The sequence below is a fragment of the Anomalospiza imberbis genome, unplaced genomic scaffold (assembly GCF_031753505.1).
Source record: "Anomalospiza imberbis isolate Cuckoo-Finch-1a 21T00152 unplaced genomic scaffold, ASM3175350v1 scaffold_84, whole genome shotgun sequence".
In the NCBI taxonomy this organism is placed as follows: domain Eukaryota; kingdom Metazoa; phylum Chordata; class Aves; order Passeriformes; family Viduidae; genus Anomalospiza; species Anomalospiza imberbis.
Window position 1 is genome coordinate 147535 of NW_027100458.1, and position 71182 is coordinate 218716.

Genomic DNA, 71182 nt, shown 5'->3' on the forward strand with positions numbered 1-71182 from the left:
GATAGATGAGGAGAAGAAAGAAAAACTCTTGCATCAGTGATAGAAAATTACGTATTGAAGCTACGTGGCTTAGGCAACTTACTTATTAGGTTTATAATTAACTTATAAGCTTATAGTGACTAGATTTTATAAGCTATAGTGGCTAGATTTATAAGCTTGGAGTGACTAGATTTTATCTAGAGCTTGTAGCTCTAGATTTTCAGTTGTCACAATTTGCAGCATTGCTATTAGATTCACTAAAACTGAGTCACAACTCTTTATTGGAAAATAAAATTCTGAATTTTAAAATGACCTTGGAAAAATAGTGCTGGAAACAGGTTTTAAATTATCCTCCAATTCCATAAAGGCTTTTTTCACAGAATTAACCGAGAGTTTCCTGAATACAGTTTAAAAAGTGTGTGTTTGCAGATGGGTCACAGTCGTTTCAGCTCTGGACGTCTTGACGCCAGGAGAAGTCGGAAACTACACAGTATTTGTGAATGCAAGATTTTGCATTTAGATAGGTTTGGGCTGAACGATCTGAAAAAGCTCCCATAAGCACAGAGCTCCTTACTGTCTGTGTGTTTGAGAAGGCTGAAGAGCTCTGTTTATTGCCACAAAGGGCCTGGAATAAATTATGTTTAGTAAATTGGCCCCAGGTTTTCTTGTTTCAGACAGTAGCTTCGGAGCAATCTGTTTTATAGGCTCCACTAGATGTGACCAATTGCGGGGAGGTGACACCTCGTTTCGGGACGTGCCATGGCACATGTGCCAGTCAGGTCTGGCCCCTGTCTCTGTCAGGATGGCAACCCACCCGCAGCTCCACTTTCTGTCTTCTGGCAGCGTTACCCACAGCCCGGTCCCAATTTATGGGCCCCGCTGGGAGGTCCAAGCAGGATGGAGCCAGGCTGCTCAGCCCCTCTCAGCCTTGTGCCTCCCGCCCCTACATGGGGCAAATAAAAGCTCCTTTATTCCGCTGGAAATGCCCCCGTTTCAGCGAGGTGTGTGCATGGCTTCCTTCCCTGGTCGATCTTGCAGGTGATAATTAACACAGTGCAGTGCTATTTCCTAGCTGAAGCCAAGGTGGGGAAGCAGCTTTAGCCTCGGCATTTTTCTTTTCAGACTCTTTTTCCTCATTTATTTTGGATCTGTTCATGGTGAGGAAGTTTTAGAAGGTGTTGGTCCTTAGCTCAAGTATCAAAGAACTGAACAAACCAGTAATTTTTCCTTCTCTGACCAAATTCTTCTTACTTTTGAGGGGAGGAAGGAACGGGGTAGTAGAATTTGCTTTTAGGATTCATGTTTTATTTCTGCTCATGGGACTGTTTGCTTCTGATCAGTGTGACTGTGGGTCTTTTCAGCACAGGACACTGATTGACATTGCTTATGTTACAGAGAGGAAGGATATTTCCTGAAGATTAATGGCAAGTTAGTTGGCCTGAAGTTCATTAACCTGAGCTAGACTGTTGGAAGGACTCTGTGTGGAAGCTGGAATTGTATTAGAGGATCATCATAAACTAAAAATATATGTGACAATCTGGCCAGATTGCAATGAATCTAAAGACAGGGTTGGCTCGAGCCCACAGAGCAGCTGCCTCCAGTGTAAACTAACCAACCGCCTTGTGAAGGCAAATGGTTTTTCAGAGACATTATTCAAATAAAAGGGAAAAGAGGAAAAAAAAACAACCAAAAAAACCTGAAGGTTCCCATTAGCAAAAAATGCCTAAATGAAAAAGTGAGGTTGTGAGCTATGGCCAAAGGCCTGAGTTTGGTGCTGATTCTCAATCAATTCAGCAAATGACAGTGCATCGACAAAACTGGTTTTTTAGTCAAATTTAGTCTTGATTCTTCACAGTAATTTGCCTCAAGAAAATGAACCCCAAATCCTTTGGTGAATTCCCTGTTGTCTGAGGCCCAGACCTTCAGTCCATGACGTCTCAACATGCTTGCAGTGAGACTGGCTCCCACTTAATTGCTTCTTTTTGAAGTATGGTTTGTCACTATCATCCTGCTGAAGATGGACAGGGCTGGTGTCTCACCTTCATATATTCTTCCCCCTCCTCCCCTCCCCCTCTGTTCCCCTTCTTCCCCCTAAATAGATTTTTAAAGGCAGTTTAACCCTACGATAGTCCAATCCACATCAGTCTTTTGTGGTGCACCCTCAAATAGATGTGTTGGCACAGAAGAAGTAAGGGCCTTCTCTTCAGATCTCATTCTGTAATAAAGGGAAGGGAAAGATGAAACAGGCATTTCATGTTTGTCTGTTTTCTCGCCATGTCATCTCATGAACATGCACTCCCCTTGGCCAAGAGTAGTACATTCAGACACTGAATGTCAGTGTTGAAGAGGGGACTGAGAAGAATGAAGCTCAGTGTTCCGCAATAGGAGCTACGCTTTGGGCATTTTACAAATTATTTCCCTCTTTCTCTTTCACCATCGTGCTCTTCTTGCACACTTCTTTGTCTTTTACTATTAACAGAAGTTCTGGAGGCTCAGAAAGCCCAAGTTTCATCTGAGAGAGATTTCCTCTGCTGGAGAAAACTGTTTCCATGCTTTCATGCCATGGTTCTGGGTGCTGCTGTAGCTCAGAGTTGCCTGACCCAGGGCTGCAGGAGCTCGAATGCTAGACCAGGGGCCACGAGCTGTGCTGCATCCCTCATGGGCTTGTAAGGAGCCTCTCCTTCGATGTCTGTGCAAGTGCTGGCTGACGTGGGCGCTAGGATTGCTCTTTTAATCAGGCAGTTCCAGTACCTTTCAGAAAATAATTTTCATGGCAAGTCATGAGCCATTAATCTCTCGACTAAGCATAACATTTCTTTACTCCTTGGTTTTACAGCATTACTCAAACACTGATATTTTTAATTTCACCAGCTGTCTCCCTTGACCTCTAGCATCATGCACTTGCAGGAGGAAGGATCTGGTCTTACAAGTATTTTCATACTCTGATCTCTGTGATTTATTAACCATCAAGTTTTGCCTTCAGAACTCAAGACACCATTTAAAATAATTTCTTGTGCAAAAGTGGAGTTATTGGGCAAAAGAGATCCTTGATAGCTGGGTACAAAGGACACCAGGATTGCTGTTGCTGTTTTCTTTTCAACTACTGTGCTGTGTGACCTTGAGGAAATAGGTTCACTGCAGCTTTATGGTTCTGTTTTTGCATAGGGAAAATAAGGACAGGGATAATTGCTTTCATTTGTAAAACACTTCAAGATTTATGGACTATGAATGACACTTATTAAGTGAAAAGTGCTGCAAAGCTGGCTTAGTTGCACACTGTGCTAACAAAATCTCTTATCAGCCTATTGACCCCAGCCTGAAACACTCATTAAAGTTTGTAGGACGTTTTGGTGGATGAGTTGCAGTTATTCTGCTGGAAATATCATACTGAAAGCACTTTTAAATCCATCATCTGCACTGACTTTTTTTCTATTAAAACTAAACACAACTGCTTGTTCTACCCAATTTTCTTAGTTTATTCATGAAAGTTTTGATGGGTATGTACTCATTGTTAACGCTGCTTGTACCCCCATGGCATCTGAGACCTTACAGTTCATTCCAGTCATAGCATAAACATAAAATAGCTTTAGTACTGAGATAAAAAGTTATAAAACATTAAGATATCCAGTCAACTGGTATGAACTAACAAGTTGCGTGGTCACTTTTGAATGGCAAATATTCTTTGTGTGGATACTGTATTAATTTAATTTGTGCTTGAACTTTAGCTATGCTAGACACTGGTGTTGAAAAGTTTACATATTTTTCCAATGTCAAAATGTGTAAATTTAGTATTAAAGAAACAAAGCATTTTTACTTGTACTGGAGAAAAAAAATCCTTTTGTAGCTAAGAAATTAAATGAGCTGCTCTTTAAAGGTAGGTCTGGCTTGCTTACAGAATTATTATTTATGCAGTAATGCAGGTCTACAGATGTTTTCCTTTTTTTCTTCCAGATAAAACTTGGGTTGTTTGAAAAGTGGGGAGATAGTGCAAAAGAAGATGCAGAAGAAGAGAGCAGAATGAGAACTTTGCAAGTGCCACATGCCTGCAGCCTGCTGTCTTTAGCGATGCTGTTCCTTCCAGTCACTGGAATGTCAAAACAAAATATCCTAAGACTGAAGCTTTCCTATAAAGGTAAACTTTTCAGTGTTTTTTTCTGATTCTGCTGCTTTTGTTTTGATGTGATGTTGCCAGCAGTTCATTTGTATTACTTACCAGGAAAACAAATCAGACATACAAAATAGAAGCCTTAAAGATGGATGAATTCTGCCTAGGGACGGTATTAAATTCTGGTTTTTTTTTTGTTTTGTCGTGTAGAGGCACATGTTTCTGAAATACAGCTGTCTTTTTAAACTATTATTTCTGTTTGCTCCAAGAGGATGTTAACAGACTACATAAATTAGAGGGGAGTTATACTTGAAACACTCCGAGCTGCATTGGAGATATTTCCATGTGGCTGGTGGGGATGATGTGAGACATGGAGGACATTCACATCTTCCTAGAGCATCAGAGAAGGTTGAGAGCGCTGCCTCAAGTGTTTCAAGGGGCCTGACATTTATTTTTGTAATTCTTTTTCTATCACTACGTTGGTATGTTAAACTCCACATATGTGGTTTTCTTTCTCCTTGCCTGTTTGGATCACAAAATCGTGTTTCTCTGTGGAATTTCTTAGTCTTGTGTGTAGTTCTTGTTGGGAATGGTATCTGAGGAGTTTCAACACAGACACATTTATGTATTAATGGACATTTTTTTAAAGGAGATAGATTTCATGTTTCTTTGAATGTAGATTACACCTCCACAGGCACAGAGATGTGACACTGATGCTGTCTTCTTCAGCTAAAACAAATGCTCTCCAGTTAGTTATGTTTCATCTATGTCAGCACCCTGCCCTTACGGGACCTATTTCTGCTCTGTTTTTCAAACTTATGTCTTCCTATGCATGGCAGAATTGCACTCAGGATGGTGTGATGGGACAGGCTGTAAACCCTTCATCGGGGCTTATGATACGTTTGTCATGAGTTTAACACCCAGAGGAATTTATTGAGTAAGCAGAATGACATGCTATTTATTTACAAGCTTCTCTTTTGCTAGATTTGCATGCCACTGTGCATGCTATTCCACTGTGTAGAGATGTGTTTGGATGTGTTTGTGTGAGAGAGATGGAGGAAGCAAGATCAAGGGATCTTGACAACATTTTTATAAATTCAGGAAACAGTTGCACTCACTGAAGCCAATGAATACAGAAACTGAAAACCTGACATGCGTTATGAAAGTTAGCAGTAAAACCCTCCTAACATACAGCCAGCCTTCTCACAGCTAGGCCTTTTGAGATAATTCCCAAAAGCAGCGTATACCATATGGCAATGGCATTTATTGTGGATTTGACACTCACGATTAGTGAATTCCTCTCAACTTCAAAAGCAGATAGCCTTTGGCAAAATCCTGATGGATGCATTTGGCAGGTAGAAAGGGGGAGAAAAAAAATTGTTGAGGTCAACACAGGAAAAAAAGAAATGTCTGAAATCTTAGTTTAGAATAGTGGCAGAGACCTGCTGGGAGTGGTTGGGAAAATGCCTGAGCTCGTTCAAAAAGACAATGAGCAGATGATTAATATTTAGGCCCTGACCCAAACTTTTATTAGCAACTTTATAAACCTTTCAGTTTGGCTTGAGGGATACCGTTTCCTGTCCAAACTTATCCACCTCTATCCCTGTGGGGGGGCAAATCAACAACAGATACAGATGCAAAATAGCACATAAATCTTAATTTGGAGAGCTGTGATGGAACTGAAAAGCCAGAAGAAAGAGAATTACGAGAATTTATTGTGCCTTGTCTTACTTTTCTTGGGGGGGTGGAAGGTGTGTATTTTTCCACATGGATCAAGAAAAAATTCATTGCAGTTTTTCACACTTAGGTATTGTAAATGATACCAGTATGGCTTATCATAATTAAACCATATTTTTGTTGTTGATATCAGGATGTCAGATGTACTGAATATTTAATAAAGTTGTCAGAATTAAGTCCATCTTGCTTCCCCCAAGTGTTTCAGACAAAATAATTCCAAGGTTTCTGTAAGATGTAGGAGAAATGAGCTGTCTTGCCAGTTCTCATAAGATTGTTAGTCATGTCACTGACAAGTCCTGGCATCTCTGTTCTTTGGAATTATGACTTGAAATATCATGAGGAGGAGAATACAAAGTTCTTTCCCTTCTTTGTGGGAAACAGACGAAAATTGGCAACATCAGGCAGTTCCAGAAAGCTGGTCACATGTGTGTGTTTGAAGGGAAGTTTTCATTCTCTTCCAGGTGCAGTGTGTTTATGGCATAGGTCCATCTTTCCAGAGGAGCTGAGCATTTGCTGGGGCAGGAGAGCTGAAAGTAAGCAAGATTTTGCTCCACAGTTACTGAATCTCCCAGCTGCATCAGTCAATGGTGGATGGGGAAGAGGGAGAGGGTGGGGTAGTTAAAGATGTGTCTGTAACTGCAGGAGTGCTTCAAGAAACCACAGCATGTCACAGCTCCTTTGTGTTCAGACAGCAATTAAAATTTTAGACCTTCTCTTAATGGCAGTTACAGGTTTTCATCTTCCCTGGGTTTTCATCTTCAGAAGTGGGAATCTGTTCTGGAAATGTTAAGATATTCCAGCGAGTCATGTGGGGATCAATGCAGTACAATGCATTTCTTTTATTGCATGCCCTACTCTAAAAATGTGTTCTAAAAAATTTTGCATGTATAAAACTAAAGCTACACACAACTCAATTGAAATGTGTTGTAATACAGAATCAAAGTCATATATTCTCCACCTCTGTTAATATAATACACTATGTCTTTAATCACATATCCTTTATTACCACATTTTCCCTGATCCATTAGTTGAAAAATTCTCTTCTTCACTTATACTTAACTTTTAGATACTGATTCATGTCATTACTATCCCAGAAATTGTCACTGCTTGCTCTTGTGATGTTTTTAGGGTGCTCGCTCTGCATAGACCTTACTTAATCTATGCATCTTAGATACTTCTACAAGTTTGAGGTGCTTCTATTTTTATGTTATAGCTTTAATATGCGGAGGAGCTAACAAACTGTCTTCTAATAGAAGATTGACATCTTTAGAAAACCAGGGGATGAATTATTCCTGATTTTCATACTCTTTGTCTAGCTCTGCTTTCAGTCTAGGAGAAACTGTGTGTATTTATCATTCATTTTCGTGCACCTGGACATAGCCTGTGACCTTCATCCAAACTGCAGAACTCCTTAAGCACAGAAGTGACATCCCTAAGAAGTGCATCCTCCTTGTCTGCTGCATCATTTAACATGCTCATTCCAACGTCTAGAGCAGATGCAGAAGGTTTTCATATACCAGTCTCATTCATTAATGTCATTTTCAGGACAGCATCAGTTTTGTTAATAAAGAATGGAAGAGTCTGTGTCCTAATTCATGTATGTTTAATTCATACAGTGTAGACAGTCGTGTCTCTATCTTCTGAGTAATAATATTTTTTAATTAATTGAGAGGTACTTCCATACATATTTTCTGAGTGTATCTCTAGGTTCTACTTTATAGGGGAAAGTAGACTATAGCCAAACGAGAAGATTGATTGCCGTCTCAGGAAAAAAACCCAAAAATTAAATATTTTCCACTTTGTGGCTATCCTAAAATTTCCCTGCAGAAATGCAGATTCCTAACTGCAAATGTAACCCTATTGATTTGATTTACTTTGCTGATTTTCATGGACATCTTAGTTAGTGTAGTCTTTTTTTCTCAGTGAATGCAGTTATTTTACAGAAATGTGCACCCTGGTTTATTGACTGAGGGAGATGCCCCAGCCCAGATTTGGATGTTGTCCCCAGTGACATCCACAAACATATATCATTCCCATTTGGGAATGTGGCCACGCCCCAGAGCAAGCCATGCTTGCTGTGAGCAGTGGTGACTTGGTCACAGAACCAGGAATCCTCCATTGTGACACAGTACATAGGAAAAAGCACAACTGAAGGTAACCTTTGGCTTTTAGAAGAGGATTTACTTAGCACTGTTAAAACCAACTATGGTAGTAATATCAATCTAATCAACAAGAGCATTATTCTCAGCTGATTTGTTTTTCTCCACATTGAATGAGCTAAGATGCAGTCTCACTTCCACTGAAGTCATGGCAAGTGTTTGGCTACTGAAGTAAATTGAAGCAAGATCAAATTCACACTCCTCACATTCTTTCTTCATCTTGCATAAGTAAACTGAAGACAGGCAGTTCTTTCTCCTCTGCTGAAGGATGACAGTGCTAAATCATCAGCTCCACATGGAAATTAGCCACGTTTAAAGCATTGTTTAGTTTCATGCAGTGTTTTGCACACAGGAATTTTTTTCCCCTAAGAGTGATCCATTCTTTTACCATGGTGAAAAAGCAAACAGAGAACATTCTGGTGCCAGGAATTCTTTTGAAAATTTGACTGGATGAGTACACTTGCCTAAAGTTCAGAAATGGTCCTTTGAACATGCTACTTTACAATGTCATGCATTCTGTTCTCTATTGTTTTTGCTTTAAACCTGTTTCATTTTATAACTGATGAGATGCTTGACTGTTGCATCAGAGCAGTTAGTTTGTTCAGTTTCAGTACAGCTGGCTTATCTCCATGTCACGCATCATTTAATTATCCATACGAAACATAGTTAAAATTATGTACAGCTCCTTGAGCCTCACTTAAACTGTCTGTGACACTGCAGTAATCCCAGTTCCCTGACGGGGTGTTGCACAACTATGACTGGTTGGAATGTGCTAAACTGGTGATGTAGAAGAGAGCCTAGAAATGAGTTTGCATTTTGCAGCTGTGCTTGCTCTGCTGGAAGAGGAAGCAAAACCAGACAAAGCCCTGCTCCTGTGGTAGTATCAGCAGCTGTAAATCTGAATGCTTATGAAAATCAAGGAAAGTGTGTTGAGTGAAGAAATGGGGTTTTCCTCTTGCTTGTTATTTAATTAATTTTTGGTGGTTTGTTATTTCTCAGAAAAATCTATCTCAGATTCCTTTGCGGAAAAACATGAAGTGTTTATGTGAGAGTGAAGATCCTACTACTGGAAGATTGTATAGTTACGCAAAAGAATTTGCCTGTTTTGTCTCAAAAATGCTTTCTGGAGGCAGTTATCATTGAGACTTATAATATACCCGAGATTGATGATGGATGGGCACTGCTGTCCATGCAAGGAAAGGCTCTTGTATGTGCATAAACTAAATATAAATGTGAAGGCATTTATAAATAGAAAAACCAGCAAATTTCTTACAGACTTTTTCTTTTTTTAAGCTAGTGAACTTGAAGGTCAGATCCAACTATATGTTGCATTTTCTGTCATATAATTATCATATATATAATGTCCTGGAGAGCAGCTTCCAGTCACTGACATCAACAGTTTACATAGCAGTTGAACTAAGAATAACCTGGGAGAACTGACCCATATCAACCTCTTAAGTGTAAACTGTAGCTCACAACAGTTTTTGTGTTTTCATGGTCACAGAAGGGCCTCAATTGGGTAAAGGAAGAATTGTGTTCAAAAAACACAGAACTATTCTGCTGAGTGTTCACTTTATTAAATCTTGGAAAATGAGAGGAAACAAATCTGGAAGAGTGATACTTGGCAAATAATTTTTGCTCCCTTGTAAAAAGAAGGAAGGGACAACATCAAAAACAGCTTCCCTAGAAGAATGCGGGGAAGATACATGATAAGTGGCATCAGCTCGGAAGAGAGTTTAAAACTCTTTATTGGAATACTGTTACTAATGACATCTGTTAAGCAAATCCAATTCAGAGCAGTTTTAGCAATCCCAACATTATTCTGCTACACACCAAGGGGAGAGCGTGATCAGCCTGACGTCAGTGTCTGTCTAGCAGTGGCCATCTGTGGTCACGATGCAGGTACTCAAGTCACATCCTGTTTCCCTTTCCTCCCTCCCCATTTCTGCAGTTCCATTTAGAGATGAGTTCCCCAAAGAAAGGTCGAGGAGTATAATCTCTCCTGTACTCACAGTCCTTTGGAGATAAATACACAAAGAGATGGCAGAAAGAGACAGAAGTTCCTTTCTCAGTCAAAGAGATTGGCTAACATTGTTTAAGGGAGACAATTTTGAAGATGATGGGAGTGACAGAGGTACGTCTTTGCACCAGTTTGAAAACACAAGTCTTGTCAGTGTATAACTATTCTGCAAAGTTACCCTTAGTGTAGAGAAATACCCTACTGTAGTTGCTTGTCTGCTTTTAAATAATACTTGAGTATCTATGTTTGAGAAATTAATAAAAGAAAATAAGTTTCTCAAATTGCCTGAAATGGGTCATTCTTTGTATTTAACCCTCTGTATTTAGAGACTGTCCTTCCTATACCCCTATCTGAAATAAAAACTTGTTGCAAACAGAGATGTTGGATATATGAAGTGTGCTGTCTCTCAAGCATTTCCATAGAAACGCTTGAAGCTTGAAGTGAAAATGCCCTGAAATGCCTGAAACATTGCAGCAGAGTACTCCTGAATTTTTAGGAATATTTGGAAAAGTTTTCTTCACACAGACACTTTTATACGCTCCTGGGGAACAATTCAGTCCTAAGAGTTGAAGTCAGAGAAGTCCCTAACTGCAAAACATGTGGTTTAATACATCTTTTTTTTGTCTTCTCATAACCAAGGTTTTGGCATAAAATTGTGACAGTAGAAAGTCATTTTTCTGTTTTTCTCTTTTCTCTATTCTTGGTTATCTGTGTCCTTTCGGAGAGGCTCTGCTGGTCTATTAACATAACCTTTTCCACCAGGCCTATATAATATTGTCTAGCAGTGAGAGCCACTTTCCATGCACAGCTTTATCCATGGTGAGATGCAGCTAAACAAAACATGATTTACTTCTTGCCATGCATAGTAGAGATTCATGGTCGTTTCGAAGTATTTATTCTCTTTGTCTTTGCACCGATACATCAAAGAACAAACAGTGAGATTGCAGGGTGACATCTCAGAGTCTTCTGTGACATCACACAGCAGCTGTCTGACATCACAGGGCGACATCTCAGAGTTGTCTCTGTGACCTCACAGGGGCTGTGTGACATCACAGGAGGTTGTATGACATCGCAGGGGCTGTGTGACATCACAGGGGCCGTGTGAGGTCACTGGGGAGGTGACTCTGCCCCAGCCCCCCCTCCCAGTTCCCCCAGAGAAGTCCAACGCTGCTCGTGCACAGCGGGGTCCCCTGTCCCCCCGGGTCCCCCCGCCCCTGGCGCCGCAGCCTCCCCCAGAGGATGTTCCACGAGATCGAGCCCAGAGCCTGACACAGGGCCATGGGGGGCGGGACAGGGGACAGGGACCCCCCGGCAGCGTCCCCGTGTGCCCCAGGGCCAGAGCCTGGCCCAGGGCTCCTTCACCCTGTTGCCAACGAGGGCTTGAGAGTGCTGAAAAAATCCCCAGCAAGGGAGCAGCAAAAACCAGATTTAATATTGAGCAACAGCACCACAAAGTTCCTTGGCAAGAGTCACTCTGCTCCTGACTGGACACTTCAGGCACACCAAGGAAACAAAGCAACAACAAAACCAAACAGAATCCAGGCAATCAAACCAAAAATGAACCAAGAACTGTCCCTGTGTGAGTGTGAGACACAAGGAAATGAGGGCAAGGATAAAAGGAATACAGGCCCAAGAGCTTACAGAGCTCAAACTTAACAGAACTTGACTTATACCTTAACCTTAACTTCCACCTTCAACTTCACAATTTAGCAAAAGAGCAGCACTTTACAGTATTTAACTTAACTTATGATCTATGACTTGGCAATTTCACTGAGAAATAACATTTAACAATATTCAACTTTGCTTATATTTTAAACCTAAGAACTTAGCAAAGAACAACTCTTAGCACAAATTAACTTAGCTTAGACCTTGTGATTTAACCCTACTGACAGGCCTGACTGGCTCAGCTATCCAAGGCACTCAGACCCCTCAGAGAGCAGCATTTCTGCCACATTTCCCGAGCACAGGCACTCCTGTGTGCACACAGACACAAAGAGTCAGTGCAAGGCACCTGTGAGAAATTCCCCTGAGGGCAGGGAAATGCTCCCTGCCGATGCTTTGGCATCTCCCCAGCGGGGGAAGGGTTGAGCCTGGAGGAGTGGGGGGATCGGCCCAGGCTCCCTCGTTGTTGGGGATCCCCGAGTGCAGCAAACGGGAGAGTTCCCGGCTCGGAGAGGCCCCACTCCGAGGGAGTCGCTGGCCCAGGAGAGCTCCAAGGGGCTCCTTTTGGAGCGCTGTCTGTAGGGCCCCAAGAGAGGGGCTTCAGTGCCAGCAATGTTTCATCCTGGCCGCACTTGGCATCCACAGCTTTCTTTGGCAGGGTGAGAACAGGGCTGTTGTGCCACTGAGGGAACAAAAACACTTCCCGGGGCTGCTCCTAAAGCAGCCAGGAGCTGGTTGGGCAGCAGCAGTGCCTGGTGCAGACAGTGTTTGTGATGAGCTCCAAGGAGCTGAGCCCAGGGGCTGTTGGCCAAGGCCGAGGCCCAGCGAGCATTTCTCAGCTGGCAGGGCGGCCGGAGAAGGTGGAGGCGGGGGAATAATTCACGCCCTCAGTGTGCTCCCAGTCGCTCCCAGTATTTCCATGTCTGTGCCCCAAGTGCTGCTCCCAGCCCTGATCCCTGGGGATGGGAATGTCCCGCTCCCTTGCCGGGGCAGGGTCACACCTGAGCCAGGTGTGCAGGGCAGGCCCTTGCCCTGACCCCCAGCACTGTCCCAGCTGCAGGATCTGCTTCCCACCGGCCTCTTCCTCCTGCGGCCCCGAGCCCAGCTTGGTGCTGAACAAAGGGGCTGGGCCGGGGCCATTCCCCGGCGGGGGCTGCACACCCCCCTGCCCCCTCCCCAAATTCCCTCTGGGGGAGCAGGAGCTGGGGCTGGAGCCCTGTGGGGAGGGACAAGGGGGTGACAATGGGATGGGGGGTGGTGTCACACACGCTCTGGGGGGACACACACGGCCCCGGGGACCCCCCCATATCTTCTGCAGAGCCAGGACGATGAACCCCAGCATGGAGCCACTGACCTCTGGCAGTATCTTGAGGGTGGGGTCTGGTGGCAGCTTTGGGAGTCTGGGGGAGTCACAACCACCCAAAAACACCCTCCCAGCCCCACAGCCACTCCCAGACTCCTCCAACCACCCCACAGCTCCCAGCCAGGACCCCCCCCCCAACTACTCCCTGAAAGATAAATGACCCCAAGAACCACCAAAACCCGTTTCCATCTCCCCCAGGACCCACCCAAATTCTCTGCAAGCCACACAGCCCTGTCAGGGACCCAAATCTCCCTCATAGACCCTGCCAAGCCCCCTCCCAGCACCACAAATGCCCACAGGATTGACAGAAGCCCTTCCCAGTCCCCCCAAGAGCCCCTAAACTCCCACCTCCCATGGCACTGACCAGGAGAGGTTGGTGGACAGGAACATTTACAGCCAGGACCAGCTCGGGCACTTCAGCAGTGATTTGGGCACTTTGGGGGAACATCCCGGATAGGGAGACCCAGGCCAGGCACTGGGACAGACAATTAGAATTCTTGGAGAACAGGCGGGCTCAGGTGGACACCTTTTGCCGGCACACCTATGAGATTGTGGACATGTCCCCTGCCTTTGATAGCTTCAGAACACCCAAATCCTCCCAAATATTCTATTGAACCAACCCCAAATTCACCCCCAAATCCAGGTAAATGGTGCAGCTTTAGATCTCTTTGCTCAATTTCTTTATTTTCACCCCAGTTTTGGTTGTTTAGACAAGGTGAGGAAAGAAATTATTGAAATGGAAAAGACCTCCAAGATCAAGCAGCACTGCTTGATGCCACCAGAAGAAATAACTGTAAGGAGCGGGTGAAATTTCTTTGGGGTATAAAGTCAACAAATTGCTTTCTGCCAGTGAATTTCCAGTTTAGATCAGAGTCCTGATGGATGTTCCTGCCCCTGTGTTCATCCACGTGCCTATGGGGATCCAGGAGGACATGGAGACCACCTTCCAGGTGTCTTCTCAGCAGGGATCACTGGGAATGTGGGTCACCAGGGCTCTGACCAAAGTGGGTCCTCCCATGGGGGATGGAGTTGGAGCAGGGCACGAAGCTCTTCCCACAGCTGAGGCATTTGCAGGATTTCCCTTACCGGTGCCTCTGTTGGTGTTGGGTCAAGGTAGAGCTCCTGGAGAAGCTCTTCCCACACTGGGGACACTCGTAGGGCCTCTCCCCAGTGTGGATGCGCTGGTGGGTGACGAGGTGGGACTTTTGTTTGAAGCCCTTCCCACAGTTAGGGCAGCGGAAAGGCCTCTCCTCCGTGTGAATCCGCTGGTGCCTGAGGAGACTGGAGCTGGTCTGAAACCTCTTCTGACACTCGGGACACTCGTAGGGCCTCTCCCCAGTGTGCATGCCTTGGTGGGTGACGAGGTGGGAGCTGCAGCTGAAGCCCTTCCCACACTCCCCACACTCATAGGGCCATTCCCCGGTGTGGATCATCTGGTGCTGGATCAGGTGGGAGCTCTGCCTGAAGCTCTTCCCACACTCCAAGCACTTGTAGGGCTTCTCCCCATGGTGAACCTGCTCATGGCCCACCAGCTCCGAGCTCTGGCTGAAGCTGTGTCCACCTTCCTGGCACAGGATGCCAGGGCTTTTTGGGCTCCCGGGGTCCCTTCTCCCCTCCCTCTCTGCTTTGGGCTGCAGGGGCTCCAAGGAGTCCCCCCTGCCCCTCTCCAGGCTGTTGAGGGTCCCGCCAATGACGGCGCTCCCCCCTCTCTGGGCTCCCCACTTTGGGCTCCTGGGGGACACAGGGATCTGCTCCTCCAGGCTGCCTCTGCTGTCAGCCGCCACTTGGACCCCCCAGTGTCCCCCCAAGGGGCCTTTTCCACTCAGCTTTGCAATTCTTCATTCTCCAAACATCCCCCCCAAAAACCCAACCCAGGGACCCCCCCAGGATATCTGGGCCGAGCTCCCCATCCCTGGTCACCCATGGGATGGGGGGTGATGGTCACAGGGGGGCTGCGAATTCAGGGAGGGCTCCAGCTCATGGTTCCTTCTCCTTTCCCTGATCCTCCTTTGTCCCTTCTCTTCCTCTTCCTCCCATGCCTCCTCTTCCCTCCCTCCTCCTCCTCCCCCAGGAGCAGCAACATCTTCGGTGCCCCGTTCCCGCAGCCCTGGCAGCCCGCGGCAGGAGCGGGGATGGAGCCGGAACAGGTCGGGATGGGCAGCGCGGGGCTCTCGGCTGCTCCCACCCGCTGGGGGCGGGGGGAACCCGGCCCGGGCAAAAGGAGAGGCAAACTGGGAAAACTGGGGGCTGCACATCCAAACTGGGCCTTGCTGGGGACCCTGCCAGGGGACTGCCAGCCCTTGGGGCTCCTCTCGGGAGATCTGGGAGGGGGGAACGCAGAGAGGGCTGGGGGATCCCAGGAATGGCAGCACTGGGAGTGACTTTTTTATACTGGGATCGTACTGGGATCATACTGGAGCAGCTGGGCCCATGCTGGGGCAGACTGTGGTCACACTGAGGAGACTGGGATCATATTGGGATCATACTGGGATCACACTGGGACAGAGTAGGAGCCTGCAGCGGGCAATTGAGACCATGCTGGTGCAAATAGGATACACTGGGAGTGACTGGGATCATTCTGAGTTTGACTGGGAGCAACTGTGAGCAACTGGGATCATGCTATGAGCAAGTGGAGGAACTGGGAGTCACTGGGTTGCATGCTGGGGGTGACTGGAAACAACTGGGCTTATACTGGGATCAACTGGGATCATGCTGGAGGTGACAGGGATCATATTGACAGTGAGTGCAACTACACTGAGGCTGAGTGGGAGTGGTTGTGAACAAATGGGATCATGCTGGAAGGAACTGGGAGTGACTGGGAGTATGCTGGAAGGAACTGGGGTACACTGGGAGAGACTGGGAGTGACTGGAACAAAAGTGAGGGTGAAAGGGAGGCAACTGGAACCATGTGGGGCACAACTGGTTCATACTGGGAGTGACTGGGAGCACACTGGTCTCATCCCTAGACCATACTGCAAAGGACTGGACTAATACTGGGAGTGTCTGAGACTGACTGGGAACACACCAGGCACATCATCCCCCATACTGGGTGTGACTGGGAGCAACTGGGAACACACTGGATGAAAGTAGGAGCAACAGGGACTGTGCTGGGGCAAATTGTATCATAACAGGGAATGACTGGGAGCAACTGGGCTCCTGCTGGGAGCAGACCCTGGCGGCCCCGGGAGCCCCGCACCCCTTTCCCGGCCATGCCGCCCCTCCAGCCCCAGCACCCCCCATTGCCGGGGTGCCGGCACTGCCAGGGGTTCCCCCTTCTCAGGGTCCCCGCTGGGGCTTCTGGGGCTCTTCTCTCTCTGGGCTCCCGCTCAGGGCAGCCGCGGCTCTCCCGGGGCTCCCCAAAACCGGTGTCCCCCCGACGGGGCTCTGCCGCCACCCACACTGGGATCCCCCGAAAACACCTCCCGGGGACCCCCCGATGTCCCCCCGAGGGCCAGCTGCGGCTCGGCTTTGGAGCCCTGCCAGCTCCAAACATCCCTCCCAAAGAACCCGAACCCAGGCACCCCCCAGGATATTTGGGCCGAGCTCCCCCTCCCTGGGCACCTGCGGGATGGGGGCGATGCTCCCGGGTGCTGCGAGCTCAGGCAGCGCCAGGGCCACGCGATTCCTTCTCTCCTCTCCTCCGGCTGCTCCCTGCTGCCGCTGCGCCTCTTCCTCCCTCCCTCCTCCTCCTCCCCCGCTCCGGGATCCTGAACCATGAGGGGAAAGGAGCGAGGAAAGGGCAGAAACCGTGAGGGGAAAGGAGCGAGGAAAGGGCAGAACCGTGAGGGGAAAGGGCCGGGGCCAAGGGGACGCGCTGTCCTAAAAAAGCCCGGTTTGACCCAAAATCACCCAAAAGGGCATCAAATGCAGCCTACATCCACATGGTTCGGCCTGACACCAACCAAATGGGATTAAAGTATCCAGAGGGCTCTAAAATCCAACCAAAGGGGCTTAAAACTGCCCCAAGTGTTTTATAACCCTCAAGAAATGGCTTAACATCACCTGTAAATCTTTCAAATGTGACTAAAATCCACCCTGAAAGTATCTGGTCCAGCCTAAAATCATCCAAAGGTATCTAAAATCACCAAAATGTCCCTGACACCAACACAAGAAGACCTAAAATCACCCTAAAAAGGCTTGGTTCAACCTAAAATTGCCCAAAGCAGCAAAAAACCCTACTTAAATGGGCCCAAAATACCCAAAAAAGGGACCTAAAATCACCCACACAGGATTAGGATTCACCCATATGGGCCCAGTTTTTCCTAAACTCACCCAAATGGGCCCCAGCCCCACCCCCATGGGCCTAAAATCATCCAAAGGGGTCTGAAATCCCCCCTAAACCCCACCAGATTCGGCCTCAAATCAGCCACAGGGGCTGAAAATCCACCCGAAAAGGCTCGGGATCCCCGCAAGGGATCTGAAGCCCACCCTAAACCTGCCCGGTTCGGCCCAAAATCCCCCAAAGGGGCCGAGCCCGAGGCCGAGCCCGAGATCGGCTCCGGGGTCACTCCGGGACCTCCGCGTCCGCTCCGGGCAGTTTTGGCCGCGGCCCCGGGACGGGCCTGGGCGGGACCGGGAGGACCAGGGAGGGCTCGGGAGGGGTTTGGGCATCTGGGGCTTTTATTGGGCTTTGGGGAATTGTGTTGGGAGTTTACAGGGAATTGTTGGGGTTTTTGGGGAGAATTTTTGGGTGTGGGGGTGTTTGGGAATTTTGGGAGTTCGGATTTTGAGGGGTTTCTTGGTGCTTTGAGTGGGAAGTTTTTTTCCTGGGGGTATTTGGGGGTTAATTGATTTTTTTTGTGTTTTCTTTTGAATTTTGGAAGGTTTTACTGGGATTTTGTGGGGATTTTGTGGGATCCTCTGGAATTATTTCTGGGTTTTATTGGGATTTTTAGGGGATTTGGAGGCAATTTATTGGAATTGTGGGGGCATTTAGTGGGATTCTTTGGGGATTTGGGTTTTTTAGTTATTTTAGTGGGGATTTGGGGGGGCTTGTGGGTTTTTTTTGGGTGTTGCCAAGATTTCTTTGGGTCTCGTGAGGATTTTGTGGGGCTTGTTGTGGTTTTGGAGACATTTTTGGGGGGATTTGCGGGGTTTAATTGGGATTTTGTGAGCTTTTTTTGGGATTCGAGGGTATTCTAATGGGAATTTGTGAAATTTAATTGCGATTTCATGGGGTTTATTGGGACTTTCAGGGGTTTAAACCAGATGTTGGTGCCTCTCAGCCCTTCCCCACACCCTGGGACAACTCCAAAGCCCCCCAAAATTCCACTAAACCCCCCCAAAATCCCCCAAAAATCCCAATTAAAAACTCCTAAACACCAAAGAATCCCACAAAATCACAGTGGAACCCACCAAAATTAAAAAAAAAAAAAAACCTCCCAAAAATTTCAATAAACCCCCCATAAAATAACCACCCCAAAACCCTAAAAAATCCCACAAATCTGGAATCCTCAAATCCCACAAAACCCCCATAACCCCACAAACCCAGTAATTCTCTCCAAAATCCAATAATTCCCCCTAATCTCCCAACAAAATCCCCCAAAGCCCATAAATGCCGCCAAAATCCCCCCAAAATCCCCCCAGAGCGCCCCAGACTCACCGGGGGCTGTCCTGGATCAGGGGGCACCGGCCGGTGGAACAGGAGCCACTTCAGGGGGCCCGCGGAGCTTTTTGGGGAGGGGAACCCCTGTGGTACCCCTTCCCCAGAAAGCCCCCTCCCCCGGTTCAGGAATAGCCAAACTCAAGAAAATGTAAACCAGGCTTGACTTTCCAGAAATTATTTTTGGCCGGGTTTAGCTGCATCCTCCAGGCTCAGGATCACCGGTGTATTTGCAGGTTTTGCTCTGCATCATCAGCCTGCCCAGACTCTGCTCGGTGTTTCACAAATGGAGAAGACAATGGATATTGTGCCAAGCTTCCTTGCAAACAGCAACACCTGCATCAGCATGACAGAAAAGAAGGGAAAAAAAAAAAAAAGAAAATATTCACCGGTTAGAACAGAGCCAGTGTCCCACCATCTTCCCCTCCACTGTTATTATAGAGGCAAACCTGGGCCTAAAGCTTCCACCTCTCAGTTCCTGATGCTGTTTGACTTCAGCCTTGACTCCCCCTGATCTACCTGACTGCCGTCCAAGTGGGGCTGGGGATGCTCAGCCTGGAAAGAGGAGACACTGGGGAGGCCTCAGTGCAGCTCTGCAGGACTGGAAGGGTCCCACAGGAAAGACGGGGACAGTGTTCAACCGGGCCCGTGGCAACAGGACAAGGGGGGATGGCTTTCAACTGCAGGAGGCTGATTGAAGTTGGATCTGAGGGAGCTGCTCTTTTACACGGAGGCTGCTGAGGCACTGGCCCAGGCTGTGGATGCCCCATCCTTGGCAACAGGGCTGTGAGCAGCATGGGCTGGGGAAGATTGCTCAGCTCGGAACAAGATGCTCTTTAGATCCACTGTGATGTCACAGATGTGATGTTCCAGCAGGAACTTCCAGCGTCCAGCAAAGAGCACAACACAACCACTGGCCCTTGTGTCAGCCCACCCTGTGCCAGCCCTCGTGCCAGCTCACCCTTCACCATGTTCCCTGTCACTCTTCTCGTCACCTGCGCCCTGATACTCCCATCAGTCCTGAAAGCTCTCTGTTGCCTGGATTTTGTCATCCGTCCCTGCAGGATGCTCACATTTGTCCTGAGGAAGGTACGGTGCCATTCCATGGAGGTGGACACCCCCCAGCTGCCCGGCTGGGCTGGAGTTCTGTGGGGATGGGGTGGGACAGGGACCCCACTCTGAGGTGTTGCTACCTCTGCAGGCTGTCACCGACAGAGAGGACGAGATGGAGGTGGACATGCAGGCTGATAGAGAGGAGGACATGGAAGTGGATGGAGAAGAGAGTGGAGACAATGCGATGGAGGTGGACATGGAGATTGATACAGAGGAGGAGATGGAAGTGGATGGAGAAGAGAGTGGAGACAATGCGATGGAGGTGGACATGGAGATTGATACAGAGGAGGAGATGGAAGTGGATGGAGAAGAGACTGGAGAGGAAGAGATGGAGGTGGACATGGAGATTGATACAGAGGAGGAGATGGAAGTGGATGGAGAAGAGACTGGAGAGGAAGAGATGGAGGTGAACATGCAGATGGATACAGAGGAGGAGATGGAAGTGGATGGAGAAGAGACTGGTGAAGAAGAGATGGAGGTAGATGTGGAAGAGGAGATGGACGTGGAAATGGAAGAGTACCTTGAGGACATGGACATTGATGAGAAAGATGAGGAAGAGGCCATGATCTTGGGATGAAGAGCAATACCAGCAGCAGGACAGGCATGTGGTCCCCACAGGCAGAGCGGGTCCCCTGCTGCCAGGCTGGGACTGGGCTGGGTGGTCCCTGCTCAGGGATGTGGGACCCGGTGCATTGGGTTCTGGTGGCCATCCCCAGCCTGTGCTGCGCTTGCTGGGCCAGCCTGGGGGCACATGGAAGAGCCCTCTCTGCCTGACTGGAGTGACTGTGCCTCTTGCTTTTCCTCAAGGACCGATGGAGATCCCGGACAAAGATGCCACCCTTTTGTACATACGTTGTAGAGTTTGTTGTTGTCTTTAGGCCATAGGTTTTAGGGCTTCTTTTTGTCTTCTGTAAATACGTTTCAGAGACTTTTGTTAGATATGTTCTTAGGTATATACGTTCCATAGATAGTTGTTGTTACAAATATTCTTACAATGTAAATGTGTTCTGTGTTTTCTTTGCTGTTTTTCTGAAAATAAACAAGCTTTATTTTTCACACCCCAGTTCTCTTTCCATTTGCTTCAGGCACAGGTAGCATTTGCAAAGTTGTGGTTTCCGCTTGCTCCAGGTTCCCAGGGCTGGAGGTCAGTGGGGGCGCTGGCACAGCCACAACCTTTTGTTTGGGGGCAATATTGGGAAGGGGGTGGGAGAGGGGGCACAGGGGGAGGTGGGACCCACTGAGGCTCCCCCAGGTCACCCCAGGACCCCCAGGCCCCGTCCCAGCCCCCCCAGTTCCCTCCACAGCCCCGGCTGAGGGGGGCTCAGCCCAGGAGCCGCCGTCGTTCGGGGTTCCCCCGAGGGCAGCCGCCAACGGGAGAGCTCCCGGCTCGGAGAGGCCCCAGCAGAGGAGGGGATCTTGTCCCTCCTCGAGGGCCCTGAAGGGTCTTCAGGCCCCTCTGAAGAGGAGTTTTTCTCTTTTTAGGGATGTTTGGGGGGACCTCACCCCTCCAAGGGTGTTTTTTCCTCCCCATTTTCAGGTGTTTGTGGGGCCACAGCCCCACAAGCCCCTTTTCAGGGGTGATCATGACAGCTTTAAGTGACATTTTTCTGGGGGACTCACTCCAAGCCGCTGTAGGGGATGTTTTGCCCCCCAGGGTGGATTTTTGGGGTTTAAGGGCCCCCGCTCTGGTCGGGTCCCACTCTAACTCCCCTGAAGAGGCCAACACCACTCCTGCTGATTCCGGCAGCGGAGCCCTAGGAGGGTTGTAAGAGTTGAAATTTTTAAATTTCATTTTTATTCTATTTTATTTAAATTAAGATTTATTGATTTTTAGTTTTATTATAACTCGTTGAGAGGACAGCAAGGACATTCAAGGGCAGGAACATTTTTTCCTGGCTGGTGACTGGAATTTCAGACCCTGGCAGTGTGTGCAGAACCACACAGACTGGGATCAAACATGGGCTGGGATCACCTGGACTGAGATCCTATGGACTGGGACCATATGGAATGGGACCATAGGGATCAGGACGGTACACACTGGGATAAACTGGGTTGAGATTATATGGACTGGGACCACATGGACTGGGATTGCACAGACTGGGATCCCATGGACTGGGCAAAAGCATTGGCTACCATTGGCTACCATCCACATATAAAGGTGGCCACCTCAAGTTGTCTTGATCCTTTTTGGGTGTCCCATCCCCCTCTTTCCCCCGCCTTCCCCATCGTTCCCCCAATCCCCGCTCCCCTCCCCCGTGTTTGGTTTTGGGGGTTCCAGGCCCCTCCTGCTCCGTGGGGGGGTCCCGATCCCTCTTTGGTTTAATTTGGGGCCCCCAACCCCTTCTCACCGTGACCCCCGCGGCCGGGGGGGCTCTCAGCACCACCAGTGCCACGAGTCCGGCCCCAGCTGCCCCCGCACGCCCCATCCCCATCCCCAGGGTCACCTCCCCCCCTCCCCAAATTCCGCTCCCGGGGAGCGCTGGGCGCTGCGGGTCCGCCTGGCGACTGAGGAGTCATCGAGAACAAGCGATCTGATTGGCTAGAAATGGCCCCGCGCAGTCTCTGGTTGGCTAGCGCATTGAGAAGCGCTGTGATCTGCCTGGCAACCGAGGAGCAGCGCTATCGCAGGCGCTGATTGCCTGAAAATCGCCGGCCCGGCAACTGAGTTGTCAGCAGCGCCGCGCGCTCTGATTGGCCAGGAGCTGTTTTGGGGTGGGGGACGGGGGGAACTGGGGACCCCCAGGAGCCCCCCGGCTTTGGGGGTTTCCATCCCCCCTCGGCCCTCGGGGCGGCCCTGGGGCCACCCCAACACCCCCAAAGTGGGGAGGGTCCCCGGAGCCGTTTGGATCCCCCAAAAATGGGCTGGAAGCGGCAGGAGCCGCCCCAAAAAGGGATTGAAGGGTCCGGTCCGGGAATGGGGGAGGCTCCGGGGATGGCTCCGATCCGGATCGGGGCGGGCTGGGATTGAGGGAGGGTCCGTTCAGCGACTGGGGAGGGGTCTGGGACTGGGTCAGGGGCTGGCATTGGCCAGGGTTTGGGAATTGGGGAGGGGTCTGGGATTGAGGGGATTGCTCCGACCCGGGATTGGGGCAGGGTCGCTCCCTGGGGGCGGGGTCCATTATTGGGTCAAGGTTTCTCCCCTTCCCGAGCCCAATCCCGTTCCTGATCCTGTTCCCGATCCCAATCTCATTCCCATTTCTGTTCCCGTTCCCGATCTCATTCCCGACCCCGATCCCACTCCCATTCCCGATCCCGATCCTGTTCTCAGTCCTGGTCCCGCCGCTGTTTCCAGTAAATGGCTCTGCTCTCAACCCCGACCCCAAACCCAGCGGGTCAAACACCCCAAATCCTGGGGTCAACTCCCCCGACCCCAAATCCTGGGGGTTCAAACACTGGGGGGGTCAAACACCCTCAAACCCAAACTCTGGGATGTCAAGCCCCACCCCCAGCCCCGAACCCCAAATTTTAGGATCAAACCCTCCAAATCCCAGATCCTGGGGTGTCAAACACTCCCCAATTCCCAAACAATGGGGTTAAATCCCCCTGACCCCAAATCCTGGGGTTTGAAACATTTGGCGTGTCCAACACCCCCAATTCCCAAAATCTTGGCTCAAATCCCCCCAAATCCCAAATCCTGAGGTGTCAAACACCCCACACCCCCAAAGTTTGGGGTTAAAACCCCCAATCTCCAACTTCCTGGGGTTTGAAATATCTGGGGTGCCCAACCCACCTCCTCCCCAAAGTTTGGGCTCAAACACCCCAATACCCAAACTTTGGGGTCAAGGCCCCCCGATCCCAAACGTGGGGGTGTCAAATCCCCCTGATCCTCTCAACTTTGGGGTTAAATCCCCCTTAAATCCTGGGGTCAATGCCCAAATTCTGGGGTCAAAACCCCCTGACCCCAAATCCTGGAGTTTGAAACATCTGGGTTGTCCAAACGCCCTGATCCCAAAGTTTGGGGGTCAAACCACCCTGATCCTCAAATCCTGAGGTCAAAAACCCCAAATCCCAAACCCTGGTGTCAAACCCCCCCAAACCCCAAATTTTAGGATCAAACACCCCCAATTCCCAAAGCTTGGGGTCAAAATCCCCCAAACCCTTAGGCGTCAACCCCCCCCCCACCCCCTAAATTTTAAGATCAAACACCCCCAATCCCCAAAGTTTGGGGTCATGACCCCCCCAGTCCCCAATCCCCTCCCCCCAAACCCCCTCCAGCCCTGGGGGGCACAGTGGGGTTTGGGTTTATTTGGGATTTTTTTGGGGTTATTTGGGGTTTGTTTAGGTTTATTTGGGGTTTGTTTGGGGTGATTTGGGGTTTTTTGGGGTTTGTTTAGAGTTATTTGGGGTTTATTTGGGGTTATTTGGGCAGCTCCAGGTGCAATGTCTGCAGAGACCCTGGGTCCAATGCTGGGGAAAAAAAGGGGATTGGGGTGGGAATTGGGGGATTCAGGATGGGGAAAGATCCTGGGTGGGAAAAGGGGATTTGGGGTTGAAAAAGAGATTTGGGGTGGGAGAAGGGGATTGGGGTGGGGAAAGGGGAATTGGGGTGGTAAAGAAGATTTGGCATGCACAAAGAAATATTTGGGGTGGAAAAGGGAGATTTTGGGATGGGAAAAGGGATTTGGGGACACACAAAGGATCTGGGGTGGAAAAAGGAGAATTTGTGGTGGGAAAATGAAATTTGGGTTGCACAAAGAAGGATTTGAGATCAAAAAAGGAGCTTTGGGATGAAAAGATATTTTGAGGTTGAAAAAAGGAAGATTTGGGACAAAAAAGGGAGGATTTGGGATAAACAAGGGAGGGTTTAGGATAACAAAGGAGAACTTGAGATAAAAAAAGAAGGATTTGGGATAAAAAAAGGAGAATTAAGTACAAAAAAGGAGGATTTCGGATGAACTGAACTTACCTGGGGGAGTGGGGGCGTGCAGGGGGGTTTGGGGCAGGGTCAGGACCATTTTTGGGGCAGTTTTCTGGGATTTTGAAATATTTCGATGGGATTTGGGGGCAGGTCTATGGCATTTGGGGACAGTTTGATGGGATTTATGGTGTGTTGGGGTGGTTTTGAGGGATTTTCAGGTGTTTCTATGGGCTTTTGGGCTGGTCTGGAGGGTCTTTAGGGTGTTTCTATGGGATTTTGGGGCAGCTTGAAGGATTTGGGGCAGCTTTAGGGTATTCAGGGGCAATTTTGAGGGGTTTTGGGGTGGTTTGGTGGGATTTCAGGACATTTCTATGGGATTTTGGGGTGGTTTGGTGGGATTTTGGGTGTTTTGCGGCGGGTTTTGGGTATTTAGGGGTGGGTTTGATGCAGTTTTTTGTGATTTTTGGGTATTTCAGGCCCGTTTTTTTTTAGTTTGGGGTTATTTTGGAGTTATTTTGGAATGTTCCCCCAGATACCTGGGAATGTTCCCCAGACACCTGGGAATGTTCCCCCAGAAACCTGGGAATGTTCCCCAGACACCTGGGAATGTTCCCCCAGAAACCTGGGAATGTTCCCCAAAAACCCAGGAATGTTCCCCGAGACACCCGGGAATGTTCCCCCAGAAACCTGGGAATGTTCCCCCCAAATCCAGAAATGCTCCCAAAAAAAAAAAACCAATATCCTGAAATAGTCTCCCAGAAATTCAGAAATTTTCCCCAAAGAAATCCAGAAATGATGCTCCAAAAAATCCGGGAACATTCCCAACAAACTAGGAAATTCCTCCAGAAAATCGAGAATTATTCCCCCCCAAAAAAATCCAAACCAAACCCCGTTCCCCATCCAGAAACATTCCCCAAAAAATCCAGAAATTCCCCCTTGAAAAAAATCCAGAAATCCCTCCCCAAAAACTAGTAACTCCCCCATCAAAACCTTAGAAATTCCCCCCTAAGAAGTCCAGTATTTCCTTCCCCCCCCTCAAATTTGGTATTTTCCCCCCAAAATCCAGAAATTCCCCTCTAAAAACCAGATATTCCCCCCAAAAATCCCGATATTTTCCCAAAACATCCAGCCCCAAGCCCCCCTCATCCTCTCTCCCCCCCGAGCCCCAAAATCCCCAAGTGCCCTAAAGCCCGGCCGGAATCCCCGGAATGCCCGGAATGCCGGGACTGCCCCAGACCTCACTGGCTGAGGAGCACGGAGAGCATCAGCTCCTGGGGCTGCTCAGGGAGCTCGGGCAGGAACAGGATGTGCTTCGGGGCTTCCCACAGCTGGGGGAAACGGGAGAAAAACCCCAAAATCAGCCCAAAAGCTGCCCCAATCAGGCCCAAAATCTGCCCAAAGTCACTCTGGATACACACCAAAAAAATCTGTCCAAAATCCCCCAAAATCCTAAAAAAAACACCCACAAAAATTGCCCAAAATCCCCAAAAAAACCAAAAAAATCACCCCAAAATCCCACAAAAGTCTTTCCCAAACCCCACAGAAACCCCACCTAAATCCAATAAAAATCTCCTCAAAATACTCACCAAAAATCCCATCAAAAATCCCACTAAAAAATTCACAACAAAATTCCACAAAAATCCCCTCAAATGCCCGCAAAACTTTCACAAAGAATCCTCAAAAATCCCACAAAATCCACCCAAAATTCCAGGTAAAGCCCCACCAAAATTCCACAAAAGTGCCCCAAAATCCCCCATAGAATCCTCCCACTAAAAATCCCCACAAGAATCGCCCCAAAGCCCACACAAATCCTTCAAAATCCCAACAAAAATCACACCCAAAATCCCCCCTAAATCCCACAGAAAAATCTCTCAAAAAGTCCCACTAAATCCCCGTGAAAATCCCACAGAATCCACACAGAAAAATCTGCACAAAAATCCCCCCAAAAATCTCCAAAGCACACAAAATCCACACATAACATCCCTCCAAATCACCCAAAATATCCCACAAAAATTTCCCCAGAAACCCCCCAAACTCCACCAAAAATCCACTCAAAAAATCTGCACCAAAATCCCACCAAACCCCTCTCAAATCCCCCAAAAATGCTCCCAAGTCCCTTCAAATCCCACCCAAAGTCTGAGAAAATCCAACCAAAAAATCCCTACAAAAACTTCCCTCAAAATCCCACCAAACCCCAACAAAATCTCACAAAATCCACCCCAAAAATCCCACAAAGATCACTCAAAAAAATTCCTGCAAAAATCCTCCAAAATCCTCCTCACAATCCCCAATAAACCCTCCCAAAAATTCCAGTGAAAACCTCCCATAAATATTCCGCCCATAAAATCCCATATGTCTGGACTCAAGGGCTCAGACGGGAATTGGTCCCTAATCCAAATCCCTTAAATCCCATTAAAATCCCATCAAATACCCAAAAAAATCTTATCAAACCTCATTAAAATCCCATAAGATTCCATTAAAATCCCTTAAGTTCTCACTAAAATCCCTTAAGTTCTCACTAAAATCCCATAAAACCTCTCTGAAATCCCACAAGTCCCCTCAGTCCCTCAGGTTTTGGGGTCACTTGTTGGGGAAGATGAAATAGGAAAACCTTATAAATATGATTGCCTGGCAAAAGATTTGGAAAATACAGACATTGAGATGAGAACTAGATTTGAAATAACAAACCTTGACTACTGAATAACTAGAAAATAATAGTATAGCCAGGCTGAAAGCAATCCCCCCTTCTGATTAAACAACGCCCTTTACCTGCAGATAGGTCCAAAGGTCAAATGGAATGCTCTGTCTCACCCCCAATGTATGGTTCATCCCACACCTGTGATCCTCCCCTGAAGTATCAGGTATCTGTGACCCCATTGGCCCAAGTCCTGCTCCAGCCCACCTTGAAGCCCCCTGATAAGGTGTGCCCGAGGGACCAGACTCTTTCTTGGACCTTCCCCTGGGACCCTCACCTGGAACCCTCGCTCTCTCCCTCTCCCTGGGCCTGCCACGAGTTGGGCCTGGCAACTCCAAGCAGGGCCTTTGACCCCTTTTAATAAACCACATCTTCCAAGACCTGACTTCAGAGAACTCTCATCCATCCAAACCGTCCTGGAGTCCCGCGCTCTCTGCAGAGATGAAGATGGTCAGAGTAACAAGAAGACAGAGTGGCAGTGCTACAGATGCCCTGAGGAATTCAGTCCATGTTTGGCATCCTTTAAGGGAGATGAAAAAAATGAACTCTTGCTTTTTTCTTCACTGGCAATGGAACAAAGCTATTTAATTTTAGAACAAAGCCATCTCATGTCTTTCTTCTAAGGACAAGCAAAGGAAGGTTGGAAAGCCACAAATCCACAGGCAAAGCCATGGCTGTGTCACTGCTCATCACCAAGGAGTGGGGACAGGTGACAGGTCTGGAGTTGAATCCACCTCCACCATGCCAGATATATCCCCAGTGTGATGGCACCCTCAGGCTTGCTCCCTTGGCCAACATGATCCTAAAACTGCCAGAACAGGCAGCCAGGGGGGAGCTTTGCTCTGGTGCACCCTTGTCTTACTGCACACACATCAGTCAGTGAGGAATGACTTTGCACTCGAGTTCAGATTCCTGTTGAAACTCCTGCTTTGGACACAAACCCATGTAACTGTCTCCAGATGCAAGGGTCACAGCTGTACAGTCATGCTGCCAGATGTCTACCATGGCCAGTTACCAACCACTGATTGATTCTCTTAATTCAAGTGCCAGATCCCTCCTATTACAGCTCCTCTCCCCCTTGATGCCTTGCATCACAGCCAGCAGACTATCCTTCATCCTGAGGATCTAGGGTGCTCTTTGCCAGCTGCATCCAATCTTGCATCTATTCTTCATCTCCACTGCCACTACCAAATTACTGTGAGATAGCTCTTCATGCAGATGAAGGCTGAATGTTAATTAATAGTGTTAATATCTGCCAATGTGTTTCCTTATCATCTCCACCAAGCTCTTTTACCAAGACATAATCAGCCTGTTTTACTTCTATCCTGGCTCTGATCCTCTGTCTGCATCTCTTGTTACCAGCCAGTCCTTCTACATCAGGTAAGTCCAAAATCCCCAATAGAACAAAACCAACACTCTTTCTCAAAAAGATCATATTTCTCTCTTTGCATGAAATCAATCCAGCTATTTGCATCTAAAAGAGTGAAATGTTCTTTTTCTTCTAGAGTGACTTTTTAGCCAGTCCTGGATCTTAAACCACTATTAAAACCTATTATTTTGATTGTACTGCCCCAATGCACAAACCTCACCTTCTCCCACATTTCCCCCTGCCTGCTCTTTCATTTCTCTAGGCCATGTCCCAAAAACTTAGCTTTCTAACACAATCATATTATTCTTCTCCAACAGCAACTTCCATTTGCTGCCCCATCCCTGTATTTTCCAATCAACATCTCAGCACACAGTTTTCCAGCCTTATCCCCTCCCAGTTTTACTAGGTCTTCTCTCATTCTCCACTTCACATTGCCCCACAAAAAGAAAAGCTTCCTACCTGGTTAGAACACATTTCTACCCCAGTACTGGTTCTTCAGTGGTAGAAAACATTTCAGACCACAGCAGATTTTCTTTCAATTGAGATAGCTCAACATCAGCTTCTCAAAGCTTACCAACAACCAAGGCTCAGCTTCTCTGCTGCAAGAAACTCAGCAGACTACTTAAAGCTTCACAAACTTCTGCAAAAGACCCTCAGCTCTCTACACATCCCTCATATCCTTTCCTGGTCATTAATCACTCCTTCCACCTGAGAGGGCAGGAAATTGCAGACAGATGGGTCCCTTTCAAGGGCCTCTTGACACCCTGAGAGCTTCCCTCATCTTCCTTCAAACTGCCTTCTTCTGCTTCTCCCCATACCCTAAAATCAGTGCTCATCTCCTGTGTTTGTGCCCATCTGTATCTTCTTCAACCTTTATTTTTTTTCTTCCTTTCAAAGGTAAATTGTCTAAATCACAAAAACCTTTACTTGGCTGAATGGAGTGATCGCATAATCAATGGATCTGTAAACCCCGTGTTTCTGCTGCTCCTTATCGCCTGTTCACACCTTTAAAACAGCAGCAAACATCCACCCTACCTCCTCCCTGAGCGGGGCCACTGCAATCCCGTTATCTGACTCCTACATAAAGCACTCCAGAGCATTCCTTGAGACACCTTCTGCCTCCCAGAAGGTGTCTGGGATGGCTGAAACAGTTCTTTAAACCAGGAATCAAACACTTCTCTTTAAAGCATTTCAGTGCTTGATAGAGAAACATCGTAAATCGATTGCAATTAACAGGGAGGAGACATCTCCTTGCTCCACACGAAAACGTTGTCAGCCATTAACACCTTCAGGAGGCTCTGCTTGAGTGGAAATAGTGCACCTTGGGATCTCGGCTATCAATCTGCTCAGCAGGGGAAGGGGTCAGAATGGTGAAAAAACAGCTATTTGGGCTTTCAAAACAGTTTCTCTTGCAAGTCATTCTCCCCTTGAGTTTCTGTTCTAGTTAACAAATGGTGAAGCTGCCACACTTCTGATTTTCCACAGAGCTATCCTCAGTAAAAGCTGTCATGTCAATGTTTCCACGACATAGCCCTGGGGGCGGCGGGAGCGGGCTCGCCCGCTCCGACCCCGGGCTCGTCCTGCGGGGCAGCGGCGTCTCCCGTTCCCGAGCCTGCGCAGCCTGCTGGGCGTGCGGCGGCAGTGGGAGCCGCCGGAGCCGGGGCGCTGGCCGCTGTTCCGTCGGGCCCCGGCCCAGCAGGCGGGCAGCCCGCCCCGCTCCGCCCGGCGGGGGCGGTGCCCGCTGCGCGGCTCCGCGGCACGGCTCCGCCGCTCCTCGGGCCGTGCCGGGCTCCCTCGTGTCGGCCCGCGGTGCCGCGGCTCCGCACACCGCGTCTCTCTCTGCGCCCCATCCCTGCCCCGCGCCGGGGGCGGGGGGCGCCGCGCCGGGTCTGCGTTCCGCGCCGGCGCCTGTGTCCGCCGCGGTGCCCTCTGCCAGCGCTGCGGCGGGCGGCACCGCCGAGCTGCCGGCTGCTTCGGCCCCGCTCCCCGCCTGCCGCGGGGGCTGAGGCTGCGGCGGGGCGCGGGGCTGTTTACCTTGAGCGCGGCTGCTGACGCGGCCGGCGGGAGGCCGGTGGGTTCCCGTGGCCGCGGACCCTCCCCGTCGGCTTTGTGGACCCTCCCCGCCTGCCAGGTGACCGTGCGTCCGAGGGACCGCGGGCGGTTTTGGCAGGAGGTCCTGGGTAAGGCTGAGGAGATGCGCGACTCTGCCTCCTCGCAGCGCCTGCAGGATCGCGGAGGAGGCTCCTCTGGCTCTGCTGATGCTGCGGGGAGCGTGGTGTCAAGTGATGCTGCGCTGCCTCGCAGTCAGGCGGCTGCTGCTGTCCCTGTGGAGCCCACGGGACGGGACACGGCAGGTGATGCGACCTTGCCAGGGGGTCCCCAGGCTTTCCCTGTGCTTAGGGGCGTTACTCACGGCACCCATCAGCCTTTATCGTTTAAGATGGTGAAAGAAATCCGTGACACCGTTGCCCTGCGTGGTGTCGGGTCTGCTGAAGTTATGCGGACGATCCGAATGCTCCTTGCTGAGATGCTGACACCTTCCGACATCCGTTCTGTGGCACATGCTCTTTTTGACTCTGTGCAGTTTGAGGTTTTTGAGGCCAAGTGGGCTCGTTTGGCAGCCAGCGCAGTGCAAAGGAATGCTGTGCTCGGGCCGCAGGATCCCCTCGTGAGGATGACCTCATGCAACAAGCTCTGTGATGTCACAGCCCAATCTGTGACCTCACACAACCCACGCTGTGCTGTCACACAGCCCCTCTCTGACATCACAGCTGCTCTGTGCCTCCATGACACAGCCACAGAGGTGCTGCTGTCACAGATTGGGCTATGGCATCACAGAGTTTGTTGTGTGAGGTCATCAAGCAGCTAAGGCATGATAGAGGGGACAGTGTGACATCAGAGAGCAGGCTGTGACATCATGGCATGGCTGTATGACATCATAGAGCGGGCAGTGAGGTCAAAGTGTGTGCTGTGACATTACAGAGTGGCAGTATGACATCACAGGGAGGGTTTTGTGACATCAGAGAGTGGACTGTGACATCATAGAGTCAGGTATGAGGCCATAGAGCAGATTCTGCTGTCATGGAGGGTTGCTCTGTGACATCAGAGTGTGGGTTGTGACATCACCGGGTGGCTGTGTAACTTCATAGAGCAGGCTGTGACATCAAAGAACAAACAGTGAGATTGCAGGGTGACATGTCAGAGTCTTCTGTGACATCACAGAGCAGCTGTCTGACATCACAGGGTGACATCTCAGAGTTGTCTCTGTGACATCACAGGGGCTGTGTGACATCACAGGAAATTGTATGACATCGCAGGGGCTGTGTGACATCACAGGGGCTGTGTGAGGTCACTGGGGAGGTGACTCTGCCCCAGCCCCCCCTCCCAGTTCCCCCAGAGAAGTCCAACGCTGCTCGTGCACAGCGGGGTCCCCTGTCCCCCCGGGTCCCCCCGCCCCTGGCGCCGCAGCCTCCCCCAGAGGATGTTCCACGAGATCGAGCCCAGAGCCTGACACAGGGCCATGGGGGGCGGGACAGGGGACAGGGACCCCCCGGCAGCGTCCCCGTGTCCCCCAGGGCCAGAGCCTGGCCCAGGGCTCCTTCACCCTGTTGCCAACGAGGGCTTGAGAGCGCTGAAAAAATCCCCAGCAAGGGAGCAGCAAAAACCAGATTTAATATTGAGCAACAGCACCACAAAGTTCCTTGGCAAGAGTCACTCTGCTCCTGACTGGACACTTCAGGCACACCAAGGAAACAAAGCAACAACAAAACCAAACAGAATCCAGGCAATCAAACCAAAAATGAACCAAGAACTGTCCCTGTGTGAGTGTGAGACACAAGGAAATGAGGGCAAGGATAAAAGGAATACAGGCCCAAGAGCTTACAGAGCTCAAACTTAACAGAACTTGACTTATACCTTAACCTTAACTTCCACCTTCAACTTCACAATTTAGCAAAAGAACAGCACTTTACAGTATTTAACCGAACTTATAACCTATGACTTTGCAATTTAACTGAGAAATAACATTTTACAATATTCAACTTGGCTTATATATTAAATGTAAAAACTTAGCAAAGAACAACTCTTAGCACACATTAACTTAGCTTAGACCTTGTGATTTAACCCTACTGACAGGCCTGACTGGCTCAGCTCTCCAAGGCACTCAGACCCCTCAGAGAGCAGCATTTCTGCCACATTTCCCGAGCACAGGCACTCCTGTGTGCACACAGACACAAAGAGTCAGTGCAAGGCACCTGTGAGAAATTCCCCTGAGGGCAGGGAAATGCTCCCTGCCCATGCTTTGGCATCTCCCTAGCGGGGGAAGGGTTGAGCCTGGAGGAGTGGGGGGATCGGCCCAGGCTCCCTCGTTGTTGGGGATCCCCGAGTGCAGCAAACGGGAGAGTTCCCGGCTCGGAGAGGCCCCACTCCGAGGGAGTCGCTGGCCCAGGAGAGCTCCAAGGGGCTCCTTTTGGAGCGCTGTCTGTAGGGCCCCAAGAGAGGGGCTTCAGTGCCAGCAATGTTTCATCCTGGCCGCACTTGGCATCCACAGCTTTCTTTGGCAGGGTGAGAACAGGGCTGTTGTGCCACCGAGGGAACAAAAACACTTCCCGGGGCTGCTCCTAAAGCAGCCAGGAGCTGGCAGGGCAGCAGCAGTGCCTGGAGCAGACAGTGTTTGTGATGAGCTCCAAGGAGCTGAGCCCAGGGGCTGTTGGCCAAGGCCGAGGCCCAGCGAGCATTTCTCAGCTGTCAGGGCGGCCGGAGAAGGTGGAGGCGGGGGAATAATTCACGCCCTCAGTGTGCTCCCAGTCGCTCCCAGTATTTCCATGTCCGTGCCCCAAGTGCTGCTCCCAGCCCTGATCCCTGGGGATGGGAATGTCCCGCTCCCTTGCCGGGGCAGGGTCACACCTGAGCCAGGTGTGCAGGGCAGGCCCTTGCCCTGACCCCCAGCACTGTCCCAGCTGCAGGATCTGCTTCCCACCGGCTTCTTCCTCCTGCGGCCCCGAGCCCAGCTTGGTGCTGAACAAAGGGGCTGGGCCGGGGCCATCCCCCGGCGGGGGCTGCACACCCCCCTGCCCCCTCCCCAAATTCCCTCTGGGGGAGCAGGAGCTGGGGCTGGAGCCCTGTGGGGAGGGACAAGGGGGTGACAATGGGATGGGGGGTGTCACACACGCTCTGGGGGGACACACACGGCCCCGGGGACCCCCCCATATCTTCTGCAGGGCCAGGACGATGAACCCCAACATGGAGCCACTGACCTCTGGCAGTATCTTGAGGGTGGGGTCTGGTGGCAGCTTTGGGAGTCTGGGGGAGTCACAACCACCCAAAAACGCCCTCCCAGCCCCACAGCCACTCCCAGACTCCTCCAACCACCCCACAGCTCCCAGCCAGGACCCCCTCCCCAACTACTCCCTGCAAGATAAATGACCCCAAGAACCACTAAAACCCGTTTCCATCTCCCTCAGGACCCACCCAAATTCTCTGCAAGACACACAGCCCTGTCAGGGACCCAAATCTCCCTCATAGACCCTGCCAAGCCCCCTCCCAGCACCACAAATGCCCACAGGATTGACAGAAGCCCTTCCCAATCCCCCCAGGAGCCCCTAAACTCCCACCTCCCATGGCACTGACCAGGAGAGGTTGGTGGACAGGAACATTTACAGCCAGGATCAGCTCGGGCGCTTCAGCAGTGATTTGGGCACTTTGGGGGAACATCCCGGATAGGGAGACCCAGGCCAGGCACTGGGACAGACAATTAGAATTCTTGGAGAACAGGCGGGCTCAGGTGGACACCTTTTGCCGGCACACCTATGAGATTGTGGACATGTCCCCTGCCTTTGATAGCTTCAGAACACCCAAATCCTCCCAAATGTTCTATTGAACCAACCCCGAATTCACCCCCAAATCCAGGTAAATGGTGCAGCTTTAGATCTCTTTGCTCAATTTCTTTATTTTCACCCCAGTTTTGGTTGTCTAGACAGGGTGAGGAAAGAAATTATTGAAATGGAAAAGACCTCCAAGATCATGCAGCACTGCTTGATGCCACCAGAAGAAATAACTGTAAGGAGCGGGTGAAATTTCTTTGGGGTGTAAAGTCAACAAATCGCTTTCTGCCAGTGAATTTCCAGTTTAGATCAGAGTCCTGATGGGTGTTCCTGCCCCTGTGTTCATCCAGGTGCCTATGGGGATCCAGGAGGATGTGGAGACCACCTTCCAGGTGTCTTCTCAGCAGGGATCACTGGGAATGTGGGTCACCAGGGCTCTGACCAAAGTGGGTCCTCCCATGGGGGATGGAGTTGGAGCAGGGCACGAAGCTCTTCCCACAGCTGAGGCATTTGCAGGATTTCCCTTACCGGTGCCTCTGTTGGTGTTGGGTCAAGGTAGAGCTCCTGGAGAAGCTCTTCCCACACTGGGGACACTCGTAGGGCCTCTCCCCAGTGTGGATGCGCTGGTGGGTGACGAGGTGGGACTTTTGTTTGAAGCCCTTCCCACAGTTAGGGCAGCGGAAAGGCCTCTCCTCCGTGTGAATCCCCTGGTGCCTGAGGAGACTGGAGCTGGTCTGAAACCTCTTCTGACACTCGGGACACTCGTAGGGCCTCTCCCCAGTGTGTATGCCTTGGTGGGGTGACGAGGGCAGAGCTGCAGCTGAAGCCCTTCCCACACTCCCCACACTCATAGGGCCATTCCCCGGTGTGGATCATCTGGTGCTGGATCACGTGGGAGCTCTGCCTGAAGCTCTTCCCACACTCCAAGCACTTGTAGGGCTTCTCCCCATGGTGAACCTGCTCATGGCCCACCAGCTCCGAGCTCTGGCTGAAGCTGTGTCCACCTTCCTGGCACAGGATGCCAGGGCTTTTTGGGCTCCCGGAGTCCCTTCTCCCCTCCTTCTCTGCTTTGGGCTGCAGGGGCTCCAAGGAGTCCCCCCTGCCCCTCTCCAGGCTGTTGAGGGTCCCGCCAATGACGGCACTCCCCCCTCTCTGGGCTCCCCACTTTGGGCTCCTGGGGGACACAGGGCTCTGCTCCTCCAGGCTGCCTCTGCTGTCAGCTGCCACTTGGACCCCCCATTTTCCCCCAAGGGGCCTTTTCCGCTCAGCTTTGCAGTTCTTCATTCTCCAAACATCCCCCCAAAAAACCCAACCCAGGGACCCCCCAGGATATCTGGGCCGAGCTCCCCATCCCTGGTCACCCATGGGATGGGGGCTGATGGTCCCAGCGGGGCTGTGAATTCAGGAAGGGCTCGACCTCGTGGTTCCTTTTTCTTTTCCTGATCCTCCTTTGTCCCTCCTCTTCCTCTTCGTCCCACTCCTCCTCTTCCATCCCTCCTCCTCCTCCCTAAGCCCACCTCCTTCTCCTACTTCCATCCCTTCTGGCTCTCCTCCTCCATCCCTCTTCTTCCCTCCCTCCTCCTCCTCCCCCAGGAGCAGTGACACCCTTGGTGCCCCGTTCCCGTAGCCCTGGCAGCCTGCGGCAGGAGCAGGGATGGAGCCGGGACAGGTCAGGATGGGCAGCACGGGGCTCTCGGCTGCTCCCACCCGCTGGGGGCGAGGGGAACCCGGCCTGGGCAAAAGGAGAGGCAAAAGGAGAGGCAAACTGGGAAAACTGGGGGCTGCACATCCAAACTGGGCCTTGCTGGGGACCCTGCCAGGGGACTGCCAGCCCTTGGGGCTCCTCTCGGGAGATCCGGGAGGGGGGAATGCAGAGAGGGCAGGGGGATCCCAGGAATGGCAGCACTGGGAGTGACTTTTTTATACTGGGATCGTACTGGGATCATACTGGGAGCAGCTGGGCCCATGCTGGGGCAGACTGCGCTCACACTGAAGGAGACTGGGATCATATTGGGATCATACTGGGATCACACTGGGACAGAGTAGGAGCCTGCAGCGGGCAATTGAGACCATGCTGGTGCAAATAGGATACACTGGGAGTGACTGGGATCATTCTGAGTTTGACTGGGAGCAACTGTGAGCAACTGGGATCATGCTATGAGCAAGTGGGAGGAACTGGGAGTCACTGGGTGCATGCTGGGGGTGACTGGAAACAACTGGGCTTATAACTGGGATCAGCTGGGATCATGCTGGGGGTGACAGGGATCATATTGGCAGTGAGTGCAACTACACTGAGGCTGAGTGGGAGTGGTTGTGAACAAATGGGATCATGCTGGAAGGAACTGGGAGTGACTGGGAGTATGCTGGAAGGAACTGGGGTACACTGGGAGAGACTGGAAGTGACTGGAACAAAAGTGAGGGTGAAAGGGAGCAACTGGAACCATGTGGGGCACAACTGGTTCATACTGGGAGTGACTGGGAGCACACTGGTCTCATCTCTGGACCATACTGGGAAGGACTGGACTAATACTGGGAGTGTCTGAGACTGACTGGGAACACACCAGGCACATCATCCCCCATACTGGCTGTGACTGGGAGCAACTAGGAACACACTGGATGAAAGTGGGAGCAACAGGGACTATGCTGGGGGCAAATTGTATCATAATGGGGATTGACTGTCAGCAACTGGGCTCCTGCTGGGAGCAGCCTCTGGCGGCCCCGGGAGCCCCGCACCCCTTTCCCGGCCATGCCGCCCCTCCAGCCCCAGCACCCCCCATTGCCGGGGTGCCGGCACTGCCAGGGGTCCCCCCATCTCGGGGTCCCCGCTGGGGCTTCTGGGGCTCTCCTCTCTCTGGGCTCCCGCTCAGGGCAGCCGCGGCTCTCCTGGGACTCCCCAAAACCGGTGTCCACCCGCCGGGGCTCTGCTGCCCTCACCGCCCACCGGGACCCCCGAAAAACACCTCCCGGGGACCCCCCGATGTCCCCCCGAGGACCAGCTGCGGCTCGGCTTTGGAGCTCTACCAGCTCCAAACATCCCCCCAAAAAAACCCAAACCCAGGGAGCCCCGGGATATTTGGGCCGAGCTCCCCCTCCCTGGGCACCTGCGGGATGGGGGCGATGCTCCTGGGGTGCTGCGAGCTCAGGCAGCGCCAGGGCCACGCGATTCCTTCTCTCCTCTCCTCCGGCTGCTCCCTGCTGCCGCTGCGCCTCTTCCTCCCTCCCTCCTCCTCCTCCCCCGCTCCCGAAGCCCCCGCAGCCGCGGGAGGGGCGGGGATGGAGCCGGGACAGGTCGGAACGCAGAGAGGGCTGGGGGGGATGCCAGGAGTGGCAGTGCCTGGGCTGTCCTGGAATCATACTTGGAGCGGCTCCTGGGTGACCGAGTTCTACTGGGATCATACTGGGATCGTACTGGGAGTGAGGAGGAGCAGCGCGATGGCTCCAGCGCTGGGGCTGGGGGCGGTCCTGGGGCCCCGGGGGGGCAGCGAGAGGTGAGGGGGACCCCCGGCACCGGGACTCCTTGGTCGCCCATTCCGGAGCACCGAGGGGCCCCTGAACCCCCATTCCAGGGCGCCACCATCCCCCCGCACCCCCATTCCCGGCCGGGATTCCACCCCGCACCCCATTATCCGGCACCGGCAACCCCCGCACCCCTTTCCCGGCCATGCCACCTCTCCCAACCCCCAGAGCCCCCTTTTCTTTCACCCAGAGACCCCCTGGACCCCTATTCCTGCCTTTCCCAGCGCCCAGCCCCTCCTTTCCTCAACACCGAGGACACCTGGGACCCCTATTCCCAGCCAGCCCGGGTTTTCTCACCTTTTGCAGGGAATGGGGACACCGGGGACCCTTGGAGTCCCCTTTCCCTACGATAGTGACACAATTAAGCTCGCCCAAACGCCTCCTGGATCTCCCCTAAGCCCCCTGTGGGGATTCCTGGGAGTTCCCCTGTGTTCCCCCTTTCCCAGGACTTTGGGGGTCCCCCCGACCTGTCCGTGCACCCCCAGATTTCTTCCACAGCCCCCTGTGATGGTGGGGGGTGGGGGCCGAGTGCTGGTGCCCCCCTGCCTGCAGCAGATCCAGCGGGGAGGGGAGTTTGGGGGGGGTCCCTGAGCATTTGGGGTCCCCTGGGTTTTGGGGTGACCCCCGGGCCCCCCAGGATCTCCCTGGACACGCTGACGCTGCCAGTGCGCAGTGAGAAGGTTCATACCCGGCACGGGGTCCCAGCTCTGTCACCGGCATTGCCCAGGAACCCCCAAACCCTCCCGGGAACCCCCAAATCCCCCGGGACACCCAGACCTCCTCGGGACCCCAAAATCATCCCTGGGCCCTCCAAAAACTCCCCAAGACCACAAAAACCCCACACAGACACCCCCCCAAACTATCCCAGGACATCAAAATTCCCACAAGACCTCCCAGCACCCCCAGACACCCCTGAGAAGGTTCTTACATGGCAGAGAGTCCCCATCTCTGTCACCGGCAGGTACCCCAAACCAGCCTTGGGTTCCCCCTGGGATCGCCCAATCCCCCCCTTTGGGAATCCTGAAAACCCCCCTGGGAACCCCCAAAAATCCACCGGGACCCCAAAAACCCTGGAGATAGGCAAAAACCCCCCCCCAGGAATTCATCATGAAATTTATACCCAGCACGGGATCCCCATCACCATCATCGGCATCACCCGGGTACCCCCAGATCCTCTCGGGATCCTGTGCCTGATGCAAATGGAAAGAGAACTTTGGAAAGGGGTGTGAAAAATAAAGCTTGTTTATTTTCAGAAAAACAGCAATGAAAACACAGAACACATTTACATTGTAAGAATATTTGTAACAACAGCAATCTATAGAACGTATATACCTAAGAACATATGTCATGGTTTGATGCTGGCGCGATGCCAGCGCTCCCATGAAAATGCACTTTTTAAAATAATTGCTGTGAGATGTGATCAGGAACAGAGCAGAGCAGGCTCAAGCTTAATAACAAAGAAAAGAACTTTATTAAACTACTACTACTATAAAAACACAGACACTCAATCCTGGACGAAGACCTTCCAAAACACTCTTCCTCCTCCCAACTAATTCCCACCTAATTTCCAAATGGAACCACAGTGAGACACCACCCGGGTCCTGATCAAGTTGCCACCCTTCAGATATTCAAATACTCAATCTTTCAAGGGAGACAGGAGTCTCCCCTGTGCCACAGACCCCCCAGGAAACACAATTGCCACCCTTGTGTTTCCATGTCACACATGGCAACTGCCCAGAGAAAATCTGCCGTAGTGAAACTCTCCTCTCCATGTCACAGTGCTCTCACCACCGTGCATGGACAGACTGCTCATAGGGCTCCTTTAAGGATGCTTTGCCATGGACCAAAAGAGACAACAGTTCAGTTTCTCATCTTGGGACTACAGTCCCCCCCATTTTCCCCCTGGGGCTGAGGGTCCAAGAACAGAGGTCTTCTTCTCCTCTTCTTCTTCCTTGACGATAGAGGGCTTCTCCACACTTTCTCCAACTCTCCTCTGTTCTCTCTACTCCTCTGCTGGTAATCACTAATACAAGTCTCTTGGCTCACCAGACCACCCCCCTAAGTGCAGCTTCTGTCAGGAGAATTTGGTTCAGTCTATGGCTAACAAGAAAAGTCCAGCCACAAGCCACTCCATCATCTCCTTCCAACTCAACAATTTCTTCTTCCATCATCTCGGATCCCAGACTGTCTCTCTTCTACTTCAAATCAAGGAGGAATAAAATTTTACAAAGCCTTCATTTCTCAGGAAAGGGTTAAAAGCTCAGACTCCCTGGATGGCTGATATCTCTGCCCAGCAGCGGATTCCCAAGGCCAAGGCTGGGCACCTTCCTCCACCCCTTCTCCTCCGCGCCGGCAAAGTTACAGGTGCCGTCTGGACTCTCTGTCTCTTCCCTCTTGGCGGGGGGAACGACAAAGGCATCTCTGCTTCTCTCCACCCTTCTGTCCACAGGAGCTGGCTCGGTTCCAGTCCTTCAGCCCCCTCGGCTCACCTCGACCAGACCACATGGCTTCCCCTCCCCCGCCCAGCCCGATGGCTGGGCAGGGGAGATCTGCACTGCACCCTGACCGGAACCAAAGAGAGCGAGCTCTTGGGAGTTCCTGCTTTTAACCCCCTGTGTTCTCAGAGGCGTATCCACACCTTTAGTGGCCACTTTAGCTGCCAATATCCAAACTTGACTACTGATTGGTTTGACCCAACTTCCTGAAAGAATTCACTTCCATGTCAAACCACAAGAGCATATCCAACAAAAGTCTATGAAACGTATTTACAGAAGACAAAAAGAAGCCCTGAAACCTATGGCCAAAAGACAACAACAAATTCTACAACGTATGTACAAAAGGGTGGCGTCTCTGTCCAGGATCTCCATCGGTCCTTGAGGAAAAGCAAGAGGCACAGTCACTCCAATCAGGCAGAGAGGGCTCTTCCATGTGCCCCCAGGCTGGCCCAGCAAGCGCAGCACAGGCTGGGGATGGCCACCAGAACCCAATGCACCGGGTCCCACATCCCTGAGCAGGGACCACCCAGCCCAGTCCCAGCCTGGCAGCAGAGGATTTGCTCTGCCTGTGGGGACCACATGCCTGTCCTGCTGCTGGTATTGCTCTTCATCCCAAGATCATGGCCTCTTCCTCATCTTTTTCATCAATGTCCATGTCCTCAAGGTACTCTTCCATTTCCACGTCCATCTCCTCTTCCACATCTACCTCCATCTCTTCTTCTCCAGTCTCCTCTCCATCCACTTCCATCTCCTCCTCTGTATCCATCCGCATGTCCACCTCCATCTCTTCCTCTCCAGTCTCTTCTCCATCCACTTCCATCTCCTCCTCTGTATCAATCTCCATGTCCACCTCCATCTCTTCCTCTCCACTCTCTTCTCCATCCACTTCCATCTCCTCCTCTGTATCAATCTCCATGTCCACCTCCATCGCATTGTCTCCACTCTCTTCTCCATCCACTTCCATGTCCTCCTCTCTATCAGCCTGCATGTCCACCTCCATCTCGTCCTCTCTCTCGGTGACAGCCTGCAGAGGTAGCAACACCTCAGAGTGGGGTCCCTGTCCCACCCCATCCCCACAGAACTCCAGCCCAGCCGGGCAGCTGGGGGGTGTCCACCTCCATGGAATGGCACTGTACCTTCCTCAGGACAAATGTGAGCATCCTGCAGGGACGGATGACAAAATCCAGGCAACAGAGAGCTTTCAGGACTGATGGGAGTATCAGGGCGCAGGTGACGAGAAGAGTGACAGGGAACATGGTGAAGGGTGAGCTGGCACGAGGGCTGGCACAGGGTGGGCTGACACAAGGGCCAGTGGTTGTGTTGTGCTCTTTGCTGGACGCTGGAAGTTCCTGCTGGAACATCACATCTGTGACATCACAGTGGATCTAAAGAGCATCTTGTTCCGAGCTGAGCAATCTTCCCCAGCCCATGCTGCTCACAGCCCTGTTGCCAAGGATGGGGCATCCACAGCCTGGGCCAGTGCCTCAGCAGCCTCCGTGTAAAAGAGCAGCTCCCTCAGATCCAACTTCAATCAGCCTCCTGCAGTTGAAAGCCATCCCCCCTTGTCCTGTTGCCACGGGCCCGGCTGAACACTGTCCCCGTCTTTCCTGTGGGACCCTTCCAGTCCTGCAGAGCTGCAGGGAGGCCTCCCCAGTGTCTCCTCTTTCCAGGCTGAGCATCCCCAGCCCCACTTGGACGGCAGTCAGGTAGATCAGGGGGAGTCAAGGCTGAAGTCAAACAGCATCAGGAACTGAGAGGTGGAAGCTTTAGGCCCAGGTTTGCCTCTGTAATAACAGTGGAGGGGAAGATGGTGGGACACTGGCTCTGTTCTAACCGCTGATTATTTTCTTTTTTTTTTTTTTTTTCCCTTCTTTTCTGTCATGCTGATGCAGGTGTTGCTGTTTGCAAGGAAGCTTGGCACAATATCCATTGTCTTCTCCATTTGTGAAACACCGAGCAGAGTCTGGGCAGGCTGATGATGCAGAGCAAAACCTGCAAATACACCGGTGATCCTGAGCCTGGAGGATGCAGCTAAACCCGGCCAAAAATAATTTCTGGAAAGTCAAGCCTGGTTTACATTTTCTTGAGTTTGGCTATTCCTGAACCGGGGGAGGGGGCTTTCTGGGGAAGGGGTACCACAGGGGTTCCCCTCCCCATAAAGCTCCGCGGGCCCCCTGAAGTGGCTCCTGTTCCACCGGCCGGTGCCCCCTGATCCAGGACAGCCCCCGGTGAGTCTGGGGCGCTCTGGGGGGATTTTGGGGGGGATTTTGGCGGCATTTATGGGCTTTGGGGGATTTTGTTGGGAGATTAGGGGGAATTATTGGATTTTGGAGAGAATTACTGGGTTTGTGGGGTTATGGGGGTTTTGTGGGATTTGAGGATTCCAGATTTGTGGGATTTTTTAGGGTTTTGGGGTGGTTATTTTTTGGGGGGTTTATTGAAATTTTTGGGAGGTTTTTTTTTTTTTTTTAATTTTGGTGGGTTCCACTGTGATTTTGTGGGATTCTTTGGTGTTTAGGAGTTTTTTATTGGGATTTTTGGGGGACTTTGGGGGGTTTTAGTGGAATTTTGGGGGGCTTTGGAGTTGTCCCAAGGTGCGGACAAGGGCTGAGAGGCACCAACATCTGGTTTAAACCCCTGAAAGTCCCAATAAACCCCATGAAATCGCAATTAAATTTCACAAATTCCCTATAGAACACACTCAAATCCCAATAAAAACTCACAAAATCCGGAATAAATCCCACAAATCCCCCCCAAAAATGTCTCCAAAACCACAAGAAGCCCCACAAAATCCTCATGAGACCCAAAGAAATCTTGGCAACACCCAAAAAAAAAAACAAAAAACCCCCTCAAATCCCCGCTAAAATTCCTAACAAACCCAAATCCCCAAAGAATCCCACTAAATGCCCCCACAATTCCAATAAAATGCCTCCAAATCCCCTAAAAATCCCAATAAAACCCAGAAATAATTCCAGAGGATCCCACAAAATCCCCACAAAATCCCAGTAAAACCTTCCAAAATTCTAAAGAAAACACAAAAAAAATCAATTAACCCCCAAATACCCCCAGGAAAAAAACTTCCCACTCAAAGCACCAATAAAACCCCTCAAAATCCAAACTCCCAAAATTCCCAAACACCCCCACACCTAATAATTCTCCCCAAAAACCCCAACAATTCCCTGTAAACTCCCAACACAATTCCCAAAATCCCAAAAAAGCCCCAGATGCCCAAACCCCTCCCGAGCCCTCCCTGGTCCCTCCCGGTCCCGCCCAGGCCCGTCCGGGGCCGCGGCCAAAACTGCCCGGAGCGAACGCGGAGGTCCCGGAGCCACCCCGGAGCCGATCCCGGGCTCGGCCTCGGGCTCGGCCCCTTTGGGGGATTTTGGGCCGAACCGGGCAGGTTTAGGGTGGGCTTCAGATCCCTTGCGGGGATCTCGAGCCTTTTTGGGTGGATTTTCAGCCCCTGTGGCTGATTTGAGGCCGAATCTGGTGGGGTTTAGGGGGGATTTCAGACCCCTTTGGATGATTTTAGGCCCATGTGGGTGGGGCTGGGGCCCATTTGGGTGAGTTTAGGAAAAACTGGGCCCATATGGGTGAATCCTAATCCTGTGTGGGTGATTTTAGGTCCCTTTTTTGTGTATTTTGGGTGCATTTAAGTAGGGTTTTTTGCTGCTTTGGGCAATTTTAGGTTGAACCAAGCCTTTTTAGGGTGATTTTAGGTCTTCTTGTGTTGGTGTCAGGGACATTTTGGTGATTTTAGATACCTTTGGATGATTTTAGGCTGGACCAGATACTTTCAGAGTGGATTTTAGTCACATTTGAAAGATTTACGGGTGATCTTAAGCCATTTCTTGAGGGCTATAAAACACTTGGGGCAGTTTTAAGCCCCTTTGGTTGGATTTTAGAGCCCTCTGGATACTTTTAATCCCATTTGGTTGGTGTCAGGCCGAACCATGTGGATGTAGGCTGCATTTGATGCCCTTTTGGGTGATTTTGGGTCAAACCGGGCTTTTTTAGGACAGCGCGTCCCCTTGGCCCCGGCCCTTTCCCCTCACGGTTCTGCCCTTTCCTCGCTCCTTTCCCCTCATGGTTCAGGATCCCGGAGCGGGGGAGGAGGAGGAGGGAGGGAGGAAGAGGCGCAGCGGCAGCAGGGAGCAGCCGGAGGAGAGGAGAGAAGGAATCGCGTGGCCCTGGCGCTGCCTGAGCTCGCAGCACCCCGGGAGCATCGCCCCCATCCCGCAGGTGCCCGGGGAGGGGGAGCTCGGCCCAAATATCCTGGGGGGTGCCTGGGTTCGGGTTCTTTGGGAGGGATGTTTGGAGCTGGCAGGGCTCCAAAGCCGAGCCGCAGCTGGCCCTCGGGGGGAAATCGGGGGGTCCCCGAGAGGTGTTTTTGGGGGATCCCAGTGTGGGTGGCGGCAGAGCCCCGTCAGGGGGACACCGGTTTTGGGGAGCCCCGGGAGAGCCGCGGCTGCCCTGAGCGGGAGCCCCGAGAGAGGAGAGCCCCAGAAGCCCCAGCGGGGAACCCGAGAGGGGGGGACCCCTGGCAGTGCCGGCACCCCGGCAATGGGGGGTGCTGGGGCTGGAGGGGCCGGCATGGCCAGGAAAGGGGTGCGGGGCTCCCGGGGCCGCCAGGGGCTGCTCCCAGCAGGAGCCCAGTTGCTGCCAGTCACTCCCCGTTATGATACAATTTGTCCCCAGCACTGTTCCCGTTGTTCCCACTTTCATCCCGTGTGTTCCCAGTTCTCCCACTTGCCCCCAGAATAGTCCCAGTCACTCCCAGTAAGATCCCAGTATGAGTCCAGTATGATCCCAGTCTCTGCCAGCAGGGCCCCAGTCACTCACCCTTGTCCCCAGTTGCCCCCAGCGTGGTCCCAGTTGCCCCCAGCACATTCCCAGTGGCTCCATATGTGTCCCAGTCCTAGTGCAATGATGGGGAATACCAAACGCACTTGAGGCATCACGTACGGTTAACACCAAAGCTGTGGCTATGTTTGTGATGGGGTCATAGGTAAAGTTCACTAGGTTCCACCGAGATTGGAATTCCCTTTAAAAATCAGCGGCACTGTCCCAAACTATTTTCCGAATCTCAGTAGGAAAAGTGCCTTCTTCACCTTCTCTTATAATCGAGGCAGCAACCGACTGCATCCCTAATTGAGCCTGGATACAGCTGAGAGATAAAGAAACGTTCTTTTGTGTGGCACCGAGTGCATCAATTACCAATTTGTGATCATTTACGCTTGCTTCCTCCCAGCTTGGTAATATGTTTGATAGCAAGCGCTGATGTTTTCCCAAGGCCAATAAGGACGACTGCAGTGGTTGTTGGAATTTGGTCAAATCTAGTGGTGGCAGCCAATGTGTTCATTAATACTTCTGAATCAATGCTATTTAGAATTCCCAATCCTGTTCCCACAGCACCGGTTATGTCTCTTAGCATCCGTCTTTTAGAAGGGTTCCGTTGTCGCAACCAGGTCGTCCAACCCTGAAAAGAAGTTGACAAAAAAGGTGAACAAGCTGGCTGAATTTCGGAGACATTTTTTTGCATCAGCAAAATCAGGGGTATTTAACCCCATCGTTTGGGAATTGGGGAGTGTTTGACACCCCAGGACCTGGGATTTGGAGGGTTTGATCCTAAAATTTGGGGTTCGGGGCTGGGGGGGGGGGGGTAGGGCTTGACATCCCAGAGTTTGGGTTTGAGGGTGTTTGACCCCCCCAGTGTTTGAACCCCCAGGATTTGGGGTCGGGGGGAGTTGACCCCAGGATCTGGGGTGTTTGACCCGCTGGGTTTGGGGTCGGGGTTGAGAGCAGAGCCATTTCCTGGAAACAGCGGCGGGACCGGGACTGGGAACAGGATCGGGATCGGGAATGGGAGTGGGATCGGGGTCGGGAATGAGATCGGGAACGGGAACAGAAATGGGAATGGGAATGGGATTGGGATCGGGAACAGGATCAGGAACGGGATTGGGCTCGGGAAGGGGAGAGGCCCTGGCCCAATAATGGACCCCTCCCCCAGGGAGCGACCCTGCCCCAATCCCGGGATGGAGCAATCCCCTCAATCCCAGACCCCTCCCAAATTCCCAAACCCTCCCCAATGCCAGCCCCTGACCCAGTCCCAGACCCCTCCCCAGTCGCTGAACGGACCCTCCCTCAATCCCAGCCCGCCCCGATCCGGATCGGAGCCATCCCCGGAGCCTCCCCCATTCCCGGACCGGACCCTTCAATCCCTTTTTGGGGCGGCTCCTGCCGCTTCCAGCCCATTTTTGGGGGATCCAAACGGCTCCGGGGACCCTCCCCACTTTGGGGGTGTTGGGGTGGCCCCAGGGCCGCCCCGAGGGCCGAGGGGGGATGGAAACCCCCAAAGCCGGGGGGCTCCTGGGGGTCCCCAGTTCCCCCCGTCCCCACCCCAAAACAGCTCCTGGCCAATCAGAGCGCGCGGCGCTGCTGACAACTCAGTTGCCGGGCCGGCGATTTTCAGGCAATCAGCGCCTGCGATAGCGCTGCTCATCGGTTGCCAGGCAGATCAAAACGCTTCTCAATGCGCTAGCCAATCAGAGACTGCGCGGGGCCATTTCTAGCCAATCAGAGCGCTTGTTCTCGATGACTCCTCAGTCGCCAGGCGGACCCGCAGCGCCCAGCGCTCCCCGGGAGCGGAATTTGGGGAGGGGGGAGGTGACCCTGGGGATGGGGATGGGGCGTGCGGGGGCAGCTGGGGCCGGACTGGTGGCACTGGTGGTGCTGAGAGCCCCCCCGGCCGCGGCGGTCGCGGTGAGAAGGGGTTGGGGGCCCCAAGTTAAACCAAAGAGGGATCGGGACCCCCCCACGGAGCAGGAGGGGCCTGGAACCCCCAAAACCAAACACGGGGGAGGGGAGCGGGGATTGGGGGAACGATGGGGAAGGCGGGGGAAAGAGGGGGATGGGACACCCAAAAAGGATCAAGACAACTTGAGGTGGCCACCTTTATATGTGGATGGTAGCCAATGGTAGCCAATGCTTTTTCCCAGTCCATGGGATCCCAGTCTGTGCAATCCCAGTCCATGTGGTCCCAGTCCATAGAATCTCAACCCAGTTTATCCCAGTGTGTACCGTCCTGATCCCTATGGTCCCATTCCATATGGTCCCAGTCCATAGGATCTCAGTCCAGGTGATCCCAGCCCATGTTTGATCCCAGTCTGTGTGGTTCTGCACACACTGCCAGGGTCTGAAATTCCAGTCACCAGCCAGGAAAAAATGTTCCTACCCTTGAATGTCCTTGCTGTCCTCTCAACGAGTTATAATAAAACTAAAAATCAATAAATTTTAATTTAAATAAAATAGAATAAAAATTAAAAAAATTCAACTTTTACTTACAGTACTCCAATAATGATTTAAACCAAAACCACCTTTTGCTGGGAATGGGGACACCGGGGACCCTTGGAGTCCCCTTTCCCTACGATAGTGACACAATTAAGCTCGCCCGAACTCCTCCTGGATCTCCCCTAAGCCCCCAGTGGGGATTCCTGGGAGTTCCCCTGTGTTCCCCTTTCCCAGGACTTTGGGGGTCCCCCCGACCTGTCTGTGCACCCCCAGATTTCTTCCACAGCCCCCTGTGAGGGTGAGGGGTGGGGGCCGAGTGCTGGTGCCCCCCTGCCTGCAGCAGATCCAGCGGTGAGGGGAGTTTGGGGGGGTCCCTGAGCATTTGGGGTCCCCTGGGTTTTGGGGTGACCCCCGGGCCCCCCAGGATCTCCCTGGACACGCTGACACTGCCCGTGCGCAGTGAGAAGGTTCATACCCAGCACGGGGTCCCAGCTCTGTCACCAGCATCGCCCAGGAACCCCCAAACCCTCCCGGGAACCCCCAAACCCCAATACCCCGACCTCCCCGGGACCCCAAAACCATTTCTGGGCCCTCAAAAAACTCCGCAAGACTGCAAAAACCCCACACAGATACCCCCCAAACCCTCCCAGGACATCAAAATTCCCACAAGAGCTCCCAGCACCCCCCAGACCCCCCTGAGAAGGTTCATACCACTCAGGGGGTCCCCATCTCTGTCACTGGCAGGTACCCCAAACCAGCCTTGGGTTCGCCCTGGGATTGCCCAATCCCCCCCTTTGGGAATCCTGAAAACCCCCCTGGGATCCCCCCAAAAATCCACCGGGACCCCAAAAACTATGGATATAGACAAAACCCCCCCAGGAATTCATAATGAAATTTATACCCAACACGGGGTCCCCATCACCATCATCGGCATCACCCGGGTACCCCCAGATCCTCTCGGGACTCCCAAACCCGCCTGGGACCCCCAAACCCTCCCAGGTATCCCTAAATCCTCCCAGGAGTCCCAACCCTCCCCGGGCTCCGCTGCCAGAATCAGCAGGGGTGGTGTTGGCCTCTTCAGGGGAGTTAGAGTGGGACCCGACCACAGCGGGGGCCCTTAAACCCCAAAAATCCACCCTGGGGGGCAAAACATCCCCTACAGCGGCTTGGAGTGAGTCCCCCAGAAAAATGTCACTTAAAGCTGTCATGATCACCCCTGAAAAGGGGCTTGTGGGGCTGTGGCCCCACAAACACCTGAAAATGGGGAGGGAAAAACACCCTTGGAGGGGTGAGGTCCCCCCAAACATCCCTAAAAAGAGAAAAACTCCTCTTCAGAGGGGCCTGAAGACCCTTCAGGGCCCTCGAGGAGGGACAAGATCCCCTCCTCTGCTGGGGCCTCTCCGAGCCGGGAGCTCTCCCGTTGGCGGCTGCCCTCGGGGGAGCCCCGAACGACGGCGGCTCCTGGGCTGAGCCCCCCTCAGCCGGGGCTGTGGAGGGAACTGGGGGGGCTGGGACGGGGCCTGGGGGTCCTGGGGTGACCTGGGGGAGCCTCAGTGGGTCCCACCTCCCCCTGTGCCCCCTCTCCCACCCCCTTCCCAATATTGCCCCCAAACAAAAGCTTGTGGCTGTGCCAGCGCCCCCACCGACCTCCAGCCCTGGGAACCTGGAGCAAGCGGAAACCACAACTTTGCAAATGCTACCTGTGCCTGAAGCAAATGGAAAGAGAACTGGGGTGTGAAAAATAAAGCTTGTTTATTTTCAGAAAAACAGCAAAGAAAACACAGAACACATTTACATTGTAAGAATATTTGTAACAACAACTATCTATGGAACATATATACCCAAGAACATATCTAACAAAAGTCTATGAAACGTATTTACAGAAGACAAAAAGAAGCCCTAAAACCTATAGCCTAAAGAAACCAACAAACTCTACAACGTATGTACAAAAAGGTGGCATCTCTGTCCGGGATCTCCATCGGTCCTTGAGGAAAAGCAAGAGGCACAGTCACTCCAGTCAGGCAGAGAGGGCTCTTCCATGTGCCCCCAGGCTGGCCCAGCAAGCGCAGCACAGGCTGGGGATGGCCACCAGAACCCAATGCACCGGGTCCCACATCCCTGAGCAGGGACCACCCAGCCCAGTCCCAGCCTGGCAGCAGGGGACCCGCTCTGCCTGTGGGGACCACATGCCTGTCCTGCTGCTGGGATTGCTCTTCATCCCAAGATCATGGCCTCTTCCTCATCTTTCTCATCAATGTCCATGTCCTCAAGGTACTCTTCCATTTCCACGTCCATCTCCTCTTCCACATCTACCTCCATCTCTTCTTCACCACTCTCTTCTCCATCCACTTCCATCTCCTCCTCTGTACCCATCTGCATGTCCACCTCCATCTCTTCCTCTCCAGTCTCTTCTCCATCCACTTCCATCTCCTCCTCTGTATCCATCTGCATGTCCACCTCCATCTCTTCCTCTCCACTCTCTTCTCCATCCACTTCCATCTTCTCCTCTGTATCAATCTCCATGTCCACCTCCATCGCAATGTCTCCACTGTCTTCTCCATCCACTTCCATGTCCTCCTCTCTATCAGCCTGCATGTCCACCTCCATCTCGTCCTCTCTCTCGGTGACAGCCTGCAGAGGTAGCAACACCTCAGAGTGGGGTCCCTGTCCCACCCCATCCCCACAGAACTCCAGCCCAGCCGGGCAGCTGGGGGGTGTCCACCTCCATGGAATGGCACTGTACCTTCCTCAGGACAAATGTGAGCATCCTGCAGGGACGGATGACAAAATCCAGGCAACAGAGAGCTTTCAGGACTGATGGGAGTATCAGGGCGCAGGTGACGAGAAGAGTGACAGGGAGCATGGTGAAGGGTGAGCTGGCACGAGGGCTGGCACAGGGTGGGCTGACACAAGGGCCAGTGGTTGTGTTGTGCTCTTTGCTGGACGCTGGAAGTTCCTGCTGGAACATCGCATCTGTGACATCACAGTGGATCTAAAGAGCATCTTGTTCCGAGCTGAGCAATCTTCCCCAGCCCATGCTGCTCACAGCCCTGTTGCCAAGGATGGGGCATCCACAGCCTGGGCCAGTGCCTCAGCAGCCTCCGTGTAAAAGAGCAGCTCCCTCAGATCCAACTTCAATCAGCCTCCTGCAGTTGAAAGCCATCCCCCCTTGTCCTGTTGCCACGGGCCCGGCTGAACACTGTCCCCGTCTTTCCTGTGGGACCCTTCCAGTCCTGCAGAGCTGCACTGAGGCCTCCCCAGTGTCTCCTCTTTCCAGGCTGAGCATCCCCAGCCCCACTTGGACGGCAGTCAGGTAGATCAGGGGGAGTCAAGGCTGAAGTCAAACAGCATCAGGAACTGAGAGGTGGAAGCTTTAGGCCCAGGTTTGCCTCTGTAATAACAGTGGAGGGGAAGATGGTGGGACACTGGCTCTGTTCTAACCGGTGAATATTTTCTTTTTTTTTTTTTTTTTCCCTTCTTTTCTGTCATGCTGATGCAGGTGTTGCTGTTTGCAAGGAAGCTTGGCACATTATCCATTGTCTTCTCCATTTGTGAAACACCGAGCAGAGTCTGGGCAGGCTGATGATGCAGAGCAAAACCTGCAAATACACCGGTGATCCTGAGCCTGGAGGATGCAGCTAAACCCGGCCAAAAATAATTTCTGGAAAGTCAAGCCTGGTTTACATTTTCTTGAATTTGGCTATTCCTGAACCGGGGGAGAGGGCATTCGGGGGAGGGGGTACCACAGGGGTTCCCCTCCCCCGTTTTTTGGGGGGTCTCCCATGGTGCCCCCTCCCCAAAAAGCTCCGCGGGCCCCCTGAAGCGGCTTGTGTTCCACCGGCCGGTGCCCCCTGATCCAGGACGGCCCCCGGTGAGTCTGGGGCGCTCTGGGGGGATTTTGGGGGGGATTTTGGCGGCATTTATGGGCTTTGGGGGATTTTGTTGGGAGATTAGGGGGAATTATTGGATTTTGGAGAGAATTACTGGGTTTGTGGGGTTATGGGGGTTTTGTGGGATTTGAGGATTTTGGATTTTGGGGATTTTTTAGGGTTTTGGGGTGGTTATTTTTTGGGGGGTTTATTGAAATTTTTGGGAGGTTTTTTTTTTTTTTTTAATTTTGGTGGGTTCCACTGTGATTTTGTGGGATTCTTTGGTGTTTAGGAGTTTTTTATTGGGATTTTTGGGGGACTTTGGGGGGTTTTAGTGGAATTTTGGGGGGCTTTGGAGTTGTCCCAAGGTGTGGACAAGGGCTGAGAGGCACCAACATCTGGTTTAAACCCCTGAAAGTCCCAATAAACCCCATGAAATCGCCATTAAATTTCACAAATTCCCATTAGAATACCCTCGAATCCCAAAAAAAGCTCACAAAATCCCAATTAAACCCCACAAATCCCCCCAAAAATGTCTCCAAAACCACAACAAGCCCCACAAAATCCTCACGAGACCCAAAGAAATCTTGGCAACACCCAAAAAAACCCACAAGCCCCCCCAAATCCCCACTAAAATAACTGAAAAACCCAAATCCCCAAAGAATCCCACTAAATGCCCCAACAATTCCAATAAAATGCCTCCAAATCCCCTAAAAATCCCAATAAAACCCAGAAATAATTCCAGAGGATCCCACAAAATCCCCACAAAATCCCAGTAAAACCTTCCAAAATTCTAAAGAAAACACAAAAAATTTCAATTAACCCCCAAATACCCCCAGGAAAACAACTTCCCACTCAAAGCACCAAGAAAACCCCTCAAAATCCAAACTCCCAAAATTCCCAAACACCCCCACACCCAATAATTCTCCCCAAAAACCCCAACAATTCCCTGTAAACTCCCACCACAATTCCCAAAAGCCCAAAAAAGCCCCAGATGCCCAAACCCCTCCCGAGCCCTCCCTGGTCCCTCCCGGTCCCGCCCAGGCCCGTCCGGGGCCGCGGCCAAAATGCCCGGAGTGGACGCGGAGGTCCCGGAGCCACCCCGGAGCCGATCCTGGGCTCGGCCTCGGGCTCGGCCCCTTTGGGGGATTTTGGGCCAAACCGGGCAGGTTTAGGGTGGGCTTCAGATCCCTTGCGGGGATCCCGAGCCTTTTCGGGTGGATTTTCAGCCCCTGTGGCTGATTTGAGGCCGAATCTGGTGGGGTTTAGGGGGGATTTCAGACCCCTTTGGATGATTTTAGGCCCATGTGGGTGGGGCTGGGGCCCATTTGGGTGAGTTTAGGAAAAACTGGGCCCATATGGGTGAATCCTAATCCTGTGTGGGTGATTTTAGGTCCCTTTTTTGGGTATTTTGGGTGCATTTAAGTAGGGTTTTTTTTGCTGCTTTGGGCAATTTTAGGTTGAACCAAGCCTTTTTAGGGTGATTTTAGGTCTTCTTGTGTTGGTGTCAGGGACATTTTGGTGATTTTAGATACCTTTGGATGATTTTAGGCTGGACCAGATACTTTCAGGGTGGATTTTAGTCACATTTGAAAGGTTTACGGGTGATCTTAAGCCATTTCTTGAGGGCTATAAAACACTTGGGGCAGTTTTAAGCCCCTTTGGTTGGATTTTAGAGCCCTCTGGATACTTTTAATCCCATTTGGTTGGTGTCAGGCCGAACCATGTGGATGTAGGCTGCATTTGATGCCCTTTTGGGTGATTTTGGGTCAAACCGGGCTTTTTTAGGACAGCGCGTCCCCCTGGCCCCGCTCCTTTCCCCTCACGGTTCTGCCCTTTCCTCGCTCCTTTCCCCTCACGGTTCTGCCTTTTCCTCGCTCCTTTCCCCTCATGGTTCAGGATCCCGGAGCGGGGCAGGAGGAGGAGGGAGGGAGGAAGAGGCGCAGCGGCAGCAGGGAGCAGCCGGAGGAGAGGAGAGAAGGAATCGCGTGGCCCTGGCGCTGCCTGAGCTCGCAGCACCCCAGGAGCATCGCCCCCATCCCGCAGGTGCCCAGGGAGGGGGAGCTCGGCCCAAATATCCTGGGGGGTGCCTGGGTTCGGGTTCTTTGGGAGGGATGTTTGGAGCTGGCAGGGCTCCAAAGCCGAGCCGCAGCTGGCCCTCGGGGGGACATCGGGGGGTCCCCGAGAGGTGTTTTTGGGGGATCCCAGTGTGGGTGGCGGCAGAGCCCCGTCGGGGGGACACCGGTTTTGGGGAGCCCCGGGAGAGCCGCGGCTGCCCTGAGCGGGAGCCCCGAGAGAGGAGAGCCCCAGAAGCCCCAGCGGGGAACCCGAGAGGGGGGGACCCCTGGCAGTGCCGGCACCCCGGCAATGGGGGGTGCTGGGGCTGGAGGGGCGGCATGGCCGGGAAAGGGGTGCGGGGCTCCCGGGGCCGCCAGGGGCTGCTCCCAGCAGAAGCCCAATTGCTGCCAGTCACTCCCCATTATGATACAATTTGCCCCCAGCACTGTTCCCGTTGTTCCCACTTTCATCCCGTCTGTTCCCAGTTCTCCCACTTGCCCCCAGAATAGTCCCAGTCACTCCCAGTAAGATCCCAGTATGAGTCCAGTATGATCCCAGTCTCTGCCAGCAGGGCCCCAGTCACTCACCCTTGTCCCCAGTTGCCCCCAGCGTGGTCCCAGTTGCCCCCAGCACATTCCCAGTGGCTCCATATGTGTCCCAGTCCTAGTGCAATGATGGGGAATACCAAATGCACTTGAGGCATCACGTATGGTTAACACCAAAGCTGTGGCTATGTTTGTGATGGGGTCATAGGTAAAGTTCACTAGGTTCCACCGGGATTGGAATTCCTTTTCAAAATCAGCGGCACTGTCCCAAACTATTTTCCGAATCTCAGTAGGAAAAGTGCCTTCTTCACCTTCTCTTATAATCGAGGCAGCAACCGACTGCATCCCTAATTGAGCCTGGATACAGCTGAGAGCTAAAGAAACGTTCTTTTGTGTGGCACCGAGTGCATCAATTACCAATTTGTGATCATTTACGCTTGCTTCCTCCCAACTTGGTAATATGTTTGATAGCAAGCGCTGATGTCTTCCCAAGGCCAATAAGGACGACTGCAGTGGTTGTTAGAATTTGGTCAAATCTAGTGGTGGCAGCCAATGTGTTCATTAATCCTTCTGAATCAATGCTATTTAGAATTCCCAATCCTGTTCCCACAGCACCGGTTATGTCTCTTAGCATCCGTCTTTTAGAAGGGTTCCGTTGTCGCAACCAGGTCGTCCAACCCTGAAAAGAAGTTGACAAAAAAGGTGAACAAGCTGGCTGAATTTCTGAGACATTTTTTTGCATCAGCAAAATCAGGGGTATTTAACCCCATCGTTTGGGAATTGGGGAGTGTTTGACACCCCAGGACCTGGGATTTGGAGGGTTTGATCCTAAAATTTGGGGTTCGGGGCTGGGGGGGGGGGGGGTAGGGCTTGACATCCCAGAGTTTGGGTTTGAGGGTGTTTGACCCCCCCAGTGTTTGAACCCCCAGGATTTGGGGTCGGGGGGAGTTGACCCCAGGATCTGGGGTGTTTGACCCGCTGGGTTTGGGGTCGGGGTTGAGAGCAGAGCCATTTCCTGGAAACAGCGGCGGGACCGGGACTGGGAACAGGATCGGGATCGGGAATGGGAGTGGGATCGGGGTCGGGAATGAGATCGGGAACGGGAACAGAAATGGGAATGCGATTGGGATCGGGAACAGGATCAGCAACGGGATTGGGCTCGGGAAGGGGAGAGGCCCTGGCCCAATAATGGACCCCTCCCCCAGGGAGCGACCCTGCCCCAATCCCGGGATGGAGCAATCCCCTCAATCCCAGACCCCTCCCCAATTCCCAAACCCTCCCCAATGCCAGCCCCTGACCCAGTCCCAGACCCCTGCCCAGTCGCTGAACGGACCCTCCCTCAATCCCAGCCCGCCCCGATCCGGATGGGAGCCATCCCCGGAGCCTCCCCCATTCCCGGACCGGACCCTTCAATCCCTTTTTGGGGCGGCTCCTGCCGCTTCCAGCCCATTTTTGGGGGATCCAAACGGCTCCGGGGACCCTCCCCACTTTGGGGGTGTTGGGGTGGCCCCAGGGCCGCCCCGAGGGCCGAGGGGGGATGGAAACCCCCAAAGCCGGGGGGCTCCTGGGGGTCCCCAGTTCCCCCCGTCCCCACCCCAAAACAGCTCCTGGCCAATCAGAGCGCGCGGCGCTGCTGACAACTCAGTTGCCGGGCCGGCGATTTTCAGGCAATCAGCGCCTGCGATAGCGCTGCTCCTCGGTTGCCAGGCAGATCACAGCGCTTCTCAATGCGCTAGCCAATCAGAGACTGTGCGGGGCCATTTCTAGCCAATCAGAGCGCTTGTTCTCGATGACTCCTCAGTCGCCAGGCGGACCCGCAGCGCCCAGCGCTCCCCGGGAGCGGAATTTGGGGAGGGGGGAGGTGACCCTGGGGATGGGGATGGGGCGTGCAGGGGCAGCTGGGGCCGGACTGGTGGCACTGGTGGTGCTGAGAGCCCCCCCGGCCGCGGGGGTCGCGGTGAGAAGGGGTTGGGGGCCCCAAATTAAACCAAAGAGGGATCGGGACCCCCCCCCACGGAGCAGGAGGGGCCTGGAACCCCCAAAACCAAACACGGGGGAGAGGAGCAGGGATTGGGGGAACGATGGGGAAGGCGGGGGAAAGAGGGGGATGGGACACCCAAAAAGGATCAAGACAACTTGAGGTGGCCACCTTTATATGTGGATGGTAGCCAATGGTAGCCAATGCTTTTTCCCAGTCCATGGGATCCCAGTCTGTGCAATCCCAGTCCATGTGGTCCCAGTCCATAGAATCTCAACCCAGTTTATCCCAGTGTGTACCGTCCTGATCCCTATGGTCCCATTCCATATGGTCCCAGTCCATAGGATCTCAGTCCAGGTGATCCCAGCCCATGTTTGATCCCAGTCTGTGTGGTTCTGCACACACTGCCAGGGTCTGAAATTCCAGTCACCAGCCAGGAAAAAATGTTCCTGCCCTTGAATGTCCTTGCTGTCCTCTCAAGGAGTTATAATAAAACTAAAAATCAAGAAATTTGAATTTAAATAAAATAGAATAAAAATGAAATTTAAAAATTTCAACTCTTACAACCCTCCTAGGGCTCCGCTGCCGGAATCAGCAGGAGTGGTGTTGGCCTCTTCAGGGGAGTTAGAGTGGGACCCGACCAGAGCGGGGGCCCTTAAACCCCAAAAATCCACCCTGGGGGGCAAAACATCCCCTACAGCGGCTTGGAGTGAGTCCCCCAGAAAAATGTCACTTAAAGCTGTCATGATCACCCCTGAAAAGGGGCTTGTGGGGCTGTGGCCCCACAAACACCTGAAAATGGGGAGGAAAAAACACCCTTGGAGGGGTGAGGTCCCCCCAAACATCCCTAAAAAGAGAAAAACTCCTCTTCAGAGGGGCCTGAAGACCCTTCAGGGCACTCGAGGAGGGACAAGATCCCCTCCTCTGCTGGGGCCTCTCCGAGCCGGGAGCTCTCCCGTTGGCGGCTGCCCTCGGGGGAGCCCCGAACGACGGCGGCTCCTGGGCTGAGCCCCCCTCAGCCAGGGCTGTGGAGGGAACTGGAGGGGCTGGGACGGGGCCTGGGGGTCCTGGGGTGACCTGGGGGAGCCTCAGTGGGTCCCACCTCCCCCTGTGCCCCCTCTCCCACCCCCTTCTCAATATTGCCCCCAAACAAAAGGTTGTGGCTGTACCAGCGCCCCCACCGACCTCCAGCCCTGGGAACCTGGAGCAAGCGGAAACCACAACTTTGCAAATGCTACCTGTGCCTGAAGCAAATGGAAAGAGAACTGGGGTGTGAAAAATAAAGCTTGTTTATTTTCAGAAAAACAGCAAAGAAAACACAGAACACATTTACATTGTAAGAATATTTGTAACAACAACTATCTATGGAACGTATATACCCAAGAACATATCTAACAAAAGTCTATGAAACGTATTTACAGAAGACAAAAAGAAGCCCTAAAACCTATAGCCTAAAGACAACAACAAACGCTACAAGGTATGTACAAAAGGGTGGCATCTCTGTCCGGGATCTCCATCGGTCCTTGAGGAAAAGCAAGAGGCACAGTCACTCCAATCAGGCAGAGAGGGCTCTTCCATGTGCCCCCAGGCTGGCCCAGCAAGCGCAGCACAGGCTGGGGATGGCCACCAGAACCCAATGCACCGGGTCCCACATCCCTGAGCAGGGACCACCCAGCCCAGTCCCAGCCTGGCAGCAGGGGACCCGCTCTGCCTGTGGGGACCACATGCCTGTCCTGCTGCTGGTATTGCTCTTCATCCCAAGATCATGGCCTCTTCCCTTCCTCATCTTTCTCATCAATGTCCATGTCCTCAAGGTACTCTTCCATTTCCACGTCCATCTCCTCTTCCACATCTACCTCCATCTCTTCTTCACCAGTCTCCTCTCCATCCACTTCCATCTCCTCCTCTGTATCAATCTCCATGTCCACCTCCATCTCTTCCTCTCCACTCTCTTCTCCATCCACTTCCATCTCCTCCTCTGTATCCATCTGCATGTCCACCTCCATCTCTTCCTCTCCACTCTCTTCTCCATCCACTTCCATCTCCTCCTCTGTATCAATCTCCATGTCCACCTCCATCGCATTGTCTCCACTGTCTTCTCCATCCACTTCCATGTCCTCCTCTCTATCAGCCTGCATGTCCACCTCCATCTCGTCCTCTCTCTCGGTGACAGCCTGCAGAGGTAGCAACACCTCAGAGTGGGGTCCCTGTCCCACCCCATCCCCACAGAACTCCAGCCCAGCCGGGCAGCTGGGGGGTGTCCACCTCCATGGAATGGCACTGTACCTTCCTCAGGACAAATGTGAGCATCCTGCAGGGACGGATGACAAAATCCAGGCAACAGAGAGCTTTCAGGACTGATGGGAGTATCAGGGCGCAGGTGACGAGAAGAGTGACAGGGAACATGGTGAAGGGTGAGCTGGCACGAGGGCTGGCACAGGGTGGGCTGACACAAGGGCCAGTGGTTGTGTTGTGCTCTTTGCTGGACGCTGGAAGTTCCTGCTGGAAGATCACATCTGTGACATCACAGTGGATCTAAAGAGCATCTTGTTCCGAGCTGAGCAATCTTCCCCAGCCCATGCTGCTCACAGCCCTGTTGCCAAGGATGGGGCATCCACAGCCTGGGCCAGTGCCTCAGCAGCCTCCGTGTAAAAGAGCAGCTCCCTCAGATCCAACTTCAATCAGCCTCCTGCAGTTGAAAGCCATCCCCCCTTGTCCTGTTGCCACGGGCCCGGCTGAACACTGTCCCCGTCTTTCCTGTGGGACCCTTCCAGTCCTGCAGAGCTGCACTGAGGCCTCCCCAGTGTCTCCTCTTTCCAGGCTGAGCATCCCCAGCCCCACTTGGAGGGCAGTCAGGTAGATCAGGGGGAGTCAAGGCTGAAGTCAAACAGCATCAGGAACTGAGAGGTGGAAGCTTTAGGCCCAGGTTTGCCTCTATAATAACAGTGGAGGGGAAGATGGTGGGACACTGGCTCTGTTCTAACCGCTGATTATTTTCTTTTTTTTTTTTTTCCTTCTTTTCTGTCATGCTGATGCAGGTGTTGCTGTTTGCAAGGAAGCTTGGCACAATATCCATTGTCTTCTCCATTTGTGAAACACCGAGCAGAGTCTGGGCAGGCTGATGATGCAGAGCAAAACCTGCAAATACACCGGTGATCCTGAGCCTGGAGGGTGCAGCTAAACCCGGCCAAAAATAATATCTGGAAAGTCAAGCCTGGTTTACATTTTCTTGAATTTGGCTATTCCTGAACCGGGGAAGGGGGTTTAAGGGGAGGTGATACCACAGGGGTTCCCCTCCCCCATTTTTGGGGGGTCTCCCATGGTGCCCGCTCCCCAAAAAGCTCCGCGGGCCCCCTGAAGTGGCTCCTGTTCCACTGGCTGGTGCCCCCTGATCCAGGACTGCCCCCGGTGAGTCTGGGGGCTCTGGGGGGATTTTGGGGGATTTTGGCAGCATTTTTGGGCGTTGGGGGATTTTGTTGGTAGCTTAGGGGGAATTACTGGATTTTAGAGAGAATTACTGGCTTTGTGGGGTTATGGGACTTTGCAGGGTTTTGTGGAATTGAGGATTTCGTTTATTTTTTTAGGGTTTTGTGGGGTTATTTTGGGGGGGTTTACTGAAATTTTTGGGAGTTTTTTTTTAATTTTCACAGTGGGTTTCACTGTGATTTTGTTGGATTCTTTGGGGTTTTGGAGGGTTTTATTGGGATTCTGGGGGGATTTCTGGGGTGTTTTAGTGGAATTTTGGGGGGCTTTGGAGTTGTCCCAGGGTGTGGGGAAGGGCTGAGAGGCACCAACATCTGGTTTAAACCCCTGAAAGTCTCAATAAACCCCATGAAATCACAATTAAATTTCACAAATTCCCATTAGAACACCCTCGAATCCCAATAAAAGCCCACAAAATCCCAATTAAACCCCACAAATCCCCCCCCAAAAATGTCTCCAAAACCACAACAAGCCCCACAGAATCCTCAGGAGACCCAAAGAAATCTTGGCAACACCCAAAAAAACCCACAAAACCCACGCAAAATCCCCGCTAAAATTCCTAAAAAACCCAAATCCCCAAAGAATCCCACTAAATGCCCCCACAATTCCAATAAAATGCCTCCAAATCCCCTAAACATTCCAAGAGAACACAGAAATAATTCCAGAGGATCCCACAAAATCCCCACAAAATCCCAGTAAAACCTTCCAAAAGTCAAAAGAAAACAGAAAAAATTTCAATTAGCCCCAAATACCCCCAGGAAAACAACTTCCCACTCAAAGCACCAAGAAAACCCCTCAAAATCCAAAGTCCCCAAAATTCCCCAACTGCCTCCAAACCCAATAATTCTCCCCAAAAACCCCAACAATTCCCTGTAAACTCCCAACACAATTCCCCAAAGCCCAAAAAAGCCCCAGATGCCCAAACCCCTCCCGAGCCCTCCCTGGTCCCTCCCGGTCCCGCCCAGGCCCATCCGGGGCCGCGGCCAAAACTGCCCGGAGCAGACGCGGAGGTCCCGGAGCGACCCCGGAGCTGATCTCGGGCTCGGCCCCTTTGGGGGATTTTGGGCCACACTGGGCAGGTTTAGGGTGGGCTTCAGATCCCTTGCGGGGATCCCGAGCCTTTTCAGGTGGATTTTCAGCCCCTATGGCTGATTTGAGGCCGAATCTGGTGGGGTTTAGGGGGGATTTCAGATCCCTTTGGGTGATTTTAGGTCCATATGGGTGAATCTTAATCTTGTGTGCATGATTTTAGGTCCCTTTTTTGTGATTTATGGTCCATTTAAGTAGCTTTTTTTTGCTTCTTTGGGCACTTTTAGGTCAAACCAAGCCATTAAGGTGATTTTAGGCCAAAGCAGGTACTTTCAGGGTGTATTTTAACTTCATTTGAGGGATTTAAGGGTGATTTTAAGCCATTTCATGTGTCTTTTAAAACATTTGAGGCAATTTTAGACCCCATTGTTTGGATTTTAGAGCCCTTTGGATACTTTTAATCCCATTTGGCTGATGTCAGGCCGAACCATGTGGATGTAGGTTGCATTTGATGCCCTTTTGGGTGATTTTAAACCAAACCGGGCTTTTTTAGGACAGCGCGTCCCCTTGGCCCCGCTCCTTTCCCCTCACGGTTCCGCCCTTTCCTCGCCCCCTTTCCCCTCACGGTTCCGCCCTTTCCTCGCTCCTTTCCCCTCACGGTTCAGGATCCCGGAGCGGGGGAGGAGGAGGAGGGAGGGAGGAAGAGACGCAGCGGCAGCAGGGAGCAGCCGGAGGAGAGGAGAGAAGGAATCGCGTGGCCCTGGCGCTGCCTGAGCTCGCAGCACCCCGGGAGCATCGCCCCCATCCCGCAGGTGCCCAGGGAGGGGGAGCTCGGCCCAAATATCCTGGGGCTGCCTGGGTTTGGGGTTTTTTGCGGGGGATATTTGGAGCTGGCAGGGCTCCAAAGATCAGCCGTGGCGGGCCTTAGGGGGACATCATGGAGTCTTGAGTTCGGGAGTGGCTACACCCGGTATGAGACCAGTCACTCCCAGTATGAGCCTGGTTAAGGTCTTTCAGCTCCTGCCAAAGGTCTGACAGCTCCTAGTGAAGGTCTGACAGCTTCTGCTGAAGGTGTGACACTTCCTGGTGAAGGTCTGACAGCTCCTAGTGAAGGTCTGACAGCTCCTGGTGAAGTTATGAAACCTCTTAGTGAAGGTCGGACAGCTTCTGGTAAAAATCTGACAGCTCCTGCTGGAGGTCTGACAGCTCTTGCTGAAGCTGTGACAGCTCCTTCTGAAGGTGTGACGGCTCATCCTGGTGGTCTGACAGCTCCTGGTGAAGGTCTGACAGCTCCTACTGAAGGTCTGGCAGCTCCTGCTGAAGGTCTGACAGCTCTTTCTGAAGGTGTGACAGCTCCTGGTGAAAGACTGAAAGCTCCTCTTGAAGGTCTGGCAGCTTCTGGTGAAGGTGTGACAGCTCCTGGTGAAGGTCTGACAGCTCCTCCTAAATTCTGACCATTCCTGCCAAAGGTCTGACAACTCCTGCTGAAGGTCTGACAGCTCCTACTGAAGGTCTGACAGCTCCTGCTGAATTTGTGACAGCTCCTAGTGAAGGTGTGACAGCTCCTGGTTAAGGTGTGACAGGTCCTGCTGAAAGTGTGACAGCTCGTTCTGAAGGTCTGGCAGCTTCTGGTGAAGGTGTGACAGCTCCTGGTGAAGTTCTGACAGCTCCTGGTGAACATGTGAAAACTCCTGCTGAAGGTCTGACAGCTCCTGCTGAAGGTCTGACACCTCCTGGTGAATGTTCGACAGCTCCTGCTGAAGGTGTGACAGCTCCTGGTGAAAGTGTGACATCTCCAGGTGAATGTTTGACAGCTCCTGCTGAAGGTGTGACAGCTCCTGGTGAAGGTGGGACAACTCCTAGTGAAGTTGAGACAGCTCCTGCCGAAGTTCTGACAGCTCCTGCTGTCGGTCTGACAGGTCTTGTTTAGGTCTGATAGCTCCTCCTGAAGGTCAGAGAGCTCCTGCTGAAGCTGTGACAGCTCCAGGTGAAGGTGTGACAGCTCCTGCTGGAGGTGTGACAGGTCTTGGTGAAGGTCTGACAGCTCCTGCTGAAGCTGTGACAGCTCCAGGTGAAGGTGTGACAGCTCCTAGTGAAGGTCTGACAGCTTCTGCTGAAGGTCGGAGAGCTCCTTTGAAGGTCTGACAGCTCCTGGTGAATGTCTGACAGCTTCTGGTGAAGGTCTGACAGCTCTCAGAGTGTCAAATTTACGTGGCTAGAGGGTGGTGTGCAGAAAGGAGACAGAGGAGTCCTGTAAAAGTCCCTTGATTGGCATAAAGGGAGAGCGTGCATCAGGCGTGTGTCCAACGCAGTCTCCCAATCACTTGGATCAAGTAGCCTTCTTTTCTTCTTTCCCGGCTGCATTTTCTTTCATTCCCTTTCCCCCTTGGCTGAGCTACTTGGAAGGTACTCGGGACTTCCCGATCTGCCCATCATGTCCCCCTCATTACGTGCCCTCTATAAAACACACGATCCACGATCATTTCAACTAGCTAAATCAATTGATATTTTTAGTGAGCTTTACTGATTGACATGGACTGCTCCTCAGCCAAGGCCATGCTAAACTCCTGAACTTAGGGAAGAAGAACAAAGACTTTATAGGATTGTGAGAGACGAGGTGACATTTTGCTGAAGCCAAAAGATTATTAAGCTAAAGAATGAAAGCTGTTGGTTCTATGTGTTGTTGTTTGTGGTTTGGATATGTTCTGATTGGTTTGTTGGGTGTTGCTGGAGAGGGGCGGGGTTGAAGCCCTGACTAAAAAGGAATTCAGATGATGGGGGAGTAGACAGAAAAGCAGGTGGTCAGGAGAGAATGGAAGTGCCCCAGTACCGAGCCAATGGGAAAGGGGACAGGGACTGCCCCAGCCGGGAAATGCCCGAAAATTTTCCACTTTGTTGGAAGGTGTGTGTGTTCTGCTCTCGGGAGGGACATGCAAATTCGGCTCGGCTGAATCGGTATGAATGAACAGTTGTTGCCCTCATTTTTAAAAGTGTTAAGTTTTCTTTTATAGTTATTTTGAAAGTTTTAAAGTTCTCATAAAACTTTCTTAGCCTTCTGATAATGTTTACATATTTCTACTAAAGTTCTCATGCACTGTTCATGCAAATAATGATTGTTTTACATTCTTCTTTGTGGGAGGAGAAAATTAATAGACTGTTAGTTTGACCAGTGTGGTTACAGAAGTGGCAATTTCATCCTCCAATCTACTGCCACTTTTAGAATTCTATATATTGCAAAGTCAGAAATAAAATTAACTCTTTTTCTCTCTTGAACTCATCAAGCTTCTGTGTACTCCTTTGGTGCCAAATAGCAACAAAGTTTCTTTTTGCTTTGAAGACTTTGTCCCCATTTAATTGTGTCAAAAAGCCTGTTCATTTCTAACAGGATTATAAATATTAAGTTCTTCACCCAGGGCAGATTTAAAGCCCAAACTCCCATGTCACGTCCCCCAGACTTCCGGAACATCGCCAGAGCTCCCCCAAACCCTCCTGTCAGCCCCTGGAAACGCCCCAGAGACCTCCCAATCCCTGTTTCAACCCCGCAGCTGCCTGTAACTCCCCCAAAGACCCCACCCCAGCTGCCCATAACTTCCCCAAAGCCCCCCCAAGCCCCATATCACATTCCCTGACCTCAAACAAACCCTTATTCTCCCCCCTGCCCCCCTGCAATTTCACTCACACACGGCCATGGCCTGAGGGGACACGCTGGTGGTCTTCAGGTGGGAGCTGGCCAGGGCATCCTGACCAAAGACCTGAGGAGCTTCAGCCTTTGCAGGGGAGGCTGGCAGCAGCTGCACCCCCAAAACAGCCCCTGCAGCCCCCTCAGCCATGCAGCTGCACTGCTGGATGACTGGCTCTACGTGTCTGGAGGTGCAGGGGGGGCTCGGGGCATCCTAGGGTGGGCTGGTGGGATTTTCAAGAGGCTACAGGGCCAAGGGGCCTGGAGGATCTGGAAGTGCTGGGGGAATTTGGGGAAAGGGGAGGTTGGAGGGTTTTGGAGAGCTGTGTCATGACTGGCTCTATGTGTTTGGAAGTGGGAAGGGGTATCAGGGGGTCCGGGGCAATTTCTCGGGGGGCTTTGCAGGGACTATAGTGGCTGGGGGAGCTTCAGGGCATCTTGGGGGTGTGGGAGCATTTTGGAATGAGAGGGGATACAGGAGGGCTGGGGGAAAACGTGTTCTATGTCTTTAGAAGTGGGGAGGGGACTAGGGGCTGATTTTGGAGCCTCCACTGATTACTGGGTGCCCCCCTCCAGCAAAGGGCCAAGGCTGTTTTCTCCTCCCATCTGGGAGGGGGGGTGAGCTTTGAGGATCCCATCTTCAGTCGGGGGGGTCCCTTTGTCACTGAAACTGTGTGAAAATGAAACATCTCCAACAGCAAATTCAGGGTTAGAGAATCAAAGGCGTTACTTTATACTGGTCAGGACGTGCAACAGAAATCATTGCATCTACACATTGCCCGGGTGTGCAGCCAGCAACACACGGGCAGGAGGACACAGATGGCGCTTCCTGGCTGGGAGAGGACTTGTGGCCATCTCCAGGCACCGGTCTGACAGGGATCCCCGCAGCTCCGGCCCTGCACAGCCACTCTGTCGCCAGCACAAAGGCTTCAGCAGAACCAGCAAAGGCCAAGGGGCTACTTTTCCCTTCCCCACTGCTGGCCTGGGCCGCTTGCTGAGCACAAGGACCCGTTTTCCCCTCTACCCCTGTGCTCTGCAGACCCTGGGCAGCAAATGAAAGATCCTGGGAGTCTGTCTATTACAACATATCCTACATTTATATGCTAAGGAAAAAGGAAAATAAGGAAAGAACAATGTTGAACAAATCAAACATTGCTTCTGGCTCAGGTGGCCCCAGCAGACAGAGCTTCTGGGATCAGCTCTCTGCAGAGCTCCAGCAGTGCAGCCAGCCGAGCCCTGACAGACGAGGCCGTGTCCTCCATGCCCTGTGGAGCTGATCATGCAGGCTGTCGAAGATGGAATATCGAGCTCTCTCTACTGCCTGGAGGACGTATAGTGTTTGAATTGCCAGGCTTCCGACGGCGACGCTGATGTCATCTGCCATGCCTTCAAGGGCTGAAAGAGAGAGGAACAGAGCCATGGTCAGTTCCCGGATCTGAGGGGACCCGAGGAGACCCCCGTTCCAGGGCCGTGCCAGCCGGCTCTAGCCATGGCCAGCAGGGAGCAGGGACCAACAGGATCAGCCCGAAGCTGCTGGCCACGAATCCCCCAGGTGGCCCTGACGTCTCTGTGTGCTCTGCCCACACCGCCCCTCGTCCGCACAGGGAGCAGAGCCCTCAGCAGCCGGGGCAGGGCTTGCAGCTCCCCCGCCAGCCCCCGCTGACAGCCCGCTGCCCTCACTCACCCTCACAGATGAGCTGGAGCTCTTCCTTCTTCCCCCTGAGGTGCTGCCCGGCCATCCCTGTGAACACAGAGCCTGTCACGGCCCAGCGGCACAGCTCCCTGCCAGCGGCGCTGCCAGCCCTGTGGCCACACGGCCTCCTGGCCCGGCAGGGCTCAGCCCGGGCCCTTGCCGCACGCTGCCGGCCCAGGGCACGGCTGCGAGAGGGCGGCAGCAGCGCCGAGGCCAGGCGGGGCTCCACGGCGCCGGGCCCGGATGGCGCTGCCGGGGCAGCAGCCGGGGCTGGGGCCGAGCTGCGGCGGGGCGGGGAGGGAAGGGGAGCCCGGGCTCACGGCTCACCGATGAACCTGATGGCCTCCTCTCGCAGGGACTGCTGCGGGCTGTCCAGGTACTGCAGGGCCCGGCGCAGGTGCTCGGCCGCTCGGCTCCTGTCGTCGGCCAGCTGCAGAGAGCGGCAGGAGGGAAGGGTTGGCGCGGGCTCAGCCCCTGTGCCGGGCGCTCCCTGCGCCCAGCCCCGGCCTCCCCTGCCCGCACAGCCCTGAGGCGCGGCCAGCAGCCGCGGGCGCCGGGCTCTGGAGGGGGCAGAGGGGCGGCTGCTGCCCCGGGAGCCGCGGCGCCGCCCCGCCCCGCGGCCCCGCCGGGCCGGGGCTCCATCGGCTCCGGCTCGGGCCCACGGGAGCCTGGAGAAGAGCCCGCGCAGCCTCTGGGTGCAGCAGCGGGCAGGGGCACAGCTGCCAGCCCACACACTGAGCACCGCGCTCAGGGGGCTTCTCCAGCCTGAGGCTGGCACTTCCAGGCCGTCCTTACCAGGCACTCGGTGAACTTCCACAGCTTCTTGTTCTTCACCAGTTTTTGAAGATCCCTCCTCTTCAGGAACTCAGCCACACAAAGCAGCGTTTCCTGAGAAACCTGGAGAGCAGCAGAGATGCGGAGATGGCCCCACAGCCCAGGGCGCAGGACCTGTGTCCCTGTGTCCCTGTGCCAAGGCCTGGAGGAGGCTGCAGCCCACGAGGCGCTAGGGCAGGAGGCAGCTGAGCCCCCTCCCAGGGGGACAGCAGCAGCCCATGAGTCCTCACCTGTGCCACATGCTGATTCTCATCATGGCAGTGGAAGAAGAGTGGCAGCAGGCTCTGGCGCACGTGTGTCTTCAGGGCCTTTTCTTCCTTTTCCAGTGGAAGAGACACCAATGTTTGGAAGAGCAGTATGGAGAGCAGCTGCACATGGCTATTGTCCTGTATGAAAGGAAGAAAAAAAGACCTCAGCATCGGCTGCACGGGGCTCAGCTTGGCTCAGGCCTGCAAATCCACAGGGCACAAAGTGTCCAGGCAGCAGTCAGTGGCTGTGGCTGGGGGCAGCGAGCCTTACGTGGTCAAAGAGTGGCAGGAGCGCCTCAACCAGCTGCAGTGCGATGGGGCTGGGTATCAGCATGGCCTTGTCCCAGAAGATAAAGCTGAGGAGCCTGACTGTCATGCTGACTATCTCTCCATCTGCGTCCCACAGGAGCTCCACAAGACTTTCAGTCAGGCTCCACATTTTTTCGCTCTGTGCAGAACACAAGTTTGTGAAACGCCATCCTGCTGCCGCAGGGCCTAGGGGCCAAAGGGCTGTTCCGAAGCACTTGGGCAGTTGAACCAGGAGGCAGGAGAGCTGGGAGCAGCTGCCCCAGCGCCCAAAGCCCAGCCAAGCCCAAGCGACTGCATTCCCAAGCGCAGCCTCAGCCGCTGCCCCCTTCTCACCATCAAGGGATCATCGATGAGCACAAGAAGGGCCCTGAGCGCCAGGCGACGCCTCTCCCTGCACTCGCTCCGCAGGTGCCTTGACAAGATTTGCAGGATTCTCTTAGCACCGCGTTCACTCAAGTTCAGGCACTCAAGAACCTGAAAGGCACAGGGCAGTGACAGGGGACCTGGCCGGCAAGAGCCCGGAACAGCACAGGGCTGGGCCCAGGCAGCAGCGCAGGGCGCGGGCACCATCCCAGGCAGTTGCGGCTACGAGAGGGCAGAGAGCTGGGAGGCAGCTGAGCGAGGCAGCGCTGGCCATCAGGCTCACCTCCACAAGGAACGCCAGGGCGGGCAGTTCCCAGCGTGGCTCCTGTGTGCTGAGCAGCCGGAGCAGGTCGCGAGCGATCCTTGAGCACAAGGGGATGGAGACACAGGACATCTCCCTGGCAGGAGAAAAAGAAACCAAGACTTTGGGCTGGGGGACAAACCTCTCCCAGGACTGACTCACAGAGGTCTGGCCTTTCCCCAGCATCCTGTAAGGGCCCTGGGCTATTTGGGAGGTGGCTCCTTGTGGGCCCCCTCCTCTCCCAGCCTTTTCCAGTCGGCTTGGCTGTTCCTCGGTGACAAGGCCCTCTGGCCCACGACCACGGGGACTGTGTGGGGCACCCTGGGCACTGAGCACAAATGTCAGAGGCAGTGGGGAGAAGGGGGTCTCACCTGGCCAGCAGACCCACGGCATAGTGGTGGGTGTCAGCACACAGCAGCGTGTCCCAGCCACACTTGCGTTCTATTGCCACCACCACATCCTCGTGCTGCATTTGGCAGAGCAGGGACTTCAGGGTCCGCACTGCAAACCTGCATGCAGAGCAAAGCCCAGGTCACGCTGGGAGCACTGGCTCCTGCCCTGGGCACCTGGCAGGGACAGGAGGACTGGCATGGAGCACCTGTTGGGGTTGGTGGCAAGGCCGTATTGCTGCTGGCATCCTTTCCAGAAGGTATCGACCTCCGCTGGCACATCCAACGTGCTGAAGAACACTTGGAAGAGCAGATGCACAAAGAGGCGGGGGAAATACACGGTCACTACATGTGGGACACAGGGCATCTGGAGGATCTTCCACATCACCACAGTTGCCTGCAAAGGACAGAGCAGCCCGAGACAGTGCTCAGTGCCGAGGTGTCCGTGTGGCAGGGCCCGAGCATGGGAGGGAGAGGCCCGGAGAGACACAGGGGGAGCACCGGGCCTGGTGGCCCTGAAGCTGCCCCGAGGCCAGGTTTCAGCCCAGCGCCTGAGGCAGGGAGATGCAGTGGGGGAAGGAGGATGCAGAGCTGCTGGACAGGTGGCCTTGGGGCCAGCAAAGGCCAGTGTCAGAAACTCACAGCCAGGACAAAGACACCCGTTTTGTCCCCATCGGAGGTGCACGTGCTGTGCTCTGGCCAGCTCCCCAGCACATCGAGGAGTATCAGCTGCGCCGGCTCTGCAGTCCTGGGCGAGCACATGATGCTCTTCCACATGGTCAAAGCAGCTCTGTGGGGTCAGAGCTCTGTCTCAGAGGAGTCTGGGACACAGCACCGTGGCCTGGGCGGCAGCGGGGAGCTGAGCTGGCTGCCAGCCCTGCCTCTGCCCACTGCCCCTCGCCAGCAGCACCCAGACAGCCCAGCCCTGTGGGGACAGGTCCCTGAGGGCCAGCGAGGAAGCATGGCAGAAGGCTCGGGGGCTGACGTGCCAGGGCTGGCAAAGGGAGCAGCCAGAGGGCCCTGGAACTCTCTGTTGGTCAGACACCTGGGACAGGCTGTACAGGCTGATGGGCTGGGGAGCCCTGAGCCCTCTGGGCAGGTGGGCCCCATACCTGTCACAGGATGGGGCCACACGCAGGAGCGTCATTACTACGTCAGCAGGCTGCTCTTTGGTGAGATCCAGCAGGGCCCTGTTCAGCCTGTGCTCAGCAAACTGATTGGCCATGAGCCACTGGTGGATGTACCTCACCATGGCAGGCACCTGGAGAAGGCACGGGGAGACTTGGAAAGCTGCCAGAGGGAGGAATGTCCCCAGCTTCCCCAGAGAAGTGCTTCCCTTGCCACCCCACTGCCATGGCCCTCAAAGCCAGGGATGTTCCACAGAATGCTCCAAGCGCGGTGCTCGGCTGAGCAGTGACAGCAGGCCCAGCCCAGGTGGGGATGGCTGCAGGTACCTGCGCTGTTCTGCGGAAGAGGCCACGGGTGCGTTCCTGCTCTTGTGTGCGCTGCACGGCTGCATCTGGCAAAGAGCGAGCGCAGCCTGAGCTGAGGGGCTGCGGGCGAGGCCGGAGAACACAGCCCAGCCCTGCGCTCCCCAGGTAGGAACAGCCCCGGGATGTCCCAAGGGATGGAGCACGGCTCTGGGGTGTCTGTCCTGGCCCCTATTCCGTCCTGTCCATGGGCATGTCCCCAGGGGATGGGATGGGATGGGATGGGATGGGATGGGATGGGATGGGATGGGATGGGATGGGATGGGATGCAATAGGATGCAATGGGATGGGATGTGGCCAAGCTGGCTGCAGCCACCAGCCCTGCAGCCCAGCAGCCCAGCTCTGCCACTCACCCTCCTGCAGAGGCTTGAACCGCACCACCTCTTCAGTCTCCTGTGCTGGGCCAGCTCCAGGGCCTTCTTCCTCTTCCTCCACCCAGGCCAGCTTGGGCACTCTCGGGGATCTCTGCTCCATGTCAGTGACTGGATTTGTGACGACTCACAGGAGAGATGTCTCAGAAATCTCCGAGTCAGCAAGGCCTGCAGTCGTGCCTGGAAGGCACCTTCAAGAGAGAAGCCTCAGGAAGGCTACAGGACAGCAAGTCCTGCACTCTGGTCTCGAGGGCTCCTTGCCACAAGGACAGGAGACTCCTGTCAAGGATTGTGGTCTGGCCTCGAGGGCACTGGTGGCAGGGATGGGAGATGCCTCTGGGGCACCAAGTCCCACGGTCTGCCCTCGAGGACACCTGCAGAAGAGAAGCCTTGGGAAGGCCACGGGTCACCAAGTCCTGTGGTCTGGCCTCGAGGTCAGCTGCAGGAATAGCACCTCGGAAAAGCTCTGGGTCAGACACGAACAAGTGTGCTGTGCGGGGGCTCCTCACGGCACCGCTCTGTCCCGTCCTGTCCCGTCGCGTGCTCCGAGCACTGTGGTGTGGCCTTGTCACCACCAGCTCCTATGTCACCCCGTGTCACAAAGGGCCCTTGGACACGCTGTCCCGTTCCATGCCACGGTGACCATGCTGCACCATGTCACAAAGGGCCCCTGCACACACTGCCCCCTGCCCTGGGACCACCCCCAGCCCACCCAAAGTGGCTCAGGTTGGAAGGAATCCCTCACCCCAAGTGTCTAA

At 53.0% G+C, this 71182-nt stretch overlaps 1 pseudogene; it reads right to left on the reverse strand.

The window, feature by feature from the left end:
• Nucleotides 1-14125: 14125 nt before the first annotated feature.
• On the reverse strand, nucleotides 14126-50392 carry LOC137467881 (zinc finger protein 436-like; annotated as a pseudogene).
• Between the last annotated feature and the right edge of the window lie 20790 nt (nucleotides 50393-71182).